This window comes from Melanaphis sacchari, unplaced genomic scaffold, assembly GCF_002803265.2.
Source record: "Melanaphis sacchari strain LSU unplaced genomic scaffold, SCAv2.0 Contig25_pilon_pilon, whole genome shotgun sequence".
NCBI lineage: Eukaryota > Metazoa > Arthropoda > Insecta > Hemiptera > Aphididae > Melanaphis > Melanaphis sacchari.
In genome coordinates this window covers 946,249-1,011,784 of record NW_020271133.1, presented here as the reverse complement: position 1 = coordinate 1,011,784, position 65,536 = coordinate 946,249, and the positions used below count along the sequence as shown (strand labels likewise).

Here is a 65,536-nt window from a genome sequence, read left to right as displayed (position 1 = left end):
TAATTAAATACATTACTTTTCCATTATAATTTAAGTCAATAAACCTTTGATTTAAAAGATACAGATTTTTATTAAATTAATGATTTAATTTTAAAGTGTATAAAACATTAGTATTTAAAATTTAATGGTAATTTTTTTCTTTATAAATATAATCCAAAAGATAACCCGTCATAACCGCAAATCCAAAAAAACGAATGTCAAATTAGTGACAGCAAAATAGCTAAAATCTATAATAGCGAATGTCCAAGACAGCTAAAGTATATTATGTATTATTTTAAAATTATTACTCTTATTATTTATCTGTAGTAATATTATTACATTATAAAGATACAGATAATGACAATCTGTTTTATAGCTGGGTTATCCAATATTATTGTCCGATCGTATCGGATATAATAATAAAACAGGTGGATTATATGTTTAACAACTCAGTATCGCAATAATTGCATTCCTCGTATATATTATATAGTTTCACATATTATGTCGTTTAAAAATATTGAATATTTAATTTCACAAAAAAATAAACCACTCGTAAGATACGAAAGGGTTTTGAATCAGAAGGATTGTGAAAATAGCAAAGTTTCATACGGGGGATCTACAGAAGTTGAAAAATGTTGTGGTAGAATTAACATTAAATATGATTTGGTTATTAAAGATTCTTCATTCAAACATGTACATGTCTCCAATCCAGTTAAAATCGAAATCAAAATATTAACTGAGGTAATGAAAAAAAGTTCTTCAACTACTTAACACTATCCAATTAAAACTATTAATGATATTGTAATAACGGTGTAATCGAATGTAAATTATTTAAAAGGCATAGCCTATAATTTAAAACTACAAGTATAAATTATAGATATGATATAATATATTTTATCTTTTTTATTTTTTTATATTTAATTTGATGTATGACTATGTTTGACATATAATATTAATAATTTTGAAATAATATACTTTTTAAATACCAAATATGTTTTTATTTTTTATATTAAATTATTTTAAAATAACATACTTTAGCTATTTTGAACATTCGCTATTATGGTTTTTAGCTATTTTATACTTAGCAATTTTGCCGTCACTATTTAGACATTCGCTTTATTGGATTCACTGATATAACGGTGACTCAATCCAAAACCCTAATTTTAAGACAAAAACCACTATTAATGATTTTTTTATTTTATTTTATTAATTATTAATTTATTGTTGGACATTTCGAGTAACAGTATCAAATCAATAATTTTTGCATAACTTTTAATTTACCTAGTAACAATTGATAAATAGTAGAATTAAGTTCTATCTATAATTATTGGTAACATAAACATTTTTTTTTAATTTGGTTTACCTATTATTAAATGTTTATCATGATTGTCTTATCAAATTATCATTATTTTATTTAGTTTTTTATTCTTTCTATTTAAAAGTAAACAAATTAAAAATAACTACTAAAATAAATATGTAATGAATTATGCTGTAAAATATTATTTAATTTAAACATTCATTATCCTTATAAAATTACTTAAGAAAAGCTTAAATCAAAAAAAAAAAAAATTACTATCTATAAACAGTAATTTCCAAAATATTTAATAATATATTACTGAAAATCATGTTTAATAATTTATGATTATTTATAGTTAACTTATTTATTTTAAATCTGTTATAAACATTGTATTTCTCATAAAAATTAGTATTGATTTGTTGAATCATACTGTTATACTATGCTGTTTAAGTTTCCATGATTTCAATATACTATAAAAATTGTATATTGAATAAATTATCAAACAGTTATTAAATTTTGAATTATAATAATATCGTAAATTAATAACTATAAGAATTCAATATTATTAATAAGTAATAACTAATTATTATTGAATGCGAATGATGTTGTGTTTATTACTCATTTTTTAATATTGCAATTAATAAAATATTAAATGATAATATTGATTAATTTTAGTATTATATTATCATGTGGGACTGAGTAAAAAATTGTCATTTACATGAATTAATAGTAGACTTGTAGACTTATTATCACAAATAATGTCAGTATTTGATTACAAACTTGTTACCTCTGTTCCAAAAACTATTCAGAAGGGGATGAGGTTTCTCATCTTAAGAAATGCCATTTCTTAAACACTATCATTCTAGCTATTAAATCCATTTAAGATCATCTTAAATTTACAACTAAGAAGTATGATATTACATGTTAATAACTAGTACCAAGTCACTATAATTAATACACTTTCATTTTAAAGATATATCGGGCATTAGTTATACTTTTTAAAAAAAAACAAACTTATTAGTAATTGTATTATTTTTTTATTAAATTATCTTTACAATAAGATACATTTTTTATATTATTTTCATTATTAAAAATATGCCACACATAAATGATACTTAAATTTAATTATGCTCAAAAAAAGATTTACTGTGAAAAAACCAGTCAGTTATATTATTATTTGGAATAAATATATGTTTAATATTATCTTTTATAATGAAAAAATTAAAACAGAATTGCTATTATTTCATGTATATACGGTAATAAGTTATTACTAATATTTTTAATTACTATATCTGTTTATTACTTTATTATTAGCATGTATTAGAAAATATGTCGTTAAATGTTATGAATTTATTATACCGATAAGTGTCAACTGAATTTATATTAATTTAGTACTTACATAAGAGATATTTTTTATCTAAGAATAGGCAAAGATCTAAACATAGAGGTGAATAATAAGATAATATTGGCTAGCTATAGCTTAAAAGCTAGATATAACATATTAGCATTGATATTTATTACAAAAATGCGCTTTGTAATATCTTTTAACTAGGTACCTATTTGAGTGATAATGTGATGAATGTACTACTAGTAACTAAAACAACTTATGAACGGACATTTTTTAAGTTACTTTGTCTCAAGACACATTTAAAGTCCAGAGTGGGTGAAGACAACCTGAATAGACTGGCTATACATTGTGTTGATGTGATATTAAGTTGAAAGTATATAACCCACTTTACAGTTTATACAATAGATTAAATATACTATAGTATATTTAGTCTATACTTATACCTATGTGCTATGAGTAGTATGACCAATAATTATTAGAATTCTTTTCAGTGCTTCGCAATGAGTTCTTATTATAAGAATGTTTTATATTATATTTAAATAAAATTAATAATTATGACAACAAACATTAAAATCTGTGCATTTCGTTTGATTCTATATGTTTTTGTTTTACTTTCGTTAAGTACCTACTGAAACATAGAAACGTTTTACACACACAGTTCATTAGGTAATAGCAACGAAATCGTAAAAGGTTCTGATAGGTAATAAATACCTACATTACATATACTATTTTCGCATAAATATTACCTATACATTATTATAATTTATCTTCCTTAATTTGTTTTAAAATATAACATATTTTAATGCTATAAAAATTATAAATGATCACTTTTAATATAATTTCAAGTTGCTAACACGTCAACACCATGAACCCATTACACATGTACCTATCTACGTGGGCCCAAGAGATGTGCTCATTTGGGCCCGCGTATATGTGTATCAATTTAGATTCAAAAATTTTACGTGGATTTTATTGGTATTCTGATGGAAACTAGTACCTAATGCACCAAATTACATGAATACCTACTATACGGTAGGTATAGGTAGGTATGTGACATGTATAATATACGTATACAAGTAGGTATATTGCATTATAATAAGTATATAATATGTATATATATATAATAATTTTATTTCATATTAGTATAATACCTATTAACCTACATATTTAATATAATTTATAAGAAATTTATTATATTATTGCAATAAAATTACAAAATAATAATAATTACTTATGTACCTATATTAAGTATAGATATTTAATTTATAAATTTAATTGCACAATTTATTTATTTAGTATCTTATTTCATGTTATCAAAAATTATCTTTCTTAAGTAATTACACGATATGAAAAATTGTAAAAAGAGACGTATACATTTCAATATTTTATGAACTAGGTATCTAATGTCTGAATTACACTATTACGGATATAATAATATAAGTAATACATATAATGTACTTAAACAATAATGATGCTTTTACGTATCTACCTATTATTGGTAATAAAAAATAGGTAAATTTAATAACAAGTAAATTATAGAAAATATAACCATAATTTGGCCTAAATTTGATAATAAAATTCGTTAATACTTAATATTTAATATATTTTAATTGAATCCATAATTAATGTTAGATGAAAACGAATAGTATAAATATAATAGTATATATATAATAGTATTAAATATTAATTATTATATGCAATTATATTGTATTTATTAGACATACGTATTTAACGAAAAAAGCGGAAAATACGCATTTAGAGTACATATATGTATATTTTATAATTTTGCTTTAGCTAAGTAATTTTAAGATTTTAATATTTACTTGATATACGTATACATTCATTCATAAATCGTTTAATATAATTTAATTTATTAGGTTATATAGTGGTTATATACGCTTATACCAAGTTTTCTTAAAACATACCTACCTAGGTATAGAAACAGAATAAATATCGTAAGTCCTACTATACCTAATACATATAAATACAATACACTCGTGATATAAAAAAGCTATATAATACGTACGTAGAATACCTCGTAAAACGAATGAAATTGTCGTTTTCTTGAAAATATTATAGTATAATGAAGTAATTATTATTGGACAAAGCTCTTACGGCATAACGAATTTTACACTTCTGAAACTTGTTATTGCCTATTGCTAAGTTTTTCTTATCAATGGTATTATACGATATATTGATTGACTATTATATCTCAAGTAAATATTATCTTTATTAAAATAAAATGCATGTCGGTTAGTATTTATCGATTAGGTACCTAACAAGTCTACAGTGTCTATCTGTGACCGTTGGGATTTGGAATGTGAAATGTCAAGATTTGTTATGTGAATACGGTTCGAAAAATGTGATCAATCAATGCCGACAAAATGGAATTGTTATATTAAATATTTAACTGGCGACTGGCCGAATTTCATGGTTTAAAAATGAAAAGTATCTTGAAAGGAAACTTTGCTAGGAGCAAATTACATTACTTGGTTCTTGAATGGGTAAGTGAATAATACAGACAACTCTACTACAAATAAAAATTGTAGATTTAAAAAAATATACATAAACTTTACCAACGTATTATTTATACGCGTTTCTTGCTTATGGTTTTTTATAATTGAAATATTAAATAAAAAGAAATATTTATTATTATTAGGTAGTGAGTTGATTTACATTTTCCTTTAAATATTTTTTTAAACGAATTTTTATGTAACAAATTTTATAATTAAAATTTATAAAATGTTCAATTTTTATAACTAAGACTTAAAACAACTTAAAAATTATATTATTTTCATAATTTATTTTATATAGACATTTAATGTTAAAATTGGATATTTAAACAAAAAATAACAACCTATACATATTTAGTTAGAATTCATAAATGTTTTCCAGAGGACTTGACATTTTTACGTGTATTATTATATTATATTAATATACCTACGCAACAGTATTTTCAAAATATTTAGATTAATTTTAAGTTATTTCTTATTTATTTACCATAATACTGTACATCTATTGTTAGTAATAGAATAAATTACTATAAAAACAAAAAAAAAAATAAAATAAATTTAAAATAATCTCAACATTCTAAACAATCTTCACTTCTTTAGTATTAAATGACTTTATTCTCTGATTAAAAAATCCCGGAAATTCCTCTGCTTTTCAATTCAAGTGTAGATACTTACCTCATTGCTTAGTAATAATTACAACAGTGAGGGTTGTTTTAAATTTAAGTTAATTATTTTATATGAATAGTACTTTTTGTTAGAACTGTGCAAGAATAATATGCGGTGTATTTATATTAGGTATTAAGTTATTTATTTTTATATTAGTAATATGTGGGAGGTTACATTATTTTTTTAAGAACATCTCATACTTTTATTATACTTTAAGACTTTATAGTCTGCTTTAACTATGTAAAATTGTGAAAATAGTTACTAAGTATGATAGGAAATAATAGTTTAAAATAAAATAAATCTAAATATTTTAAAAATGTTATTATTTATAGAAATAAAAATAATAATATACGCACCTATATTGGTGAAAAGTTTTAAAACTCTATGATTAGAGCTAGGATTTTGATGACTTAAGCATTTTTTTTCTTTAAGTGCTAAGTAGTTTTAACCAAAAACTAAATTTTTTTCGTATAATAACAATTTAGAATGTGTAATTTTTATTTTGCATTTTTTATGTTAAATGCATTTTATTGCATTTTTACAGATATTACGATAATTTTGTGTATTTAAACTCATTTTTGTTTATTTTAAGCTTTTTTTAATGTGTTGTATAGACTATAGGTTATCTCAATATACTCCAGTTCATCGATATTAAAAAAGTAATATAATTAATTGTCAACTCAAATTTGAATATGTTTGTTTAATTTTTATCTTAAAATATATTTTTACCTATTTTATTTATAATATAAAAATTAATAAGTAATAATTATTTTAAAATTAAATTTTTTTCGCTCATCTAATTTTATTTTTCGATATTTTTTTAGAGTTTTTAAGTCATTTTTGGATTTTTTTTAGTGTATTTTTTAGGTTATTAAAATCCTAGCTCTAATTAGAACTGATAATTTTTGTATTACGACAAAATAACTAAAACAACTATTTTTTGTTTAAATATCTAATTTAATTAATATTTTAACTTCAAATGCTATTAAAAATTTCACATATGCGTTTTTAATATTTTTAAATTGAAAATCGAAAACAAAGATATTTTTATAAAATAACCTTATACAATTTGAAAATTAAAAATAATTAAAAATTGATAGAATAAAATATTCATAGTAATGTATATTAAAAAATAATAATGATGTACCTATAGTGAAATTTTTTCACAAGTATATGATTATTACTTTTTGAATTTTAATAAAATAATAAAACTTATTTAGAAAGAAATATTTTTCGTAATTTGTAAATATCTAAATTTGAATATAGAATTTCATTAACATTTGAATTTCAGAAGCTTAAAAATAATTAATTGTGTACATACATTTTTATATCTTAAATTGCCATACGAACTATTATAAGAAGCCTTATATTAAATTTTCTTGCTACTTCATTTAAAAATTTGAAAAATTTTAATAGGATTAACTCTTTAAAGTAATAATAATTAATACTAGAATAAAGTTTTCTAATTTAGAATTTTAAATAAAACATATAGGTTTCTGATTAAATATATTTAATTGATTCAATTAAGTTAAATGGATAAGTTTTTCATTATTTTTTGCTCGTAATACAATATCATATTATTTAGATTAAACTTGTGATCGTTATTTTATTATATTACAAAATTTATGTTGTCATAGTATATATATACCTAATAAATTAAAAAATGTAGTAAAACTGTGACAATATCTTAAATGGGTTTATATATAAAAATACTAACGGTTTAATACAAAGTATAAACTATTAAAAATATTTATTTTTTTTCCCATTTATAGTAAGACCTTCATAAGATTAAGAGTTTAAGGGTGAAATAATAGTAGGAATACGAAATGTTTAAAGCAAAAAATAGGAATTGTTGCTATTACTGCTTTAATTTATTAGTTTATTACCTACTCTATATCTACAGGCCATAATAATAGCATTATTTAATTTGCATTATCAGATTATCCTAATGCTATACAGAGCTATATATGTACATTCATAACGTGAATATTCAAGTTATAGTTTTAATTCATTTATATGTTCCTGTAATTGACTGCGTACGAGTTGATCCTCGGGTACCTATTCGAGACCGGTGAATTGATTCCCGGGCAATTATAAGAGATACGTATGAGTTGATCCTTTATTTGTTGAATTTGTATATCGATGGAAAATTAATAAAACAAGTAATTATATAGGTCAATATTAAATAATTAAATTCAAAAAGTTTAGCTGATTTTTCAATTGTAATGAATCATGATATAATATAATGAATTAAAATGAATTGCATTAATACAATTTAATAACTAAAAAAAAAAAAAAAAAATGTCGGGTAACTTTTTAGCCAACCTCCCCGTGGTATATCCTGGGTAATGCTATTAGGTTGAAGTTAGGAAATCAATTAATACGTCTTCTAAATGGACTCGGGAATCAATTAATACATAAAGTAAGTTTTGGGAATCAACTCGCCCACACCAGTGTAATTTGTATCGAATTGTGGTTTGTAGTTTGACATCACTTGTATATGTTGGATCCGTCAGCCATTGCGTATATACTCGACTTGAATAAACAGTAAATGTTTAAGTCTAGTATCCCGACGTTTAATGTTTAACCACGCCTAAAGTGAATTACTTTTCATTAATCATTTCATAGCGGTGTGTACATAAACAATTAATTGTGGACGTTTTGTTTTTTGGTTATTATTTTTTTGGGGACTACTTTTATTTATACACCTTGATAGATGTAGAGAATATATTTTTTTAAATAGCTGTCAAATATTGACTATTGTATCGCATAATGTAATCTTCTATTTTCGTGTATAAGTACACTTGGTAAAATAATACATATTATATATGTAATATGTAGTATGCACTCATGTATTAATGTATTATATTATATTTACACATATCTATAAGTTTTACGAATATATATATATATATAAATATTAACTTAAATACATCACAACTTATAACTTATAAGTAGGATTAGAATTTATATACAAGTACCTATGCATTATAAAATGGTAAAAAATGTATTTTATTTTGTTAAAATACATTGTAAATTTCCCAATGTTTTCCCAATTATCATTAATAATATAGGATATAATATATATATATGATTTTTATAATTTTTTAAAAAGTATTTTATTATGTTAACATACAATTGAATTAAATTACTTTTTATGTAAGGCAAATTATTTTTTTTTTGCATTTACTTTTAATTAAATCTACAGCATTTTTTAAACTTTTATAATATCACGTAGCATTATTTCTGTTTAAATATAGGTACTATAAAAAAGTTTTTCGTGTTTAATTTTAAAGTATGCCCTTTATTTACTTAAATTATTCAAAAATATTTGGAATAAAAATTGTCATGTGTACCATTATTTGTATATTATTGACGAAATTTGCAAAAGGAAGGTGCAAAACCAAACAGACCATAATGTGTGTGTGTGTGTGTCTAAATTTTAATTTCAGTAGTAAGCAACTATCAACCGACGACCTACTACGTACAAACGTCACTGATGTTTACAAGTTACTTTGTCTCCTGTTCACATCGTAAAGATAATAATTTGTATAGGTATAATTGATTGCTATGCACTCGTATTTCAGGATTGTTTTTTTTTTTTTTTTTAAATTCATTATTGTAACTGTGTACATGTCCAGTATTTTAATCACTAACGACTGTATTTCAATACACGAAATGTCTATTACAACGAGATCAAGAAGTCATGTCGCACAGCCTTTCCAATAAAAACGCCGGTCATCTCATACTGTTTATATTGCTCTAAAAACACGACGACCGTCCGAGTAATAGTATAATAGTCGTGCCGGAGCCGCGGCGTCACGGTAACAAAATAATATTACAATAATGACATCGTAGTACGTCGTATATATGTGCAGTGTACACATAATAATAATACCATAATATGGTCGGCGGCTCAGTTCGCGACGGCGCTAGGGCGTGGGAAGTGGCGGAGGGGTGTTTGCTCAACAACGATTGCGAGGACCACCGAAAAAAACCATCTCATTCCCAAGCAAACACACACACACACACACACACACACACACACACACATACATGATACGCGCAGTTGAAGTTGTGGGTCAGCGGAGGTGAGCGATGCGGTTTTGGGCGAATCGGGGCAATGGATATTGTTATGCCCGCCGGTAGCTAGCCGATCGGTGAATCTGCGAGTTAGCGCGGCGGCAGAGGTAGCCTGCGCGGACGACGGCGAACCTCGGTGATCGTCGCCACCGCCGCCGCCGCTGTAGGGTGGAACCAAAAACGTGTACATCTATATAGCGTTTGTATATAATATATACGCGCGCGCGACATGGGCGGCGGCGGCGGCGCACGCACGCACCAACGAACGAACGAACGAACGGTCGTTTTACAGCTGCGCGCGTATCCTAGCAGGGATCATCGATTCCGGCGATGGTGGCGAGCGGAAACGGCACAGCTTCCGCAGCAGCCCGGGACGACTGGAACGCGCGCGATACACGCACACCCCTCGTCGTATACATAGCGTACAGGATTCCACTCTCCGCGCGCCGTCCGTTCGCACCCGCCGAAATATCACCCCGCGCCACCGCCACGCGGACTCACTACACCTCCTCACCAATCCCTTCCCCCCTCCCCGCCGGGCGACACCGCCGACGCCGTCAGCGCCGCCACCGCCAGATCCGCGGCCGCCGCCCGAGTCAATAGCCGCGCTTCTCCGCGCGTCCGGTTCTCCGGGATCCAAATTCTCACGCGCGCTCCACAAAACTGGGTTGCCGCGCGCGCCCGACGGCTACGCGCGCACACATCGCGGCGGCCGCCGCCGCGCCGTCTCCGCCCTCCTGCCGTCAGCCACCACTGCTGCCGTACGCCACCCTGTGCAGTGCTCCTGCTGCTTCTGCCCGCGCTTCCGCGACTACTACGACGCAACGACGACGACGTCGACGACGACGACGACGACGACGATCACGACGACGGCGGCAGCAGCGACTACGACACCGCCACCGCCACCACCGGCACCGCCACCGCCGCGGCCGGGCTTCCTCGTCCACATCAACCGCCGCGCTCCCGCGACCACCTCGGCTGTGTACCTCATCGGCGGCAGTAGTATCCGTGTCCCCGGACATAACGTCCGTCCGCCGGTTGTGTCTGCTCGCGTCGTTCCCTAGATATATTGCCGCGTATTATATATCTCTATATATATATATATATGTATGTGTATTCACACCTATATATCGTACACGACGTATATGGACCGCGAATCCGTAGTGCTGCAGTAGAATAAAACGCATAGGACACGTCGAGCGAAATTATACTCGTAATTAATAAGAGCGTGAGCGGGGTGCGTGTAAACACCGCGGACAACAGTTGTCTCGTTTTTCTTGACCGCACAGTCCGAAATTGTAGCCAAACCACGACGACGGGACGCTGGTCGAGGTGTGCGCAAAAAATCGAAAACGTTTTTTCTTATCTCGTACGCGTAATTATTTAATATTTTTACATATATATATATATATACGTATACAATCCGTCCGCATCACACAACACTGCTGCACGTGCTAGAAATTTCCGGCATCGCGTACCATCGACTCTAAATGAGTTACCGTGGGTCGCAACAGCGGTGTAGGAGGGCAATCGTCTCGTGTTCCACAAATACATCGTTCCCCCGGTGCACTGGCGGTAGCGGTACGACACCGACGCGAACAGCGGCTTCAGAGGGTGGTAGGTAGTGCGTCCGCATCAGCATCCGCGACGATCTCGTCGTAATCATCCGAGACGACCGCCGCGATATAAACGCTGCACACTATTGCTCACGACGCAACGCTTAGTGCTCAATAACATAACTGTAACCAAACCGTTTTCACTCTCAAATATAATTTAAATAAATTCATAATATATAGTCATAATATTATACGATCGTCGCGAGCACACGAGTATATAAATATATATATATATAACAAACGCCGCTGAGCATTTCCAGCGCCAAAATAATATACGTTAATATATTATAAAATATTTAAACGGCGTTCATATTACCGAGCGTTTCGATGGACAACCAAAACAACAGCACCACCTCCACTTTCTTGCCGCCACCCATCGACGGCGAGGCGTCGGCGCCGCTCGCGCAACCCGACGACGACTTCGTGGTGCCCCTCTCAGCGGCCGGTACCCCCAATACGCCGGCCGACGACGGCGGCACCGGATCTACCGTGTCGCCCGTGACTCCTATACACCTCGGCCGTCATCCGCACGGCGCGATGATGATGGACGACGACCAGGCGGCTACCGCCGCCGCTGATGGCGGTGCGACGGACGACAGTTCCGTGTTGTTGCCGCCGCCCGACGAGACGGACGGCGAGGAGAAACCGAACAACAAAGACAACGCGGACGGCGAAGACAACGGCGGCGACAACGACGACAACGGGGCCGCCGGAGATGACGACCAGGTGCCCGTTCTGGCCATGTCCGGCATTCTGCCGGCCACGGCTACTGGCGGTGGTCCGATTTCCGACTCGAAGAAAAACGCCGGCGGACCGAACGACTCGTTGACCGGTGGAGGAACCGGCACCGGCACCGGTAACGGAGAGAACAAATCTAAAGAGAAGTAAGCACATATTTTTTAACGTTATTTTTTATACACGCATCATATTATAAAATATATTCATAACCGATTCTGTTTTGATAAAATATAACGGTTGGAATGAATCGCTGCCGCGAAACTATATGCGTAGCGCATATAATATTTATATGTTAATTGTCGTGGAAACTCGGTGGATAGAATTCTGTACGCCCTTCTATTCGTATGGACCCTAACCCCTAGCAGTTTTTTTTTAGGGGTTCGTGCGTTCAAGGGAATCGTTATTGGTTTTGATCAACCAGTATATACGGTTCTTACATCATTCGTGGTTATTTTCGGGGTGCTTATGCGCGCGCGTCGACAATGATGGGGAGTGGTATACATGTGAGAGTGCCAACGAAGTTTTCCCTTAATCCGGACTTGGCGTTTCATTTATAAAAATAGTAATAAATCACTTTTTTCTATATAATACCACTCATACATGGTACATCATAAATAGTTTGAAATATATATTGCAACGTACAAACACTCGTACGAATGACGAGATACTTTAATTAAAAATTTTATTTTTATTATAATACGAATAAAACAAGTATACTTTTTATATATATGTATATGTACATAGTATATAGGTATATATAAATTGTTGAGACGGGTACTATAATTATTATTAGGTAGAGGTGGAAGTGTCGGCGGCGGATGTTGTTGTTACACTAATTTTATACGTATATATAGGTAGGTGTGTGGCGACGCGATGATCATTTGTGGTAGCGGTGGTAATATTGTGTAGCCAGTGAGTCTGTTGCTAGAGTTGTCTGTTGTCTATCTAACGTCAGTCTTAGAATACCTAATATACAATCGACTTAACTCGGTACGCGTTTACGTATAGGTATTCAGTGTAAGGTGCGCTTCAATAGAATAGGAACAATTGAGTATTAATTTTTGAATACTTTAGTTCGAGTTATTTTTTTCAAATATAGGACTTTTTTAACAACATACGCCTTTTTTCTTTTTCTTTTTTAACTACCTATTAAAATGTACAACAGTTTAACAATTCGTTTAGTTAATTATATTCCTCCGACCATGCGGTGTGAATACGTAATATAGGATATTATAATTCATTAAATTATAAAATATTATATATTAATTTAAGCTTATCACTTAAATAACTATATATATTAAACCAAACGATTTTTTAAACGCACCTTAACGTATATTTTCCGAATACAATTTGCTCGTGTGTGTCGATTAAAGAAAACCGTGTCGGAAAAAATATATATAATGGCGAAATCTAAATCTTCGGGAAGTGGAAATCACCTCAAGTAAGTTTCAAGCACGAATTTAATATATTATTTAGTATACCTTACACACTTTATATCAAGGTATTTTAATAATAATCATAGAAGTTTTAATTAATATCTAATACCTACAGTATATTATTATTCGTTTAATTATAAACAGATAAACGTTAATAATTTGTAATATACATTATACGAAAATCATGATTGTGAGTACGTAGATTTAGGGTGGACCGCACGCACACACGCACACGCGCGCACACACACACGCACATATATATTCACACGAATAGGGTGGATAATCGTAGTAACTAGTGCAGTAGTACGTTTTTCCGGGTGGTAGTATAACAGCTCTACGCTTGGTTTATTACAATAAATATATATTATTATAATACATTTATTATACACATTTATGCGGTATGGCATGTGTGTATGTACAACAGACATTTTTGAAATAATTTTTAAGCTAGAGAAATTTAATACGCGCGCGCGCACGTATATAATATAGGTATTATAACGCATACCTATAAAACAATAATATTATAATATCATGTACTGTACAGACCGTTGCACATCTCGTCCTACGGCAGCGACGACGACGTGTGTATTTTATACGCGTGAGAACTACGTCGTCGGCAGTAACATTGTAAACTAATAGTGTTGTATATAGTAATAATAATAACAATATTATTATTATTGTTATTAATAATAATATCATCATACCGTTTAATTGTATATAATATAATAAAACATACACGCATAAGTCGTATTTATATGCGACCCGTCGTAACAAATATCCGTATCAGGAACTGGATGAGGGACCGCGAGTACTATGTATACATTTGTGTATAATATGATGTGTACGTGTGAGAGCATTAATTGATGTCAATTTATAGTGTGTGCGTGTGTGTACGTGTATTATATACAAATGTACGTGTATACCTTCCATCGTATCAACTGTATTATATATGTGTGTGTGTGTATATATATTGCACGAATTGTTTCCGCAGCTAAAAGTTTGTCGTCGATATATAGATAATAATAATAATAATAATAATAATAATAATATACTACGAGGCCGTATTAATTTGTGATCGCCGCAGTTCGTTACGTGTAAGCGAATACGCGCGGTGAAACAAAGTATTTCGTTTTTAATTAATTATAATGATTATTATTGTCAAAAGCCATTACTATATATTATATTCCTGTACGTTGCTTACACCGTAGTCTCCCACCGTTCGCGATGAAAGGCGGATGCTGTAAACGTTGGCAGTGGTTATATACCCATTACGAGATAGTACCTAACTATATAATATATCAAACGATAAATATGCATAATACCACATTAAACTCTATGGCTGCTGTACATGAAATCGCGCTATTGCAATAATGTCATAAATTTTTTGCGTTCAAAGCACATAAAGGATGTGTACATAATTATACTGAATACATTCGAATATTGTTATCGATCTGTTGCCATCACATTAATTTTTTTATAATTTATAACACTGCACAAAACCCATACGTGGTTTACTCCTTTGCGGTGTGGTTGTGTACATACAATATATATAGCACACGTATATTATTACAGTGCAGGTTGCGCTAAAATATAATCACTCCTAATGTTTATCCGTTTGTATAACGATTAATAAGCCGCAAGTATCGGATCACCCTTAAAATAAAAAGCTTTTTTCGAAATTGATTCAGCGATATTAAATTTGATTTTCGAAATTTCAATATGATAGATGTTTTCTATTCGAATTACTTTTAAAGTCACAAAATTGTGTTTCATTGTATTTAATAAGCAACCGCATAAATGAAAAAAAACCATACCTACTATACTTATATTAAATATAATATATAGGTACTTTTTTACTTATATAATAAGTATACTTCCGAAATACAACGTGCTACGAAGGCGATTGAACTTGGCAAGCCATCAATCAATCCAACATTATTAATGATGGTTGTAGCCTTTTATACACTTGTTGGGTATAAAATCATCATATATACCTATTCAAAAATAACCATAATACACTTAATCATACACGGAGTGATCATATATTTTCAAAATCATTAAAAAAAGTAAACGGTTCATTGTATAAAAGAATGCTGAAAAGGCGTAATAATGTAATTATATAATAGCTATGTAGTAACTTTCGCACCACTTTTCGCTCCTATATATAATTTATGACATATTATACTCGTACTTTATTCAAAAGGAATAATTAAAAAAAATTTTTTTATTTATTTCCATGGTACTTTGATGAATAAAGTACCTATTAACCGTCATGTTATAAAAGTACTTATAATCATTGAAGTCTTGGATAATTATATAGTATTGGATTCGCATCTTTGATAAGTTTTGGGATTAAATAATAAATGTAGATGCTTATCACACGCTTTCTCGAGTAACTTAAATTGAAATTGGTAATTAGGTAAACTATTCACCTTTTTATAAATATAATTTTTAAAAATAATTAAATAAATCATCAAGATCTTTAATCAAGCATTATCTATAAAATATAACCATATTCATGATTATTTATATACTCAGTATTAACAGTATGGTTATGTGTTTAATTAACAACTCTAAAAAATAAGTATAAAATGATTTCAATCATAATAAGTCATAAACTCATAACACTCATTACCGGCCTTATTATTTCTCAAATAATCTCAATTAAACTTAAAACACTTGTCAAGTTATAAATGAAAATGCTCTTTGTTCTATATTTAACATTTAAACATCAAAATATTTTATTTTAGTATGTGAAGTTTATTATAGGTACTATTTAATAAAATTTAAAGTCTAACCTAAATAATCGCTATGAAAAAATGTAATTTTCAAATCTTAAAAATTGAAGATAAAGATATATTAAGATATATTTAATTTCTTTACTATTTATTTTTAATTATTCAAAATTGAGTATATCATAATTCTGCAGAACATATATATTATACTATTAAAAAAAATATATGTGAGAAGTATAAGCGATTTGAATAATTGTAGAGGACGCGAATATCCTGGCTTTCAATAATTTAATCATACTGTATACCTTATATCTATGTTACGAAAAACTTAATACTTTGCATAGGAAATGCTTATACAATATATGCGGTAAGTCGTGTTGTTATGTGAATTTAATCGATCGATCGTCAATGCCACCGCCACCATCACCATCGCCACTCCCTCTAAAATATAATGTGATGTTAACGACCTGTGTTATTATTGCTACTTGCGTGGTAACGGGAACGATCGAGGATATCCTCTCGTGGTATTTTTTCTAATTTGGTTTTTTTTAATATAAAACACGTCGGCGTTTCTTCGATAATAGGTTTTAATAATAATAATAATAATAATAATAATAAAAAAAAAAAATACACGAGCGTATCGCGCCGATTTCTCTAGGATATTACGCGATGACAGTCAAGTGATCTGGTAGTGACTGGCGGTGGTGTGGAAGTGGATGGCGATCTCGATAATCGCGCATGCATAACCGACAGACAAGAGGATAGGAAGGAACGAAAGGACTCGAGAACACAGCAAGAAAAAAACTTTATGGTTAACAATTGAAAAAAAAAAATCCATCAATGTGTATTTTTTATGTACCTACCTTCGCTTCGACCATATTTTATGTGCTGTTCACGCTGAACAATGTACCACCACCAATCGACGATGAGTTGCCGAAAATACGACTAAAACGAATCATACGTAGAATATCCACATAATGTATATAAATAAGTAACTATTAGAGTATATAAGCAACAAGCAATGTAAAATAGCTACTAAAAACACAGAAATAATTCTATAATACGAATAAATAAAGTTAAAACGCCTAATGAAGGAGAAAGCGTAAAAAATCGTACCATGACGATGTATCTATAGTTGACACAATTGTTAAAGTAAATGTATTAATATTTTAATCAATATCCCAGTAAAATATACAAAAAAAATGAAAATTAATTAAAAGCTATGAATTTAAAACAAATCAATTTTCTTTTAAGATTAATAATTCATAGCTCCGTATATAAAAATTAAAAAGGGTTTCAATAAATTATGTTTTAATGTAAACATCTATATACATACTTCAAAATAATCCTATAGATATAATAAAATCTTTTTTTCAAATTTTGGATTCAACATTTTTAATCAAAAGGTCTAAACACTATGTTATACGTTATGTCGTTATGAATACAAAAATTAATATGCTGGATTTAATACCTAATTGATTGTGAAAATGAGGTCAAAGGTAAATTTAAAATACTACGTGATGTTTTCGTTATACATCTTTTATACAATGCTAAAACAGTATTGACAAAAATTGTATTTTTTTATTCTAAAATCAAATTATTTATATACTTATATTAAAAAAAGTATATATTTATATCTATTAAAGTATATTTGTAGTATACTGTTTTATTAACCCATCAAACAAAATATATATCTGCAGGGACAGGGAGTATCTCATATCCGAAAATAATATTTATAACATAATAATGGTGGATCTAGGAATACGTATAGATAGAGGACGCACATTGTGTATATTTATCAGAAACCTTTTCTCACTCTATTTTGCTCCGTGTCTACTCTTTTATTATTATTTATTATTTTTTTGATAACAAACAAAAATAAGTTAAATCGCTTTTGATACTAATGGATTAGTTTTGATGTAATGAATTGCAAAATGTAAGTGCAAATGTGCAATATATTAATCATATTTTTATAAAATCTTCTTTCTTGATTTGATTTGGAAAAATCTTTAATTATATGTTGAAAAAGCATAATGAATAATGATGATGTTTTATCATCCTCAATTTTTAACAATAATGGTAGAGAATGTATTGAATTCAATATCTTTTTTTCGAATTTTAATTATATAGACGTACAAAATACGCCCTAATAAATATTTTTATTTCATAAAGACTATATTTACATATTTTATAATTTATTAATTTAATTTTGACGTGAATTCATGTATATGTCATCATTTATTCCATTTAAGAACAAATACATTTTGGAAGTAAAATTTAGAGAATGCATTTAATTCAATAAATTTAAAATGAAAAAAAACTCTTAAGATTTAAATTATAATAAGTTTTAAAATCACGATTCCGGTTCAGGAGACTTATAATTTATAATACCAACGTAGAGATATTTATTATTTTGTTTGAGGATATGCATAATTGTATTTTATAATTATTACTTGATAAATATATTTATCATATACCTCTTCCAAGTCCCGTAATAAAAGTAGAAGAAAATCTTTTTATTTGACCTTGTTTATTCAGCACTGTAACAATAAGCTGTTTTTGCGCTTGCCGCCCTTGGCTACTTCATAACCTCACTGTGGTATACTGGCGTGCCTTAACTTAAAATATTAATTCAATTTATATTCGCCGTGAATTATGAAAAAAAATGTAACGCCCTTAGTTAAAACATACACTCTTATTCGTTGTCCACTTTGCTAGACCAATAGGTACAATAATATATATATATTATGATAATGTATTAGCCAATGTTCGTACCACGGTAATACATTTTTTTTTTTGCCAACAATAATTATTTAGTTTATTATGCAAGTGTTTTTGTTATTTACTAGTTATACAAGACTGATAGTAATCATGCATTATGTATTTATGCATAATATTACATATACAATATACTTATAAATTAGTATCACAACATATATTTAAATAAAATAGATACACGTTTTTAAGTGAGTATGTGTATGAATAAAAATAGAAATAAAATATTAGCTTTATATATAGGAGGTATTAGTAAAAATATTGTTGTAAAATTGAAATAATTATTTTTTTATAAATTTTTTCTTGACGGTAAACGCTAAAATAAATTACCCTTAATTATTTTAATATTTTTTGTCTATAAAAATATCTTAAAAGATTTAAATGTTATTTGTAAGCATAAATGAAAGAACAAACTATAAATCAATTTATTATGATTTAATAAACGTTAAACAAATTAATTTTGTATTAGAATATGCATTATTCACACTGTAGAATTACAAAGGATATTTCATTTTAATAACTGTTAAAATTATTATATAATTTATATGGTTTAAGAATTCTGTTGTACCTACTTTATGAATTATGTCCTTATATGCGTATAAATGAAATGCAAAATTCAAAAGATTATATCAATATTATTCATTTACACACACTTATACGTATACAAACAACTGTAATAATACTTATATGTTATTAATATTTATGTGTAGATCACGTTATACGGCTGGTAGCGGTACAGGAGCCGGAACAGATGTGGAAGATTCTGGAACAAGCAATCCGCAGGCGGCTTTGGGATGTGGAACTACGTTTGAATACGTAGTACTAATAACAGCGTGCTCAATATTGCTATTGGCCGTCACCGGCACTACCGTTTACTGGACCATGGCCTACCGTGGTGGATACGACCCCAACTGGTTTCCCTGGCCACCGCAGACCCCCAAGCAAATGTTATCCGTCGGCGTATTTACTTACAAACATCCGCAAAATTTCACTACCAGCGGTAGTGACATTAGTACGACAACAGTTACAACGACCACAGTGGAACAGCAACAATCTTCGCAGTTAAACATATCGTCTTCAAACTCTTTGATGGAAGATCGGCGGTTCAACCTGCACCCAACTCTTATGACGGTCGGTTTCGTCACTTTAACAGGATTTTGTAAGTTAATGACAATACAAATATAATATTATAAGACCATCACGGTTATAGCAAAATTTAGTATAGATATCTTTATGATACTGTAAATAGTGGTCGTGTGATTACTACTGTAACTTACAGTATTAAAACATTTATATATTGATCTTTATTTTGGAAATTGTATTTAATTGTCTGAATATAATTTATTAATGTTCCTAAATTTTGGCACGCAGCTATATTGGTGTACAGAATGGCCGCTGGATGTTCGACTTCGTGCAGGGGTACTTATGTGAAATTAACCCACGGACTATTGCATTTGGCTACCGTACCGTGTGTGGTTTTGGGAGCAGTGGCCGCTATGGAATATCATCGTTTGAAAGGCTTGCCGCATTTGTATTCGTTGCACAGTTGGATGGGATTATTGACCGTTTCGCTTTTTGTAATTCAGGTAATTACAACAATGTTTATACACTACTACATGTCACTAGATTCACACTTCACACACGTCGAACACCAATTAATTATAGACGACATTTAATTTTTAATCGAATTTTCTTTATAGTTCACTCTTGGATTGTTCACGTTCGTCGTGCTGTTGTGTTGTCGCGGCGCAACGGCTGCGTGCCGCTTACGATGTTTTGCGCCTATACACGCCACCCTGGGATTATGCACGTTCACACTGGCCATAGCTACCTGTCTCACCGGACTTCAGCAACGCGCTGACTTCTCGATATTCAGCAATAATAATGGGTTCGTACTTGGTTTCCGTCTTAATACTATAATATATGATAATCGCACTTCGTATATGATTCTATTGATCATATGCGATATATGTGTTTTTTCTTATCTAGAAATTAGAATACCAGCTACTTACTCTCCACATGCGTTATTTTGTATTAACATTTGTTATTTTAGGTATACAAGTGTATAACTATATGTCTATATACTAGGCTAGGCCGTGTTCCAACATTTTTCTTTATTTCTCATCAAAAATAAATGTAGTCAATGTGTTTGATAAATTAATGATAATCTAATCGCCGAGGAGGCGGAGTAAAGACAACTCTATTAAATTCAAAAAATATTTATTTTGTTTTGGAATTGTATAATATATTAGGATTATGAAAAAAATTTTTAGATTTTATGATATTGTCGAAATTTAAAAGAATCATTGGGTATTTTGTTCTAATTCGCTAAATTACATTAGTTGTGTTAGTCGTATTTCTGAAACCTCACGGCTCGGGCGATTATTATACTACAAGAGTAATGCGCCTTATTATATTTCGTATAAATCAGTGTTTGCGTTTATGACGTATATACGTAGGCGTTGTCTATACGAATGATAAAATACTAATGAATTATACTAATAAGCGACGTGAATATAATAATTTTCTATGTATTATGTACTAAAAATATCAATACAGGCAACAACAACAGCAGAAACAGCATGAACAACAGCAAACTACTCTGCCGCCGACGCCGTCGTCGTCTCCGTCGTCCTTAAGTTCAGGCGAACTACACGGCCGCACGTTGCCGCAACAAGTTATTATCAACGTTCTGGGCGTATTGTTGATGATGGCCCTGGTGTTCGTCACAGCGGCTTTGCTGTCGCAGAAGAAATCCTGCCGGAGGAATTCGTCGTTGTCGTCGTCGCCGTCCACTATGAGGTATTGCAGAAAAGGCGGCCAATCGTTCCAACTCGTGCCGTCCTCTCCAGCTGCGGCCGACGGACCGGATCTCGGCGGCCGCAACGGCCGGATGTGATTATTGAAATCTTGTAAATTGTTTTACGACGAGGGCGACGACGACGACAACGACGACAACAACCATCACCACCGCCACACAACGACCAGACACGCGCGCACCACATATACAAAATACCTACTATTTAATACATTAATATAAATATCACGTTATTATATTATATTTTTCATACAGTCCGATGCACACGCTATATAACGTTATACGGACCGTACACTCTAAGGCCTATTAATTATTATTATTATACATATATTTATATACTGAGCACACTGTATAAAACATAACTTGTAACACCGTATTCATTCGTACACCGATCGCGAAAAGCTCGAAGCACAGACGACGTATGAAGACCACCGGAACTCCGGAACAGCGAACACCGGACATTGGCGCGAAACGAACGTTTCGACGCGGTGTCACAGATGTGACGATTTCCGACGTCGACGACAACGACGACACCGCGAGAACGGAACGCGATCCGAGACAACTACCTGTTGCGGTAATAATGCATACAGCGGCGTAGCGGCGGACGAAAGACTCCGTCGATCATAAATAATTTTAACATCTTTAACACTATAATAACATTGGTGGATGAAACCGGAAATACTCTGCTCGGCATTGCTGTTTATAATACGCTGAATATTACATTACCGTATAAAATATATAACATATCAGTGTGTCATGGGTGTGTTCGGGTGTGTATGTGTGTGTATGTGGGTGCGTGTGGATGTACGCCGCTATAATAAAGTGCTTGCGACCGCCGGTGATGAGGCGTCGACCGTTGTGATCACGATGACGTCGGTGATGGTGATATTAGTGGTGATGGCGCCTTATACGGAAGAAAATTTGCACGCACAAAAATCATGTACACCTTCCTTCCACATGTATTTTTACCTATGTCCTATGCCATTACCATTGGTAATACGTCATAGTGTACTGTGTATAATCAATGCTATTACTTAAGTCTCCTGTACGCTTCAATCAATCATATAATATTTAATACTCATACAATATTGTACTGAACAATTTGCACACACATAATTAATTGTTTTTTTTTTTTTTTACTGGGTTTAATCTGTTAAACTTTAAGACTTTGTACGCTTGAAAATCTCTTAGGTACCTATATCACACTATGTCGAGCTTCTTTCATCGGTTATTGAGTTTGCACTTAATAAGAGTTACGCGCTACTCCGGTTTTTCATCGTATATACTAAGATTTTTGCTTTAACTGCCCAATAGAGTTCATGCATATTAATATTGTATATTATATTTAATCAGAAACGATATAATATAGAAAAAAAATAGAGTACAATAATTATACTCTATTTTTAAACAAATATCAAAGTTGTATAGGTAATATTACCTACAACTTTGATATTTGTTTAAAAGGTTTGGACTTTTTAACTTTGGAAAATTTCGTCGTTTGGTCAAGAAATTTTCTTAATGTAGCGTATGATGTTCAATTTAAATAAATGTATTTAAGTTTTCTGCTGTAAATATTAAATGTTAAAAAAAAAATGATCGCGTTTCATCACTTTTAAAAATTTCAGCGCAATATATACAGCAATAATTGGTATTTTACTTGTGATATATTTTTATAACTACAACATCTATTTCTATAGTATTCATTAATAGACAATATTATCTAACCTAACACCAGACTTAAGGGAAGAGCTGGAATATATGTCTTCGAGATTATATACGATTTTTTAAACTTTTTGTCATAAACTTTAATCCTTTTAAGTTCATCTTTGAATTTTCTAGATATATAATTCTACTTTTTTAAATTCACATACCACATAATATTATTATATATATTTAATCAAATTTATTATAGACATATATGAACAGACGCGGACTGGCTAGAATCCCTTGCCCTAAAATGTATTTGTTATACAACTGTAGAACTTAGAAATCTATTTATTTTTCATAATATTGTACAATTTTAATTGAATGTTTATTGTAGCTTGGTTCCTACCTATGTACTTTTATAACGTGTTTTCAATATTTTTATAACAAGATAAAATATTTTAATATTTTATAATTAATCTAGATACATATTTTAAATTTGTCAAAAAAAATTTAGTTTTTTGTCTTTTAAATTATTTAGTATCTCGTGCCTTTTTTTACCACTCCGCGTCTGTGTATGTATACAAAGTGCACCATGTTATCGTGGTGTTATTACTGTTTACACTTTACTAGTATTCTATGGATACAGGTAACACGGAAAACGCCGTAGTCTCTTCTTGAAATATGCATGCCTATACGTATTATGTATTATAAGTATACCTACACATAAAATGTTCCAACATGCATAATATATTTGTTCAAAGCTATAATATTTTTATCGTGGGTGTTTCAGAGACGGAAAACAGACAATATCCGAATTGATCAAACAAAAGTTACACTTGAACAAGGAACCGGTAGTGGTTAATGTTTTGGCCGTCTTGCTGGTATCCGTGCTGATAATTGTGTCGTACACGATACGCCGAGAATCACTGAAGCGGAGGCCCAACAACAAACCGTCATACACAGCGACAGTGAGTCCGCTGCGCATAAAATCTTCGTCGTCATCTACCGGAAAGTTTGGATCAGGAAAGCAATCGTCGCAGCCTCCAGTTTGAGGTGCATATAACACGTCATTCCGCAATGATTTCTGCCATCATTTCTATATTTAAAACAAACAAAATACAATTAATAACAAAAGTACAACAAATTGTCATCGTCGTGTAATCAGTCTTATATTATATTTTATAGAAATAATAATATACATTCTAAAATATGTTTTTCCTATATCTTTACAACCGGCCTACATTTTCATTTCCATTTTCATATTACTTTTTTTTTATTATCTATAATAATTACACGTGTACATTAACATTCATCGGCCGTAACACTGCGCAATTATTAATGAAAACTCTAAGTAACATAATTTAACACTATTATCTCTGTGTTCCACATTCCTATTTGTCTTCCTATTTCTATATTTCTCTTTAGGTAGGTACTATTATGCGTATGTTTATTTTTGTGAATATAACAAATTACTATAATATACCGATATTGAAGTAATATTTCAGATCGATTTCATTATATTCATACATGTACCTATAATTAACAGTATTGTAGATATTTTTATTGACCTACGCATTAACGTACCTAGTAGTACAATGATTCAGTTAAACGGAATTAATTTTTTTTCTGAAGTATTGCGTCTTTCCTACTATAGATACTTTGTTTATGTTTATATACACGCACTTGTATACTCACATGTGTACTATGTGTGTGTGTATGCGTGTTAGATTACTACATTAAAATATTATACAATTTTTTTTTTTACATCAACGTACCTATTTGATAAATGTATAGGATTAAGAAAAAAAATATAATACGTTCGGCACGCGTGTTTTTGCATCATTAAAACTCAAAAGTGTCTATAAATTTATATATATAATGTTTATGAAAAACACTACATTAATAGTTATGTGTGAAGGTTTAGAATAAAAAATCTAAAACAATTCGACCAAATTTAAAACAATCGCGAGTTTTACACATTATTTGATGTAAGATTATTATAAACTATTATTATTTATTATAATTATTATCATTAGCAGTGTGTGTGTGTGTAACTTTTTCAAAAATATAAATACATTTAACTATAAGATAAGTTATTATTATCGAAACTATACTAATATATTATTTATAAATTATTAATGTTTTTCGTAATATTTGTATTTGAATTTTTAACAAAAACAACATAGAATATTATTACAATATAAATATATATGCATAGGCAAAAAATAGAGATTATTATTATCATTATTATTATATATTATATAATATATTTATATTAATATATTATTGTTTTTGTTATTGATAATTTTTTTTATTATTATTATTACTATTTATATTTCTAATTTATTGTACGTTTTTTTGGGTGTTGTAATTAATTTTATTAATAGCTTTAGAAAAAAAGGAATAGAATTTTTACAAAAAAACTTACGCGTACTATATACCATTATTAATTATAGCTACTACAACTACCGATTTATAATTATAATTATTATTATTATTATTATTATTATTATTATTATTATCATCTAGCATAATATAATTAATATGTATATTATATATAAATTATAATATTACATATACATATTACTATTAACATTATTATAATTAGTTGTTTTACAATATAATAAATGATAAATACATTTTCAAAACTTCTTTAAGTGTATTAGTATTGTCTTGAAATGTCTTTTAAATTTAATCATTTATTCCAGCACAAACAATTCATTTAGATATTTAATTAGTCATAAAATGTCATGATCACATAAATACAATTGACAAATGCGACTAATATCAAATGAATAAGAAGGTTATAGGTAGTTACAGGTATTCTGATTTTGAAGGAATAGGTTATAGAATATTATTCATTACCTTCGGACAGATTTTTCTGTATATTACCCAGATACCAAAATAATATTAATTGACCAAGTAAATAATATATAAAAAAATATATTTACATTTTTAAAAACATTTCCAAATGGTTATACAAAAATTATTAAATATTCATTTATTCTTATGATAATTTGGCCACAAAAATAATATTATTTTAAAATTAATTTTATAATATATTTAAAATATATGCCTTATGGTATGTTTAGTTAAAGTTTCAATAATATTTCAATAAAATATTCACAGAACCTTAACCTTACCAAAATATTTGCAATATTAATTGTAAATCATCTGCAGCATAAAATAAGATGTAGTTTTAAATATACATATCACTGAAATTTGCCTATAGAATATTAATTAGGTAATTTCTTATACTGCCATATTGGTATCACATATAAATTTCACATTTAAAAACTTATAGGATATAATTATGATATCATACTATAACAGCATTATGATATTATGATTGAACTAACATTTGGTTGTAGATTTTTATTTTTATAAATATTTCATTTGTGTAAATATAATAATAAGCAGTAAGTATATGAGTAATTAAACAGATTAAGATAAAAAAAATCTTCCTTTTTAATATATCCCAATACTACAAATCTATTAATGCTTTTTAACACATCAATATAAGTTAGTGATAAATACCATTTACTAGTATGAAGACTGGTGAAACAATTGTAAATTATACTAGTGATGGAAATTTATTTTTATTTTTAAGTGTTACATATCTACATACTACACGATAGGTATTCCATATTTCCACAGGTCATGACTATGGTTATTAATAGGTAGATAATTACATATAATTTTAAATGGCGGAAATAAATAAATCAGTTCAATTAAGTTTAAAAAGGTTTTAAAACAAAGTTGAAAAACATATATGTCATATATTATATAGTATTATACTATTATTAAAAATTTCTACTTTTACTATCTTTATGCACCTACCCATGTTACTTCAGAATATTTTTATTTTCTAAAATCTGTTCTATTGTATTGTTTTTTTGGATCATCTAAGTATTTAACTTACTTTATTATTTAATGTCCTATACCAACATTTAATTTTCTATTACTTTCCTTTAAAGTATACTCTTAAAATCTAATAATATCAAAGGTTTCTGCTTTATAACAAAATATTATGGTTTTTAAAAGAACCATATACAGATTCATCTCTGTAAGCTCTTGATGACAGCTTTGATTTGGTAAACAAAATATTAACTAAGTATGCCTTTATTATAAAGAGTTGACCAATAGTTATTTTTAGTTTTTTCACTGCAAACCAGGTGATGCTCATCCAATTTGTCTTCAGAATATGTGTCAACTATCTGGGCATTTCAACCATCAATCATTAATTATTAGTCCATCTTTATATTTGCATCATATTTCATTGAGTAAGATACCACATTTTTTCTTGTAAGTTCATATTTGAAATTTTCAATTTAATTTGTTCTATATATTTTCAGGAAATTCGGTAGAAAAATTAATTGAGTTAAGCCAGCGTCTAAGGGTACTTTTGCCGGTAAAATTATACCATTTGTTTGGATAAATTTGTTGGAATGGAGACTCGTTTGCGCACATTTTAATATATTTTTTAAATTTATGACAACTCGTTTGCGCACAAAATAGTAAACAATGAAAACCAGCTTTTATGTACAGTTTTGGGTGTACATGGTGTCTTACGCTGCCCAACACGTTCAATATTATTGATATCAATAATCACTCGTTAATAAATATTGAAGTACCTTCAATACAGCCAATAATATTCTCAATATCGAATATCGAATAATAATATTGATCGTGTATGGGCCGCTTTATCAGACAGGAGTAGTACCGTATAGTCTTAAAGCATAACGTGATTTCACATTAGTTTTTATCTATCAAAAATGGCATTAATGCTCGCCAAGTACACGAGTCGTGTGGGACAAACTTTAATCTTTATTATTGATATTATTACTATATTTCCACTATACAATTTCGTCTCCGGTGATAACTGATAAACCTTATTACAAATCTCTTCTATACATTTTAGTTTAGTCTTCGATTGCGATTTGCGGTGTAATAATAATGTACGGTATTTGTTAAATACAAATACCGTATATTTTTTATTTTTTTTAACACGGAGAAAAAAACGTTGTAAAATATTGAACAAATTCAAATTTCGAGAGTATAAGGAAATAAAAAATGGAAATTTCAATTATAGGTGTACTAATAAATTTTGTAATACTAGGATTATTGTAAATAATAATAACCAAATTGTCGATCAATCTAATGCGGACCATAAACATGATGCATATTCAGATCAGGTTATTTCAAGAGAAATTGTAAGGAGTTCACTGAAAAGAAAGGCAGAAAATGATCTCCATACCCGTCCAAACAAATTAATACGGCAAGAACTAAAAAATACCGATGTTGCAGAGAACATGAAATATGGTGACTTGAAACTGATCCGTCGTTCAATATATTATGTACGAAAAAAACATTTTCCCACGCTACTATCAAACTTTGACGAGTCGTTAAAACAACTTTTAGAGATGAAACATGCATAAAGGTAATCAATTTTGTTTTTCAAGTGACGATAATTCTGTTATTTTATTTACTTTTAAGAATAACTTGGAAGTGCTTTGTAATAATGAACACGTATTTGGTGACAGAACTTTTACGTATGCACCAAAACATTTCATGCAATTGTATACAATTCATGTTTACACAAATTATTATTATTTATCTTTAGTATATTGTTTTTTGAAAAATAAACAAGTATCAACATATGTGCCCACGTGGAAAACCATAATGAACTTGTCAATGCAGTTAATAGCAAAAAACTTTAGTGTAAGAATATTTCATGCAGATTTCGAAAAAGCTGTTCATATTGCTGTTTTTCAGAGTTTTTGGCAGTGTAAAATAATATGTTATACATTTTATTAAGGACAAAGTTGGTTCAGGCATTTGAAAAAAAAATAAAACATTACTAAAAGAATATTCGAAAAATGATTAGGAAATCGGAAGGTGGCATAAATACTTTTTTGGTTTACCTTATCTAAACTCTGATAAAGTTCCGAACACATTTACAGAGCTCATTTCAATATCTCCTAGTAATATAAGTATGGATTTTCCGGACTATATTTTAAAAAATTATATTGTTTTTGATGCTGATTTTGGGCCAGAATTATGGGCTAGTGAACCAGACGATAGCCCAAAAACAACGATCGAAGCTGAAAACTTTCACATGCACTTCAATAATCAATTTTATACCCCCACCATCACATTCACCAAATCATTCAAATACTCATTGAAATTTAAGTCGACACTGATTTAAAAATAAATTCATTAAAAAAAAAAAATAAAGAAAATACCCGTAGAACAAAAATATTAAAAAAACAAAATTTTTTGAAAAAAATATATTCAGATTACAAATCTAAAATAATTGATCTTATAACATTTTTGACACAAACGCGTACCAATAAATATTAAATATGAATTAACTGTAATTTGTAAATTTTAATGACTTTTGTAAAAATGAATAATAATTGTAGGTACCTAATTTATTGTAATTTATAAATTTTAATAACTTGTAAAAATGATTGTACCTAATTTATTGTAATTTGAGAAAATTGTGAATAATGTTTCTAAGGAAGCTGTTCTAAAATAAATAGCTAAAACAACATTTTTAAACCCGCCAGTCTATAACATCAGAATACGATGAGACAGAAAGTCCTAAGCTTTTTAAAAGGTGAAGGAAAATGTTGTTTGACTAAAATAATTACTGTCCAGTGTCCACTATCAGTGTTGACCAAATTGAAAATATTAAGGTACGCAGATTATGACACTCTATACGTAGATATATTTCTTGGAAAAAAGGTTTCTATTGTTCGTAAATTGTGCACAAATGAGTTATGTTTTTGTGCGCAAATGAGTTGTAAAAAAGGTGAATGTGCGCAAATTAGTTATAGACATTTGTTGGTACATGGTGATTTATAGTATAACGATAAGGCAATTTTTTTCAGATGTTGACTAAGATTTATGTTTTTTTACGTTATAACTGCAATGAAACTAAAGCTTTAGAATTAGTTGATAGAAACTTAGCGTTTTCAAAAAAAACGACGTACATTAATTTTGTTATGTTTATTTTTTTCGTTTTTTTTTAGTAAAGTACCTAATAATAGCGTTTTTTTGCTTAAGTAATTTTCTTATTTTTCGTAATTTATTTTGTTAAATAATATTTTTGCAGTAATTTTTGTAGCACTATTTAAAATTATTTCATTATTACGTCTGGTTTTTGAGGACTTGGTAGATCAATTAATAATTGTGATATCCAATTTTTCGTATTAGAGGATTATTGTTAATAACTCAGAACTTTTGTTCAAAATTGAATAATTTGGAATTGTTGTTTTTAAATGTGAGCTGCTGTATGTATTATTAGGTGTTAAAACTTTAAGATTTTCAGGTGTAGATAATACATTTTCTAAAAAAAAAAAAAAAAGCTAATGGTTATTTTGATGTAAACTAATAAATGGGTTCAGTACTTTTAAATATATTTAATATTACATATACTGCAGTATTCTGTATTTTTATATTATATGTGATAATGTGTATTTAAGTGATTTAAAGTTCGTCGTGCACACGATTCACGATAATAATAAAAAATTATGAACATTTCAAATCATTGTTAAAGGTAGCATACGATATATATGCTCACGGAAACATCCAGAAACGATTAAAATTATCATGCTGTGATGGAAACAATTAAGTTAACCAACGATTAAAATTGATTTTTTTTTTGTAATTGTAATCAAATACAAATAAGTTACGTGTTTTACAAAATCAATTATTTTAACTCGGTACGATAATATTGCAGTTGACGCGGAGGGCGCACATCACAGCAGGCCCAAAGGTCACATGCAGTTGCGCGAGCTTTTCACAGTTGCGGGGAGGGTGGGGGGGGGGAAGTGGCCACATTGGCGACGGTCGGCTGGCGGTCGTCGAATCGGTGTGCGCCGCGGCCCGATGTGCGTCCGGCCGCGGCCGCCAGTTGCTGGTGACGGCCACTGGCCGCTTCTGCCGCCGACCGCGGACATGGACGACCGACAGCTATCCGTCGGTCACTTGATGAGGTCCACCAAGTCAGAGCACTTGCGGAGGACGTTTGCTCAGTACGGCGGCAAAGCGCTAGACGCCCGCACAGTGAGCGGTTACAACCGGTCCGGTAAACCGACAGCGTTTAATAATAATTACGCTTTCGTCGCGTTCAGCGGACCCGCGAGGACGTGTAGAAGCCGCGCTCGTCTGCAGCAGTCGACCGGTCGAGCCGTGCGACAACGGCAACCGCGTCAACGCGCACCGGCCCAAACAAAGGCCATGTGAGGCCTTTTTCCCGAACCGCAACACGGCCGTTTTAGTCAGTAATACGACCGCGACGTGTCATGACGATGTGACGCGAGTTCGTTTTCTTACTTCTAATAATACTAATATATAGACTAATTAGGTACCTGGTACCTATTATATGTATTGAATTCTACTTGTCGGTTGTGTTCGTGTTTACTTCTTCCGGTTCTTCGCCGTCACGTCTTATAAAATGGTAATATCTATCTTCGAAAGCGTGTTTGAACGACTAGCCACTTTGCAGCGACGGAAGGCACCGGAACGGTAAATATTCGAATCGACAAACCGAATTTTAGAATTGTATCTTCATTTAGTAAGACTGTCAGAGTAAATTATTATTATTAAATTATATACTTTAAAAACGGGAAAAAATTGAAAAAAAAAGTCATCGAATTCAAATATAGTAGTATAAAATATTAACCCTCCATGACTTCCATAAAATTTATGCAAATAAACGATGTGTTTTGCCTTCGTTTTTTAGATGAATTGTAGAAAACAAATGCAAAGTTATCTCAAGAAATCAATACAGCAAAAGAAAATGTTCCCGCACGTTATCGAGCGATACGTATTTATATATTATATTTATACAATAAACTTATAAACGTACAGACTTCTCCGTGACCATTCCTATTGTCTACTATGGAGTCAACGGTCATTTTCGCGGTGCCTATGCTAAAAGCCAAATATGATTTAGACGGACCTGTTACCTTTGCCTGATTGCGGCTTGTCGTCATGTTGTCATCGCAGACTCGACGTTTTTTCGGTGTGCCTTATTTTTTTACTTATTGTCACGTCTTTTCCGCATGTTTATTTAACGCCATTAACAGCCGCTAATCTGTTATAATTTTATTGTACCATGCCGTCGTCATCGTGATCTTCGTTGTAATCATTTTTTTATGCTATACTTCGCTGTCGTCGTAATAAATGAATTGTTTTGCGTCGTCATCGCGATCTCCGTGATAACGGTTTCTTGAGTGCTGATTAAATATGAATTTATTTTATTCATTTTTTTGTTTTAAAAATTAAACAAGACAGACATTTTATAAATTACAATGTCGATTATAACATGCCTTTAGGTTTGACAGCTTATGTTGGAGAAAGGGAGTTATTATAGTTACAAAATATTAAATAATAATAAAATAACAAAATAATATAACAATTTAAACAATGAAAATATAAAACTTTAACAATTGCATGAATATAATGTGATACAAACTAAATATAACATTATATTTAAAAATAAATAGACATAGAAAAACCAAACAGACTTAACATTAACCTAGAGTTTTTCTCCAATTCTAAAAGTAAATATGTATATACTACAATATATTCAACATTCATAGTTTGACCCATTATTAAATTCTTTTTAAATTCAAATGGTATAGAAATAAAAATTGTTAGTTCCAAGTAGTCTACAAAAAACTGACCAAACGATTTGTTGATATCTATATTTAACAGAAAATTCATAATTTCTAAATTATCTTTTATTGTTTAAGTTCTTATAATGATTATCTAATTTAACATTTTTCAATAAATGCATCATTACTATTTTTTTTTTTTTTGTTGTACAAGCACTTTACTTGTAAAACACCAAATTCCTGTAATTTTCATTCGCATATCCTTTAACAGTACATTTATTTAGACAAATTTTGACAAAATTATTTTTGTTAATTATTTATACGAGTGCAATTAGTTTGTTATCACGAAGGCCACCCCATATTAATATATCATATTGGAAATTAGACTAATAGAATATTATATTCATTGCATGTTTTGGAACCATATTTTTAGTTTTGACTAGTGTTTGCGCTAAGAACATTTTAGAACTGCACACGTAGGTATCTGAACTTAGCTTGTATACACATTTTATTATTATCATTATTATGGATCAATCCACATTGGTTTATGGTTGTATCATAATATCATGATAATATAATATTTGATTATTATGAATTAAATACAAATTGTTTTAGTATAGTATTATATAGTAGGTATATTAGTTATTTTTTTACAATGCTAGAATAAGTAGTAGTAGGTACTGCACAATTAGCGTTTTATAACTGCACATTTTATTTTAAAACTGCACAATTTGTGTAGTACTGCACATTAACACAAGCTCTGGTTTTGACTAACTTGTAGATTATGAAACGAAGCTTACTATTAATAGGTTGTTAATATGCAAATTTTATCTCAAGTTAATATCAAATATAACATCTAAATATCGAATTTTTTCCACAGTCTTATAGTTTTTGTAAATTTATTTTTGTATGTTTTGTAGTGTAAAGTTACCTAAATATTGTTAGGTTGTTTTTACATTTCATTGAGAGATACTAATCACGGCGGGCTGAGGTTAATAATCCATTAGGTAGTTATTCACTCTTTAAAACTTTATTATTGGCATTTACTAATCTACACGTTGTAGATCTATCAATAACAGATTTAATTATAATATCGAAAACAGTAGATATAGCATCATTTAGCATATACTAACGTCTAACATCACTACATAATATACTTCAGTTCATTTTCCATTAGCTTGTATAGTTGTATAGATACCATAGCATTGTGATAAATTGCACTAAATATTTATTTTTTAAACAAATTCAGTATTGATAGGTATTGACTATTAAAGTATATAATATAGTACAGTGATCAGTTATATCAATTAGTATGACACTGTGGCATTAGTTTTATTCATTAGGTAATCGTTACCTTTAATAAATATATTATAGTCTAAATATGCATGATTAAAACTCTTAGGTAATCTAGTATTTTGGTGTAAACATTTATAAAAGAGATGAATTAACTGTAATTAATAGTGTTAATTGCTTAGTGCATTAATATCTCAAAGTCTATTTTGTCTAACACAAACCTATTTGGATTTATTCGATATGAGTCATTTATCACGCTGGAATGTCACATCCCAATATTACATTAACATAATATGAATGATATTCTATTGGTTACTATATTTAAATATTATTATTTTCCACGAATTGTCCGCCAACGACCATACCACGTTGAATACACCAGTTCTCGTCCGATCACTGAAGTTAAGCAACGTCGGGCGTAGTTAGTACTTGGATGGGTGACCGCTTGGGAACACTACGTGCCGTTGGCAACTTTTATTATTATGTGTCAATAAAAACAATACTTATTTTAACTTCAAAGTAAAAATACATTATTTCTGTTGACAAATTATTTTTTTCATAATTTTCAAATTGAAAATATAAAAATATTATTTCCAGTCATCATGTTTCTAATTATTTTAAAAAGTTTCAAACTATTTAAAGTATCACGTACCTACCTATTAAAAAAAAAATATAAATATTTAAGCATTTGATAAAAATTACAAATAGATTTTTATTCGTATTCGAATTGAAAGTACTGGCCGATGAAGTGGGTAAGTTTTACTTCTTCAAAATACCAATTCTTGTATACAGTTTAATATTTAAAAAATTATCTTATTGTTGTCATACACTCATGCCATAAGCTCACCACCCACGGGTACACAACATAAAAATTCTGACGAGTAGATTGTAATAACACATGTATGACATCTATGTATCATAAATCATAATAAGTAAGTTTATTTTATATGATAACATATAAATATTAAAATATATATAATAAACACTGTTTATCATTATGGTAATAAATTAATTCATATCAGTTTATTAAAGAATACACACCTACCTTTTCACATCATGATATACTTATATAGGTACTTATCCTTTATACCCTATTACTTTTAGTTTGTATATTTTTAATCCATTATAACGTGTTGGTAAACAATCATTGATGTACATGCAAGTATTTCAACCTGTCAACAATTTCATTTTTAACATAATTTCCATTTGTAATAAAAAATATTTCTTATATTTAGAGCTGTTAAAGCTTTTTACTTTTCTTAACAACTATATACATTTTTATTTTAAATAAAAATATTTATTTTTTTTAAATCCATGTTGTTAATATTCTATTTATTGGAGAATAGTGAGTATAATTTTGGCGATAGATAAATCAGATTTTTAGAATGATTGCTAATATATAAATGTATTAACACAAAAAACGTTCAAGATTATTTAACTCGATAAATTTATATCATATTTTAAAGTATAACGAACTAAACAAAAGCATAAAATGTTTGCATTTTAAAATTCCGAATACCTACCTAATTACAATGTATATAACCAAATATTATGCACTATGCTTTATCACACACATCGTATTTTGTAGAATATCACATTATATTTATATACAATTTTTCCATAAAATGGTTTGTTTCTTCGTCGAAGAGTATGAATAATCCATTCAAAGTTCCAATTGAGTTTTTTTTACTCAATTTACAAAAGCACCAAAAGTATCTTAACGATATATTATATAGTCACAACTTTCACAAGCCGCATAGATTAATTTTAAATTTATATTTTGGTGTTGATTAATAATTTATTAAATAATAATAGTTAAATAAATAACATAAAAAAAAAGTTTATTTATATATCAAGCTTAATTGTTGATAACTAACATAATATAATTAAACAATATGTAACCATCTGGATTATGCGCAACATAATAAACGGCAGAAAACCCATTTTGTTCGTTTCCAAAAGGAACGGCGTGTACTTTTAACTTAGTAAACCATAGGCTCGATTTTTGCTCTAGCTAAAATACTGGAAACGTCTGCTGAAATATGCATCGGAGTGCCCTCTATTTCGATAGCTTCGGGCGGCACACTTATCGAAATTGTCTAGCTGGCGGGCCGGTGCAGACAACGGAGCAGTCTTTGCTAGGTTTTTCTAGAACCTACTGCAATGACGACGAATTATGAGTTGATTGAATCTCAATTTCTGCGGCCGGCGCCATCACCGTCACATTTACTATTGCAATCATATACGTCTCATCTGTGGTCCCACATAATTTGGCAACAAAATTAGTGATGAGCAATAAGTAAGAAGTGCTTTTGGTGTCTGTTTTAAGGAGACGATGGTGGGCTCAACTGAACAACTATTACAGTCATAATTATGATGTGTATGTTTGGCGTAGAAGTGGAATATATTTCGTTTATTTAATGGGGGAGTTCTCGACTTCCTAAAGCGTTCGTTAATTGACCGTTAAGTGGTTCTTTCGAAATGTTTTCTGTTGAAGCTACAGTCGAACAGTCGTCTTAACATCGGTTATTATATTTTCCATGATTTAATTATGAATATATTTACGAAAAGTTTACGCTATGAGATAAAAGTAAACCGTTCGATGTGCTCTCTAAAACAATACTAAAGACAAACAGTAGGACATATTATATTACACGAATATTTTAAATTTCAACACTAAATGGTCATCAAGGATCTAGGACGATTCGACACGGGCGATTCGGCGCGGACATTTCGGCGAAATGTCAATTCGACGATGTCCGTTTCGGCGAAAATTAATAGTAAAAAAAAAAATGTAATATATGTATAATGTAAAATTGTATTTTATAATAAAATAAATACAATATTCATTTTAATTCATAAATAAATAAAAAAAGAACAAATAAACCAAAATAATTCTAAATATTTATAGTTAATGTATGTTATTTATGTGTGAGCTCTTAGCTGGCAGTTGGTTCAAAAATTCGCACTATACAACGGTTAAAAAATACAAAGATTACGTATATTCACACAAGAGTCAATAAAAAGGGCGACCTATAAATTATAATATAACTATCAACCGATATTAGGTATATATATTTGATGTGACTATCAAGAAGTTCTCTCAACAGCACATACAAATCGCACGTAAATAATAATAATATAAAAAATTATCGACCCCAGTAATAGGCTAAAAATCATAAAATTATCTGACTGATCTGTAGCCAGATCAACCATAAATTATCGACTATCGTAACCATCTTATCGTGTAATGACAATAACAATAATTTATAGTAATATAGAACATTTAGTTAATATACCACTCTAAAGCTGTATATTATAGATATAAGTTCATTGCTATCAGTATACCTATAGCCGAATTGGTTACGCGCCGAAAAGTACCTTGACGTATCGCCGAAACGGACATCGTCAAATTGACATTTCGCCGAACTGTCGGCGCCGAAACGTCCCATTCGCTGTCAGCAATATCAACAACGAGTTTTTAATTATTTATTTATTTAATGAAACGTCACCAATTCGGCCAAAAATATTTCAAAAATTATTAAAAATAAACATAGTTAAATCACATGACAGAAACGTTTAATTAGGTCAAAAAATAATAATCTTCTTGTAGCCAACGAAGTTCTCTCTTATTCGGTATTTTTACAAATTAATGAATTATATTTGTAGGTACCTCCTACTAATTGTAGTGAACAAGAGTCAAGAATCATTTACTTGTTAATTAAAGTTAATATTAATAATTTTACTTATTTTTATTCAACATTTCTAAAATATTTAAAAATCATAAATCATATACTATTTCTTATTTTACCTAATATAATACGGTTTTAACATTTTATTAATTCGAGCTAAATCGAGTATCTTTCAACATGGTTTTTTTTCATATGTTTTCAAATAAAATAAAACTTTCTAGTTTAAACAAACCAGAAAATATAATTATTATTAATATAAGACGAACTACTAACTTTTAGAGTTTGTAGAAAAGAAGATTAAATGATAAGTTAAATTTATAATTTGTTAACGGTTAACTTCTAACTTATCGATCTTGTGTTTTTTTAGCTTAACTTATAACTTGAGTTAATTATTTTTATTAACTTTCCCACCCTTGTTTGCATGTGTAAATGTGTTCATCCTGTAGGTTACCACAAGTTATAGTATCCTTTTAATAGTTAATTTTATATCTTTAAAATTCTGTCTGTTATTTCTAATTTTATTATTCATATAGGTATCGTCTATTATTACAGACATGAATTACTGAGGGTGAATTCTACTTCTCACTTTTTATCTTAAGGGAATAATATATAAATTAAAACTTAATTTTTAATTTATAACTAAATGTATAATTTACTATAATTTCTTATAGTCGGTACGTTTTAGTGGACTAAAAACAATAATGTATTAACAGAACAAAACTATAGGTAAAGCTATATTATAGCAAATCACACTTCCTAATTAATTCCTACTAGATAGGTACTAATAGATACATAATTGAACATTTCATGCGATATTATTAGTAGTTAATAAATAAATCAGTTAACACTAAAGTAAATAATATGCTATAATGTAATAATCGAAAATAGATTGCTTAACAATAATAATATTATTAATATTCTCTGTTATAATATTTTTTTTTTGTATAAATATCTTTTATAATAATCATCATGTTATTTCAATAAATAAATAATTTATTTTAAGCATCGGCCTTATAATTTAATATTAATATCAATAATATAGATTATAGACTATGCATCTAGATTCTTGAGACATAATGTAAATAAAAAATACTAAATAACCAATTTATTTTTGTGATCAGTCTATTTTCTAATATCTAGATTACAAAACTATAATAAGTACATATTTTTATATTATGATATATATAGTATATTCTATATTCTATGTGTATCTATTTGAATATGTATAACTTTTTTTTCTTTCTATTCACCCACAAAAATAATAAAATGGGAATTGACGAATAAACTTAATTGCATTTTTTCATAATACCCAAAATAGGGATTAACAAACAATAATAACAAATATTTTTTTTTAATAAGCTATAAAATATGAAATAACAAGAAATATGAACGATAATCTTTTGAATTGTATAATATCTATTATTTACGAAATTGACCTTTTACAAACAGTTATATTTACTAAGAAAACTACGGACCATGGTTCTTTTTTCTGTTTACTATATATTCATTTCATATTACCATTATACACATGTTAACATAGATCCCTGTATGTTTATTATATATATATATCTACTCTGTCACATATTCTGATTTAACTTCAGCAATAACATTCAGAGAATTTTGTACTAACTATCTATTGAAAAACTACTAATCAATTATATGAAAATAAGTATTTATTATTTGTTGTATTTACAAAGTCGCTAAATAAAAAGTAATTATTATTTTTTTCTACTATTAAACCATTGCAATAATTAATTTTCAATAAAATTTGTACAAAAATAAAAAAATATAAAATTATAATATTTTAAACAAAAAAATACAATATTAAAACCAAATCCGAATTATACCAAATCAATGAAATAATTTTAAAAAAATAATGGAAATTGAATACATTTAATCAACTATTAAATATTTTTATTTAATAAATAGCAATTTTTAACAATTTTATATTATTATAAATTTTAATAAAATCAATCTCTGAATAAGTTACACTTTATATATTGTATTATACATTGTACAATATATTATATTTTAATGTAATCAATTATTGTTGAATTAATAAAATGTATATAAAATGTTTATAAATTAATTATAAAAATATATTTTTATTAAATTTAATTGATTTTGAATTAAATTCAATATGAGCTGAAGATTAATACTAATTTTAAAATTCTGTTTAAAATACAACTTAAATAATTATTAACTAAAATATTATTATAGACAAAACAAAAATATTTATAGAATTTTATATCTAAATAATATGAAAATTGGAGCATTTATTTGTGAATGTCTATTTAAGATTCTGAGCGATTATAGCTCTACTCCGTGTATAAGTTATACAATAATGTGAATGTTTTTTTTTTTTGTGTCGGTCATCATTTCTAGAAAAAAGTTACTGATAGACATAGTTACTAGAATATTTACTCAAAACCAACTCAATACGACAATAGCTACTTTGAACTTTAAACACAAATAAAATAAAGTTGTGCTTATCTATTTTTGATGTTTATTTTTATTTTTTAATTGTGATAATTATTATGACATTTTATGAAAAACCACATTTACTTATTAAATTTCCAAATTGTTTGACTAAATTTGTACATTTTTATCAGCAGTTTTTTTTCAATGATGATTAGATGTAGGCGCATAAATATATTCATAAATATAGGTAATTAATTACAAATGATTATACCTGTTTAAATAATTTAAAAAATTTAACTGTTTTTCTTTTATTTTTTGAATAAAATTGTCATAATTAAAAATTATAGAAATTTAATTTGAATAACCTCATCTAAACGTTTTTATACAGAAATCTTTTTATTTTTCATAATATAATCTATAAATTACAATTTATTATAAATAGAATAATAAGTAAAACTGATGAACAATGGATTTAAATGATTTAGTCTACCGAAAATGAATATCATTGTCAAAATGGAACCTATTTTATAATATCAATATTACTATTAATATTTATTATAAAATAATACATACGGGATTAGGTATTTGACGAGCGATTAGCGACACATCATTCTATAATATATTACGATAAGCATTATAAGCCTATTATATCATGTATCATAAATCATGATATTATAGACAGTAGTTAATAATTATATTACATTATAGCATTCTGTATATCAGTCATCAGCGTCTTTTCGTTTTCGTACGGAGGCATTGACCAAAAATCAATACATAAACATAATGTAATACTGTGGAGGTATCGCCTCCACTGTGTCTGATACACTGAAAGTATGAAAGCAAGCCACAGCCTTTTTACATAGTGAATATTAGCAACATAACATGGGAATATGTGACTAATTGCCTAGTGGCCAATCATTGGACATTTGGGCTGAAAACGCAACCGAAAGGAATAGCAAGAATAATTACATCATTAAAATATTTTTATAATTATGTGTTCTTTAATAATCTAGCATTTTGTATAAATTCGGTGCCGATTAATTGTTAGGTTGGCTACACTGTGTTCGTTGATACTGTTGACGCCACCGCCACGAAACCGGCGGCGGCGACACCGGCCCACATCGAGCACTGACTGGACGCCATCTTATAGTTATAGTCGACGGCGTCGGTTTGGATTAGCGTCCGATTAGAACAAACACGGTTCGTTATTCCGGATTTCACATCGCTGTTGTCAGATTGTGACTCTCCAATTCATTTTCCCACTTGTTTCCGTTTTCAAGTAAGTACGAAATAATGCGATCACTCATTTAAATCGATTTTCGTTGTGACGTTAGCGCGTTTATTTACAAACGATGCAATTTGTCGTCATATAGTTACGCCAATTATTTATCATTTATTCCCGTAATAGTATTCGAAAACACCGATGGCTTACAATCGACGAAGTGGCGGTGGATACGGCGGTTATGGTAGCGGAGGCGGCGGTTATGGTGGTGGTGGTGCAGCTGGTGGCCGATACAACAACGGGGGTGGTTACCGAGCTGGAGGTGGCTCCGTTAATCCTTGGCAAACTGGCTCTGGGTCCGGTCCGTTACCACGACAAGCACAAGGCGGGCATCCTCCACCAGCTCAATTAGCAATGGCTAGTAACTTAATCAGCAAATTATTAACATCATCAAATTCCATGGTAACTATAAAATCTTGCTTGTTCGTCATGTAAATCAATGTTAGTTTTTTGTCTACTTATGGCGATGACAAGTTTACAAAAGTTAAATTAATAAAAGATAGCCTCTACATGATAACTGGCGTGAATTGCAATGCATCTTAATACTTATTTATAAGAACCTTTTGTATTAGGTAGTTTGAACTGTAGTTCTGAATAAAAGTGTAATAGATACATTTAATTTTAGTTTTAGGATGGAGACTATATTCACAAATGTATCTGTAGTTGATAAGTATCAACAGTAAACAATATGTTCTCATACTTTCTTTAATTCAGTGGTATAAAATAAATATTACTTCCTATATTCTATCCAGCAATAAAACACTCGTGTTCTACACACGTAGACTGATGGTAGAACACCCGCCTTATTATCCTCCACTAATAATCTGGTTGCCAAATTTAAATGATTACATTCTCAGCCAATGGAGGTATTTTAGTTTGAACACAATTGTTGAATGATGTGAAAGGATGTGAAGAATGGACCAATATCTGTTTAACATAATTAATATTTTTTCTTGCTGAGCAAAATATATCCTTGATTCCATAAAAAAAACTGGCTGTCCATCCGAGGGAAAGATATGGGAAACTATAGGACTTTTGCCTATAGCAGCGTTTTTCAATCTTTTTACTGTGGCGACCCCCTTTTTTGAATTTCAATTTTTTAGCGATCTCTACACATATTTTTTTCATATATTAGCATAGATTATTATTAATAATCAATACTGTAATTACTGTACACTATACCATGTTTTGTATTTACTGATTTGATTTTATTATTTGAGGTTTTAATTTTTATATTGGTTTAAATTTTGAATCATACGTTATAGTGACCCTAAAAAATAAGGTAGCGACCCCCAGATTAAGAAACACTGGCCTATAGCATGTTCCGCCGATTCATGATCATAATTTTGCAGTGTTTAACCAATATATTGTATAGATAAACAACATTCATTACATGTAGAAGATTAAACAGAGTTATTAAGTATTCTATTGTGAAATAAGTATCAAGCACAATTTTTAATTTATAGAAGTATTTTATAAATCCTTTAAGAATATTCATTCTCTAAAATAAACTGTTTATAATAGTACTGATTGAAATAACTATATGCAAGTAACAATAATAATTTTTATAATGAAACCTTGTCTAACATTTCTATAAATTATATATATTACTAAATTAAAAGTTGAATAAGTTTACTGAATATTAATAAAATAAATCTACAATTTATAAATTTAAATAAAATACTTATTATTAATACGAGTTGTCAAAATTTTAAAATCTTTAAAAGAACGCTGTATTCGTATATATTGTCTACATCTTACAACATAGCAAATTTACGCACAATAGAACATATTAATACGTGTTGTTAGGTTTAATATTAAAAATAGTTTATCTATTATTAAAATTAAAGGTTAAAAATTATCAGTGTCATAGTATTGATTTATTATTATTATTATTTTTTTCTTTTTTTTTTTATAATTTGATTTTGAAACAAAACTAAAATATTGGGAAAAATTTTAACACTGCTATTAATCTTACTTTTAATTTTGATGATAGGTAAATTCACTCACATATTATTAAAGCTAACAACACATAATCTGCTCTATTGATTGCAAGTTTGTTATACTTGGTATATATAAAATAGAGACGACACATGTGGGCATGGTATTCTTTTAAATAAGAAATTCAAACTAAAATTGTAAGAAAATAATCGAGCTCAAAGTTTGTGTGCAGAATGGCACATTAATTCAAATTTTTTTTAATCAATTATATATAATGTTCATTTTTATAACTAGTTTATTTTACTAAATACTATTATATTCTAAACTAAGTAATGGATGCATTTTTATTTGTGAGAATTTTAATTGTTATATAAAAAAAACTCATTCCTTCTTATAAGTTATAAAAATTAAATGTCAGATTTTTATAATTTTACATATTTGTTTCTCTTGTATTTAGTTAAATAGGAGTAAGATTTCATTGCGGTTCAAGAAACACAGAATTCATAGGAAAAATGTATTTTCCATAAAAAAGCATATTTTAGATGTTAAAAAATATTAATAACCATCAGAAAATATTTGAGAATATTTTTATTTTTGTAATTTTGGCATAATGAACATTTTCGCATATATCGACATTTTTATAAATACAATATTCACTCTTTGATTTCTGGGATTTGTTAAAAATTAATCACATAATTTATTCTCCAGTGACATTGATTGATGTCAAACAGTTCTCAGCATATACAAAAATATTCCTTCATATCTGCATACTAAAATGACACAAAATGGAACATTTTATTGTAGTTATTAATTGTTTTGGAAAATTAATTAAATTTTAAAACCAAATTAATAACACTTAATAGTTAATAAATAATAAATTTAAACTGAATATATTTTTATTTTTTTTTCAATATTAAAAATATTTTGCATTTTTAAGAACATAAAACATCATATATTTAGTATTTTAAAAGAATATTAAGAAATTATATTGCCTGTTTTAAACGACATAAAAACTTCATATTTTAAGGATTTTGAGAGAATATAAATCCGGCCTTTAGTTATAATTAATTGTCTACAATTGAATGATACACTATGTTTAAAGCATTTTATCTTTAATGGTTTATTTTTAAACAATATTTTAAAAGTTATTTTGAACAAAATTTATAGATCTATGTTAGCTAACTTAACTTAGATACTTATTAAGATATTAACTAAAAATTACTATTTAAATGTAATATTCTATAAATTGCCTGTTTACTTATTTGAAGTATATAATATAATGGTGCTGATATGTTTGGTTAAATAAATAGTATACATTTAATTTAGTTGCATATTAAAAAGAAAGTAATAATATAAAAAATAATACTAGTAGTGATACATATTATATTTAAATACTAATAATTGTTGATCATGTGTGAATGCATATTTTAGTTATGCCTTCCTTCCCCATATGAGTTATCCAGATTAGTTTCATTCAACACAATGGTTATTCTCTCCAGAGCTGTAAAATATAGAATCTTTATAGTATATTATAAACTTTTGTAATATTTTAGGTATTTCACTAATGCTGTATAAAATTAATAAGAAATATTATAATATCATATTATGTTACTTCCTATTTAATTATTATAATATATTATATTTTATGTTTTAGTCGGGAGGTGGTTATGGTGGACCAAATCGAAGTGGAAATTGGGGTAGTGGTCCTAGAATGTCGCATATGGGGGGTATGCGTCATAGACAAGAAGGTCGCGGAGGATTCAACAAAGATAATAGGGTATTTAAAAAATATTTAATTATGTGTCATATGCATGTCATATTATTATGAAAATAATATTTTAGCGTCGTGGTGGAGGGGATCCACACAATAGATTTTCTGGTGGAGGCCGTAAATCAGGCGGCGGTGGAGTGAAAGATGGAGATAAACGTAAATCTGCAGGAAAAGTTAATGATGAAAACAAAAAAGGGTAACTATCAAATTAAAATTAATCTTATGAATCTTACATTCAATTTATAATTCTTAATGTTTCACAATTTTAGACAAAATGAACGTGAGAGAACTAAGGAACAATTGGATGCCGACAAAAAAGCATCTTATGTTGGTGTTCCTTCGGCTGTACTTTATTGTCATGTATGTTCTAAACATATGTGGGATTCTGAGGTATGGTAGAATTGTTATTGAATATTAACTATTAGCTATCATTTTTAATTTTATATTCTTTTAGTCTTTTGAAAAACATGTACGTGGAAGACCTCACGAATTGATGATGAATTACTTAGATGAAGCGTACAGAATGCGTGTTGATTTTATGAGACATCAAATAAAAGCTGTTGAAAACCAAAGAGAAATTGATTTGGAACGTGTGACTAACAACAAACATAAATCAAACAGTAAAAATGCAGGAGGAAACTCTGGTTCTAAGCCACTTTTACGTAGCTATTGCCCTATGTGCGATGTACGGTTTTATGGACCACTAACTGGGCATCGAAAAAGTGATAGACACAGGGTAAGAATTTATATTTTAATATAAACACGTGTTGAATAAAATTGTATACTATAAAGTATTAATATGTTTTAGAAACTTAAACAATTTTTGCATCCTGAATGTAAGTTGTGTGATGCCTTATTCCATACACGGCTTGAAATGGATGAACATAAGCTTACTGCTGGACATTTAAAGGTAAATAAAAATAATTTAGCTTGAATTTGGTGGTTAAATAGTTGTGTTTATTTTAGAAAATGTCTGAAATGCGCCACTTGGAACATCCTCATTTGAAAGATGACGAATTTGATCTGATTGACATGATTAAAATTGAAGGTTAATTTTTTTTTTTTACACCTATTTATTAATTTAAAATGTTTATATTTGTTTGCTAATTTATATCATATGTGTATTTAGAAGAAGACCAGCAAGATCATGATCAGATGCCTGTTGCTAAAAAATATGAAATGCTTGGTGATCGTGACGCTACTAAATTAAAATTAGAGTTGGAAGGAGGAAGTGGAGAGAAACATCATCGTGGTGGGAAGAAAGGTGCGGCTAATGCTGGAAATAAGGTAGCTGCTGCTGATACTCCAACTAAAACTAATGAAAAAGAACAAGAAAATAAAGAAATAAAAGAAGATATGGATACATCAGATGCTGTAGCTACAGAAATAGAATCAACTGAAGAAAATGTGGCTGCCAATCAATCGATAACAGAAAATAAAGCTACTGACGAATCTGTAACTAATAAAGAAAACCAACCCGCTGCTTACGATCCAAAGGTGGCCATAGGTAAAAACTACATGCAAATACAATTATTATTCATTAATATTTAGTAACAATCCGCATTATTTTTTATTTTATTTTTTTAAATATTTGTTTTATTTACAAGGTTTATAATTATATTAATTAGACTGGTAATCATAAGCTTTTCAATCATGTATTTGTTTTGTATTGTTTAAAGGTTTGGACTAGTTTCTTATTTAATTTATAACTTTAAATTACAAAATTAATGATTTAATTATCATTCAACAATAATTGCCGTGTTTCCAAATTGTTTTGTAAATTATAAATTAATCACTAGCAAATAAGTGATTTTTTTTTCAATGGAAATATTAACCATGTTATTGTTTGTTATGTTTAGGAAAAGAATTGTTAGTTCCTTCAAAAGGATTTGTGTGTAGATTGTGTAATTGTTTTTTACTGGACGAGCAACGTGTTTCAATCCATTGCCAGACTGCGGCTCATTATATCAATTACACAACAATGACTAAAATGAAAGAAGCTACTTCAGGAAGTAAGAAACGAAAGATTGATGAGGTTGTTGAAAAAGATGATGATGTCAAGGAAGTTGAGGAAGTTAAAATAAAAGATGAAGATGTGAGTGCTGATAACAGCATAAATGTTGAATCTGAAAATGCTGAAAATGATGATTCTGAGGTTTGTTAATAATATTTAATATATCTGTGTGTGTGTATATTTTTTTAACTGACAACTCCCGAATAGCTAAACTAAGATCATAACTGATATAAGATGAATGTATTTATTGTCCATTATACTAATTCATTATATTTATTATTTTAGGATAGTAGAGCTGTTAAACGTATTAAATTGGAAGTTAAAGAAGAAGATACTATTGAAGAAACCACCACTGTAATGGAAATAACTGAAACACAAGTAACTATCAAAGTTGAAGAAACTGAAATTGAAGATAAACCAGCTGAAACTGAAAAAGTCATGCCAGCTGCAGTACCAATAGTAACTCCAGATACAAAGCCGGCAGTTTCAGCTCCAGTTACAAAGCCAGCTCCAGTTACAACACCAACTAGAGGACGTGGTGGTGGCAGAGGTCGTGGAGGAAGAGGTGGTGTAGCTAGACGTGGAGCACGGCGTTAAATTTATTACTTATAAAGAAAATCTAATTATTATAATAAAAAAATTATTTACTCCATTTTATTTTCAAATAGTCACAGTGATTTCTACATTCATTTTTTATTATTATACATTTATATTTATTTGTAATGACAAACCATTAATAATGTAATATAATTTACATTTATATTTACCCACGGACCATAGCAATTTTTTTTTTCAATTAAATTACATAAATGTCTTTGCTATTATTACTATATGACTAGCAGTCTTTTCTGATAGTTATTAAGTGTAGTGATGACAATATTTTACTTTAGTATACATTATTCAGGCAATAAATGTAATCATATGTGACAAGTTATACTATTATATTATTTAAATTTAAATTTTAACTTTACAAAATAATTATTATTTCGAGTAAGGTTTTTTTTACATTTTAATATATGCGTGTGTTTAATAACTATTTTAATATTAATCCACATTATTCTATGACAAAATTAAATTTTGTTCTTTTTTTTCAATATTGAACCATTGATTACTGTGCTAATTTTTAATAATGATAATTGTTTAGATTACAAGTCTTATTTGTAATTAAATAGATAGCTAAGAAAATTAATAAACATTTCTGAAAGTCTTAATACCGTATTGTATTCTGTAATTCGTTTTTTGTTCTTTCAGGAAAATATTTACATTTAAATTATGAAAATAATAAATATCATAAAATGTGTTTAAATACAACTAATGTAGTATTAATATTATTGTATCTATGAAAAATGTTAAATAATTTTTTGGAAATATTATTTGAGTTGTATTTTACTTTTTCTGTGTAAATTGAATAGTGCTTGTTATTGTCTCGTCACAATCAAGGGCATGCCTAGGAATTGGGGTGTTCAAACTCTCCTAAATATTAGTGAATTTAGTAAAAAAAAAAAGTATAGCTTAATATTTGTATTCATTTGTAATTAATATTAAAATACACTTGAAATGTTGTTAGTAAAAAAATTGAACTCCCCTCTACAAAAAAATTTTTAAGCATGCCCCTGGTTACAATGCTATATAAATTGTATCTTTCCGTCACTGGATAATTGTCTTTTATACTATTATTTTTGACATAATATTGTTACAAAATTTTCAAATAATAATAAATTGCTTACAGCTATTAGTAGCGTATAATTCATTAATATTTATAATTACATGTAAATTAATGAAACGGCTAGTATTCTTTTATGTTTTTATGTAAATGTTGAAAGCCAGTAAAGTACTATTTAAATATTGTGGAAAATAACTCATTAAAATTAATATTTTAAAATAAACTTAATATAATATTTATAAAGTAGGTAAGTACTTAAAAATATATAAAGAATATAGTCTAACCTAAATAATAATAAAATATGATTTAAATATTTAAGTATTCATGCTTTTTCTAAAAACTTAGTGTGTGATTACATATTTACATCTAGACTAAACTACATAAAAAATTACTGCTATCATTAAGTTGCCTGGTGACGATGTAATATAATTTATATGGTTCAGTAACAGGGCATTAACAAGTACCAATTTAATAAACTAATTATTTACTTTAGATGTTAACTTGATGAATAAAATGTATGGATTATTATTTCACTTTTAAATTTTAGATGTATATAATGTTTAAAAGTTAACTGTTGGTAAATCAAAATACTAATTTCACTAAATTCATGTACTTATTAAGATAAAAATTTTTTAGTAAAATTTAGCGTAGTCAATAGTAAGCCTAGTTTTATAATTTTTTAAAGTATAGCTTGTGAATGTATGTAATTTTTCTTGTTATTCTTTATCATAAAAATTAAAAGACCTTTCAATACTATCCCAATTCACACCCATTCCTACATTTTTAACTGGCTTAAAAATTCACCTCAATATTTTTCTTTCCAGTATTAAAAATTTATATTTGTCTTTTTTTCAATGGATATATTTCCGCTTTATATAGAATTACTAGGTAGATCAGTTTAATATGTAATTGCTATTTTAGGTCTTAAGATAATTATTAGGAGCCTACTTAATGATTTTTCTAATCCGTAGTAAAACTTATTACCCGTATATTCTAGCTACAACTTCTTGATTATTTAATCAATTAAAAAAAATAAAATGTTCCGAGATTTTTGAATTGTTGAACTTTGTTGAAGTTGTATTTTCCAGTACTCTATGTCGTAATAAGTAGAAACAATTTTCTTCTACTAACAAAAATTTAAGCTGTTATATGCATTAGACAAGCCTGACAAACTAAATATTATATTTAAGCTCTTGAGAAATTGTATCAACATCATTTTATATATCATTAAAAATTTATAAATACAATACAAGTGTAAAATGTACAAAGTTGATTTTAGGTAACAATAACATCATCCATAACCATAAGAGAAAAAGAGTCCATCATGATATCGTGCACAGTAAAAAATTGAAAGTTATCATGCCACATTTTGCATTATGTCAAGCTTGACAACAGTGTCAACATTTGATGAAAAAAAAAAACGTATTTCTATTGTTATTTATTATTAACTTTTTTTTTAATGTCTATGTTCATATTATTATTATAAACATTAAATTATGATGTACAAACGAAGTTTTTACAGACTAAAAAGTAGATTAAGTAACCTTAGTACCTTCGTTTCTTGAATTCGATTAGACTCTGATAAGAGTATTACTAGTGACGACTGACGAGTCACAGTAGTAAGTCAGTGCGAATTGATACGAAAGTAATAAGTATAAATTATAATAATGCAACATTAACGTTGAGTATTAAATTTACTGTTTAGAAATAATATAAAATACAAAGTGATTTGACTTCTATAGTTATAATAACGCTCTTAGAAGTACCGAAAATACCATTCACAAAAAAAAAAAAATAGAAATTAAAATAAAATGAAGATTTCAATTAATTTGGATATAATATTATAAAACCTACATTGTTAAAATGTTACAATATTATTATATTCCATAGTATAACTTTTATTAAATCCACGATACATTTATATATATATTTGTCACCGGATGTAGTGACATATTGGGTGTAATGACCTTAGATTGAAGGTTCCAGAAAAACTATATATATTGTATGTACTATTTCGTATCGATCATTGTGACTATACGGTTATTTTTGGTTATATCAGAAAAATATTTTATCCATAATGACTTTACTTTATCCAAGGTACAATTAGCACAGAATTTATTCTGTTACAACCGATAATACCGATAATTTCATCGCCGTGTCTCGTCGTCAGTTTATTTTTATTTTATCGCAGTGTACGGGTAATCGTCGTATGGTTAAGAGGACGTTGCACCCGCATGTGTTGTCTTCGTCTTACACAAGTACGATATTATGGTACATTTTCGTTCACCAGTTTCAATAGTGTGCTTTTAGTTTTGATATTATTAGAATGAACTAATCTATTATCAAACTATTCAAACTGTTAGGTAAGAACATTATCTGTGACCTGTGTTCTCTCGTTGGTTTTTTACGATATTTTAATGTTTAAGTGAATTTTAATAGTTTTAAAATATCTATACTCGTTATACTCTTTACTCATTTAAAAATATCGTAAAACACCAACGAGAAAACACCGATAATGTTCTTACCTAAAAATTTGATAATAGGTCAATCCCACTAATATCAAAACTAAAAGTACACTATAGAAACTGTTGAACGAAAATTTACCATGTCGTATGTGTGTAAGACGGAGACGACCACACATGTAAGAGCAACGTCCTCTATTAACAGTTTTAACTGTTTTTTGAGTTCATGTGTTTAATATTGTGGAATATTGTAAAATGAGCAAACAAAAGCAATTCACAATTGAAGGAAAAATTCTAATGTAATTTTTCGTTTATAAAAGGTGAAAAAAACTAACTCCGACATAGCTAATAAATTAGGCGTAAGATCACTACGATTTTTAACATACTGTAGAAAGCTCGAGACAAAATCATAGAAAAAGAAATAGAACGTGATTTTTATACAAATACAGTTCAATCTAAAATAACAGATTTTTTTAACACAATTTTGTAAATTTAACTCTAAAATAATGATTTAATTAATTAATTTAAATACTACATAATTATATGTTTTTATCTTTACTTTTTTCTATGTGTAAATTTATTGAAGTTACAATATTCTTTTTTTATTATTTTGGTTATAATGACAACCGGTTATTATGACCTATTTATTTTTTTTTTATCCCTTGGACGTCATTATAAACAATTTCTACTGTAGTAATAGAAAATATGTTTATTGTTTGTTGCATAATATGAATTCTGCCTGGAATACAGACATTTTAACACCGTGTATGCAACTCGGATATTAGGTGCCTACTCGTATATTTGGCGTGACCGTAACTGTTATATCCGTTTATATCAAAAATCACCGTGAACATAACGGAAATGCAACCTTTATTTCATTTATTCAATCTAATATCCCTTAACCCTTTTATCTTATTGTGCAAGGATACTATTTGGGTACAAAATACGAAGATGTCTCTTTTATACTTATTATCCTGATTAATGACATTTTAAATCCTGGTACACAAAGACATCACTGGTCATTATATTATCGTTAATATTATATCTATATGCAGTAATGTTGTATAATATATAATAGCTATTCTATAACAATAACAATAGGTAGGTATAATACCTTTACGACTACAATGCACTGGGCGAACTGGGCCCGCTTCACGCTTGAAATGCTTTGTGATGACGTAAAAATGCCGTGATCATGGAAGCGAATATTTAACAAGTTACGTTATTGATATCAAATATTATTTGATAACAACAACAGTCAAAACAATGTCTAGACCCAAGCGTTCGCCGTCCAGTCGCAGTGTAGTCGGTCCGCGGTCGGCAGCTATGTTACGTTCTCGATGTTAACCCTTTACTAAGGATTTCAGTTTACATTATTTACTACTATGACGTATATCATACATCGTGCGTAAATAAAATCAATAATTTTCTCTTTTTAACCAAATATCGTTATAATGGCGTCGTCGAGTTCATCGTCGCCGTTGGAAGACTTGGAAACCCAATTAGAAATGTTTGTAGAAAATGTACGACAAATACGAATCATAGTGGCCGATTTCCAACCTCAAGGACAGACCGTATTAAATCAAAAAATGTATTTTAGATTTTTATAATTTTCTGAGATTTTAGTTTATTGTTATTAAATTGTATTTATTATTTATGCAGTCAAAATGCTGTTAGTGGTTTACAAGAAATTAATAAACTGAAATCCAACGTACAAGACATTCATGTGCCTTTGGAAGTATTTGAGTAAGTTTAATTATAATACTTTATAAATAAAGTTTGTGGTTTTTATTGTAGGGCTCAGGCATACGCAATATAAGCATCATTAAATTATTATTTTTTTATTAAATTGTTAGGTTAAAAGTAAATTTAACCCAATTAAAAAAAATGTGGTACTTGTTTGTTATTATCTTCCCATTAACCCATGTAAAATGTATTATCCGCCACCTGATAATATTACATCACCAAACTTTAATCTAAAATTTACATGTTCATTATTGATATCTCTGTGTTTCTATGATATCTTACTTTTAGGTTAGTCTAGTATATCATTTATTGAATGGAAAAGGGTAAATACTTCATATGATATTTGAAATTATATTTTATTCATAATAATAGTGTTAGTATGTTTACAGATTGTCACTTTATTATAGTAAATTCTAATTTAAAGTTTGTACTTGTCTTACAAAAAGTATTAGCTTATTTTAAAATATAGTTAAAAATGAATTTTAATGAGTTAGTTCTTACAATATTTAATACTGACATTCAATTTTTACCATGAAAATTATTCTTAAAATAAATAAAATGTGTGTTTGTTTGAAGATTTTTGAAAACTTATTTTTTTACACATTACTATGAAATATTAATTGTTAAATATGATATTATTTATTGGAATTATTATTAACTCTTGTTCAAAAGTTTTGTAATGCTTTGTAAAAAAATATCATAGTACAATAGACGATCACTTTGGTTGTAAGGTAATAAAAAACAAGCACCAATAACTGTTAAATAGACTTACTGTATATAATCTGAGTCTTGTTTATCAGAATTAAATGTAAGCATTTTTCATGACAGTTTTTATATTCATTGCTTTTGTTTTGTTTTGTTTTTTTTTAATAAGGTACATTGATAGAGGACGTAATCCCCAGCTTTATACTAAGGACTGTATTGAGAAAGCATTACATAAAAATGAACAAGTTAAAGGAAAGATCGATGCTTTGAAAAAATTCAAAGCCAATGTACTCGCAGACTTGGGACAAACATTTCCTAACGAACTTAATAAGTATAGAGCATTGCGTAGCAATTGTTATGGTACTAGCAGTGTTGTAGCGCCACCGCCACCACCACCTCTGAATATGTTATCATCTGTCACTTCATTAGGGGGATCAAATTCTCAACAGCAGCAACAGAATTTACTTGGAGGATCAGGCTTATCAATTCAACAACAGCAGCAACAATTAAACAACGCTTCTTCATTGGTGTCATCTGCCTCTTCTTGCTTAACTAATTCTCTACAGCAGTCAAATTCTCCAAATATTACATCATTATTAGGCTGTGATGGTGTGTCTACTGTATCTGCTGGCAGTAACAGTAACAATATTGGGGGCCCTTCAGGTACCTAGCATTAATTGTTTCTACCTTTTAAACGGTGTGCATGTATATGTAATTAATAACTTCAAGATTTGAGATCTTAAATTATGTTTTTGTGAATTATAAAACTTATTCATTAATTTTTTTCTACCAATAAGGTTGGTAATAATGAGTGGGGAACAATATTGATAAATTTAGTATTTTTTTATATTAATTACCTAAATTTTTCGTAGAAATTAATTAATTTAATTAAATAACTATTATTGATAAATAATTTATAAATTTTATTGTATCACATTTTTCTTCTTCTTACTATTTTAAGATTATTTAAACTTTATTCTATTTAGTTATAATTACAATTGAATCGTAGTAAACATAGCACATTTTTATAAATTATTATTTTAATGTAAATTTAGTAAATAGAAATATGTCTAGTTGAAATATTTTATAATTAATTTTAAATTGTTGTTAATTACATTTGTTATTTATCTATGTATAAAAATATTAAATACCAACTTCTTTAATTCAATTTATTGTAAATATATATGCATAATTTAATATTAATAAAGTTTTACGTAGTTTTTTTATACACATATTTTAAGTTTACTTGGATACCTTTATTAAAAATGACCATATCTTCCAAACTTTTGGAAAAATGTAGTAAGTACTAAATTTATTAAAATTGAATTGATAGTTATTATTGAGTATATTAATAAACAGAAGAGGAAAAAATAATAAAATAAAACGTATTTTATTTTATCTTGTTCCTTTCGTCAGTGATTTTTTTTTTCACTAGAATTTTTGTCAGTGGTGTAAATTATTCTTTTAAGATTTTCCATATTAAAATATTTTATTTTATTAATGTTCACAAACATATAATGGAAAAAAATATTGCTTGTTCAACTTTGTATTTATGTAATTTTTGATGGTTGATTTTTTTTTTATTTGTCCCATTTTTCAACCAAGGATGGAGAAAAAAAAAGATATTTTAATTTCTTTTTTATGAACTTAATTGTCTAATGTCTATCTTAAACATATAAGATTGAGAAAAGATAAAATCGAATCAAACATTTAGAATAGTAAATTGTTTCTCGCTCTACGTACATATCTAGTATGTTAATATTTAATATAGTCTTTGCACTCCATAACTTAAATATATTTTTCTTAATTTATTACCTATATTATACTATTGAATAATATTATTATTGATTCTAGAATTTGTAACATTTGAAACATGTGTGTTGACGACGTTGACGAGTTGTAGAGATATAGCACTATAATGTTTTTGCTTGTAGCAGCTGCTGTGACGTTGAAACGTTAAGTTTGTATAAATTCTATTGAACCAAAAATACTATTTTGTCAGATAGTATTGTTTTGTGTTCACCGAAAAAAATAAATAATATCACACCGGTCCATGGGCAATGAGTATGCATCATCATAATATCATGATGACGCTATTAATTAATTAATTAATGGTTTGTGGACTATGGATTTTACTCATTATTCATTAACGTTACCAACTACTAATATGATGTTATTTTTCATAGCATAACTATTAAATTCAGTCGTTAAACGGACGGCTACCCCTCGAGGCTTGTAGTTACCCGACAAGTAAGAACTAAAAAGTAGGCTATAAGTGTTATAACTTATAACATATTATAACTCGTGATATCTTCAAAAAAAAAAAATTCTGGACACAACAAAATACTGTAAACACTACGTTGCGTAGCACTTACGGCCCGCTCGACGTCGGGTGTATCGCGTAATTTAATATAATATGGATCGCGGTCGGTACGTTGAGAATCCTGTTCCGTATATTCGTTGTACGTACGAGCGATTGCAGTGGGCTAGCAAACGTTTGTCGTAATGTCGCGTGGGACAACCGTCGTGATAACGCGTCGCTCGCCGAAATAACGTCGTGTCGCGCCATGTTGCCATGTACAGTAACGGCAACGACGGTCGGACACCGGCATTCCGTTCTCCGCAGTCATTATTGCCGACCGTGTTAACGTCGTCCCACCGAACACGTGCGTGATAGCTTGTCACAAAAGCATCACACAAATCAACAGTATTAACACTTAATAATTACTTAACGGCAACAACGATAATAGCCGAACCGTTGAGTAGCCCAAAAAGGGTTTGAATTACAAGAAACGAGAAAACCGCGTCAGCCCACTGTTCAGTTGCCGACGATGTGCGACAGCCGTTTGTGATTTGTGTGATCCGTGAACACGCCCGCGATGGACAAGTACGTGAAGCGCATCAAGAGAAAGGAAGACGGCAGCTTCGACGACACGGACAAATTCTACATGCCCGGCGGCCAGTGTTTGGTTGCGGATGATGACGGTGATGGCGATTTGGCCAGCGTCTTACAACCCGCGGCCCCTCAAAAGACCGAACAATCGGACTCGCCGCCATCGCCGATTTCGTCCGTATCGCCGGCATCGGCGGACTTATCGAAAAGTATGTACACTCGACTTTCCGTATCTCCGAAAACTACATGTTTATTGTAATTTAACGTCTTCGCGTTGAGTTTGTCGAATAGCGCTTGTATGGTTATTAATTATTATATTAAAATATTTTAATATAATAACTAGCAGTACAGTTTATTTCATCAGACGGTTATGAAATTGATGTTTACACGTCTATTTCTTTGGTTCAAATTTTATTCAAATCTAACACCACCGTCGATCAAATTCTTAAAATTTAGGTTATTTTCATATTACATAATATTAATTTAAAGTAGGCCATTGGTAATAGATTTTATTAACCTAACAACTACTGTAGAGCACTATTGAAATCGATAAATAGATACAAATAATATTCATTGAAATATTTTATTAGAATTTCTTAGAATTTCCTGTTGGAACCTAGATGATGGTAGTCTGAGTAAAATATTTAGGAATAGAATTTTTAATGCAAACAAATTAAATTTTTGAATTAACATTTTTTGTGTATAGTTGCTTTAAATTAATATTTTTTGAATTTGTACTAACTACTAGTAATATTATGATTAGAAATTATTTGACCTATTTTAAAATTATTTTGAGTAAATTTTGAGTCTATAATTATTGTTACCCAGTTAAAGTCTGATGGGCTTGGTACTTATGTACAGCATTTTTAACTTGATGTTTTTGATATCTAATTCATAGAAAGTAACGTCTAATAAGTGTATAATAGTAATTACCCAATAGTTAATATAGTAATTATTGATAATAATATATTTCTTTGTTTTATGTCACAGAAACAATAGGAAAAATGAAACGTAACTACGTTTCCAGACGTTTGCTGTTTGATGATGGAGAAAAAACCAGTGTCGAAGAATCTGTTAATGAACAAATGGTCATTAACTCTCGGTCAATTAAAGGCTCTAAAGAAAAGGTAAGCAATAATAAAACAATTGGATTGTACACAATGCCACGTCAAAGAAAAGAGGATGGTAAACGTTCTGATATGGTTTTCTGTACTGATTATAATGTAACTTAATTTTTTTCAAAAGTCAAAACATTAGTAACAAGTAGGCGGTGGTACCTACTTCAAAATTGGCCCTATTCGTGAACATGGCGTTGTGGTACAATACGGTGTAGTTTATTGTCACCAGTCGGTGGCACTCTAACTCCATGGGAAGTTCTTGTACTAAAAAGATGCTCTGTTTTCAGACGGTCCCAGAAGTCAATCCCTATCAGACTATCATCGACTCTCTGTCGGCACGCGGTTTCGTTGTCAACGATAATTACAGTCACTGCAAGAACGGCTCGTCCCCAGGACAATGTCTGTTGGCCGTCTTAGACCCGCAGACCACGGGCACGGAAAGCGAAGACAGCGGCATACTGACGTCGTCGTCGTCGTCGTCCCCGCCGCCCGTCTTCAGACAGTTCACGTGTCTGTCAGTGTTCGAGGGCATTTCTTACAGCGTGCGCGTGGCGGACGCCGGCCCGGCAGCCGACGAGTCTATCAATACGGCCAAAGTGTTGGCGATAATCGGCCCGCACCCGTACATCGTGTCGTACTTCTGCAACTGGTCGGACGCCCGTTACCATTACATACAAACGGAACTGTGCCAGGCCAGCCTGTCGTCGCTGCGCATGAACTGCGTCGCCGACTGCCAGACCGTGTTGGAGCACGTCTCGTGCGCGCTCCACTATTTGCACGACGGCAAGATGTACGCGCACAACCGCGTCACCCGCCCGAACGTGTTCACGGCCATGGACGGCGATCGCGTCGTGTACAAGCTGGGCGGGTTCGACGGGGCTACCAAACTGACGACGACCGACGGCAGCGCCGGGGCCGCCGACGTCCAATCTCTGTGCCTGATGGTCTCCGAGCTGATCAAGGACGGCGACGTCCGGTGGTCCGCGGACGAGGACGACGACCTGCGCCAGTATCTGTCGTCCGTGACGCAACAAACCGGATTTCCGGCCTCCGCGAGCGCCCTGTCCGTCTGGCGGTGGTGTTGCAGCGCCCGTCCGCCGCTACAGCGGACGCGCCAGCCCAGCATGTCAGCCATGATGTACCGGACCGTCGGTACGGGCGGCGGAGAAGGAGAAGCAAGAGCAGCAGCAGCCGGCCAGGCCGCAGTGGCGACGGCGTTGTCGTTCGGGAAAACCGCCGCGCGTCGTGCTCCCTACGGGGTTGCTGAAGCCGCCGCCTCGACGAGCAAATGACGGCGGGGTAAAAGAAAAGAGAGCGTTTGAATACACACAATAAATTACCAAGGTCGGTGCTATTTGTTGCGAGAGCTAACCAGTTTTAGTTTTCTTTTTGTTTGTTTAAGTTATTGAATTATTATATCGCCGTACGTAGTGCGACGACGACTACGTTTTGTGCGACGAAATTTAAAAAATTTGTGCGGAAACGACGTTTTTCTTTTCGTTTGGTGCGCAGACTAAGTAGTTCCTGTTTATCCATTAAACGTATTTTTATTGTTGAAAAATCTCATCTATTGATTTTTTATATAAGTGTACCTACCTATGAGTAGCGTTGTTTCTTTTATACTACTACTACTATTATTATTATTATTTTTTTTTTTTTTATTATTTTGTGTAGTTATTGTGAATCTTTTTAATTTGTAAACAAAAGTTGATCAACTAGGACGTTGATGTGATTTAAGTTACTAATAAATAATCTTTTTTATTTAATTGTTTTTAAGTGTTATTAATTCCTCGTCACCAAACTCCATAAATCTTAAGTGTTATGTAATTTAATGTACGAGACGAATACAAATGTTTTTCTATTGTGACCTTGTCTGCAAACTAAAATTATGAAATACATTATTCAGTAAATTACTGCAATTAATTAATAGAGAATAAAAAATATGGGTACTAGTCCACTGATGGTTTCAAATCATAACTCATCAATTTTAATTGTTTACATTAATAAATTTTAATTGAAATGTTTTATTTTTCACAATCATCATTGGATTATACAATATTTTTTTTTGTATTTACATAAATTGTGATCATAATATATTATATAAGCTAATAATATTAACTTGTTTTTGATTGAATTTTAAGATATCATACTGACATACTGATTATAAGCAAATGCAATCTTAAAATAAGTATATTATTATCAATTATTATAAAATAAAATCATTAGTAGACATCTTTGGTTAATTGATTTGTAAGATTAATTTTTTTTGTTTTAAATTCTGTAATACTTAATACTATACCACTATAAAAGTATACAACTTAAATAAATTTAATAACATGTATACTATTAATATAACTAAAATTATATGTCCATCTTTTTAAGGAGAAAACGTTTTCGCTTATCAAGACTTCATCATACTAGTGATTATAATGTGGTTAATACATTTTATTATTCTACAATACTCTGCCCAGTGAAAGAGAATGGCATATTCGTTTGATAACTTTCCATTTAGACTAGTTTTACTTTAACAGAGCATCACACAAGAATGTACAGAATAACATCTTCATAAGACCACCTATGTATTACCTCGCTAAACATATTATAAATTATTAATGATTCAGATTTTTAAATATTATTTAATTTGTCATTAATTGATAATTTATTGAACTATTAAATAAAAAATTATTATCGAATTATTTCTTAGTTGCAAGTTGGATCTAGGAATCTATTGATTATTAAAAAGTTGTATCATCCCGTATCAAACATCATATAATCCATAAACCATTAGACAATATTACAAATATTTCAAGCGTTTGAAATTTTGAGCGAATAAAACTTAACAATAAAAATAATTCAGCACGTGTAATAATAAAACATTTATAAGAAATAATAAAAAAAAAAGTTCCCTAAGTTATTTGATTTGACATTTAAGTGTTTTACCTAGTAGTCGTTGTATAATTATGATTTTATCAAGATTGGTTACATACACAAAATTAAAGTAACAACGGTTATTTTCATTTATTAATTTCTATTTCTTATATTATTGTAATTTATTGTATTATATAAATATATATGTATATATTTATTAATCGTGTAACAAAAAAATTATGAGAAAAAACTATATATAGTAATAATAATATATAAAAGTACATACATATGTTTACAGATAATATATGTTAATTAACTGTTAGCTGACAGGCAGATAATATGTAATATATATATTTAAAAGAAGTTTTGTTTCCAGGAGTAGTTTTAGAGAATTTTAGAAAAAAATTAGGTTTTCACAATGTGTGCAAGTGCGGAGGGAGGATTCGCATACAAATCTATGCAATTCAAAATAACAGTGTGTACGTGTTGTGTAAGGTATGAAGGAGATTTCTCGACAATATGATAATAGGTCGTTGTCATATCATTTTCTAGCTTTTTTATCTGGTTGTTCACGGAGAGGTAAATAGGAATGTTTTTGGTTCTGTAGGAGGTTGTATGCGAATAACATTAATAATTATTATAATAATATAAAGAATCGGAATAAAAATAATAATAATAAAGAACAAACCACGACTGATGCTGCTATGATGACGTAATTAATAATCATAGATAATAATAATAATAATAATAATAATAAAATATATATGTATATGTACACAAAATAAACGCGTTGAAAAAAAAATAAAAATAATTTAAGACAGTAGTGGGTAGGGGTGAACTGGCGGTAAGCATGCCAATGGCACACTTCTCCTATATTTTTTTAAATTTATTTATTTTGGATTCAAAAATGTATTTCCCCAGCTTAAATTTTTGTTTTAATTAGTAGTTGTAAATATATATCATCTATCTCTGTCTGTGGCTCGATTCTTCATCATCAGCAACGATAGTTGTCCACAAGCGTGCTGCAATGCTTACGACGACTCCGTTATTTTATCATTAACAGCAACCACCAGATCCACCAGATGTGTCTGATGATTTTGAATCAATTGTTACTTTTCCAACTCCATCAGCTGCACCTCCTGTTCCTTGCCCATCTAGTGGCCCAATACGGTTCTTGATCTCGGCAGCCATGGTTAAAAAGGCCAATTCCACATTAGTTGCTTGTTTAGCAGATGTTTCCAGGAATGGGATTTTCAGATGATCAGCATATTCCTGTTAGGGCATATAAAACATTCATGAATATCATGCGCATTATTTTGGACATTCATAAATAAACAATATCATTCTAATAATTTTCAACTTTAGTATTCATTAACAATAATTAGCGAAAGTTTTATTACTTTGTTTCAAGATAAATTTTATATGACTAATTTTTAATGAACAAGTATACTAACTTTAGCTGTTGCTTCATCCACAGCACGCTTGTCATGCAAATCACACTTGTTACCCACCAATAGTTTGTTGACATTATCACACGCATACCTAGCTATTTCTTCTAGCCACTGTTTCAGATTAGTGAATGTTTCCATATCTGTGCAATCATACACAACAATGATGCCATGTGCTCCACGATAATACGATGAGGTAATTGTACGGAAACGTTCCTGTCCAGCAGTGTCCCACTAAATATAAAAAATTAATTATGATATGACAGTTTATATATATATATAGTTTAGTAAAACATATTCATATTTGTGAATTATGAAATCTGATTTTGACGATGACATACTAACGTTTTTAATTGAATTTAAATATGAGTAACTATGTTATTGAGAGACTCATAAATCATTAACACAGTGTGTACTGTGTTTATAAACAACATATATTTGATTAGTAAGATACCCTACTAAAAACGGTTTAATAATTTTAATAACACAATGATCAAATAAAATTTATTGAAAACATAAAGAATAGCTTCATAGATATTTTTTTTTACATAAAGAATTAATGAAATAAGTTAATTGAATCATACGAAAATTTAAAACACTGGTAAAACTTACAAATTATAATGAAAAGTTGAATTATTGCTATGTTTTCAATGTTATTAAATTTTTTTTTTTTACTGTAGTATAATAGTATTGATATTGACCTTTATAAAATTATTTTATTGATACCAACTGTTAAAAATTCAAATTAATATTTATATAAAAAGTATGATATTGAGAATAATATTCCAAACAACAAATTGTAATACTTCAATAGTTAATTTCATAAAAATGTAAAATATGATTATTAATTACTTAGGTATGTCAGAAACATTTAATGATATATTATTGAATATTATTTTTTATAATATACTTATTGACCTATAAATATTATCACTTATGTGATAATATCCAAATAATAATAAAAACAAATTCAAGGTTGTTAGTATAATGCAGTATTTAGATTGTTTTATCAACCATGATTCACTAAATAGTCATAAAAAACTTAATTCATAATTATAATATATATGACGTATATATATATATATATATATATATATACTGAATGTAATACTTACAATCTGAAGCTTCACAGTCTTATTATCCAGTTTGATGGTGCGGATTTTCTATACATATACAAGTATATTTATTATTGTCAGAGAAAAACAGTTATTAAATATTATTATAAGTAAATAAAGTCTGGCAAAATAATGAAATATCGCGTTACATAATATCTATAATTTTTTTTAATTAATAATTTTAAACCTTGTATAAGATCAATGTCAATTAGGTAGTAAATATGCACAATATTTCAGTGGTATATTAAAAAGTGTATATATATGTACATGCCACAGACAAATAGCCTTAAGTTGCCAGCCATAATGTGCATTATAAATAATTTAACTTACGAAATCAACGCCAATGGTGCTTATGTACGAATCAGTGTATGTGTCGTCAGCAAACCGCAAGAGCAAGCACGACTTGCCAACGCCTGAATCTCCAATCAGCAGCAGTTTGAACAAGTAATCGCTAAAACCATAAATAGACACATCAGCAACGACGCGATATAAATGTCGGAAACTACATTTAAAGGGGTCGTGCGGCGAAACACGGTTTAACGACAAAATCAGATCCCAAAGATCGTTTTTAACCCGTGGTACTTACTAATCCGGACTCATGTTGTCGGGTTTTGTTGGTAAATTTTTCAGGGACGACGACGATGACGATTACTGTAGCGGAGGCTTAGGGGCGTTCGCGTAGATACGACGGCGAGTGATAACAAACCGACGACTGCGGGACGTTATTTGAGTATTTATTGCCGTGCGCTCGAGTACGTACCTATTTGTAACAATACCTACGTTTTGAGTCGAAACGGGACGAGAACGGTCACGAGACGTATACGTGCGATATGCGCCGTGAATACGGGTCGTCGGGATGCGGAAACACAATAAGTGCAATGCCGTGTGCACTGAGTAAAGACGCAATATTGTAACAACGGCGGCGGTGACTATGGCGTAATGGGCGGGTGCGTGTGTGTGTATTTTTTTTTTCTCTTTTATTTCTCCCGTTTGATAAAACGTCGATGATACACAGACACGGCGGCAGACGGTCCTGACACACGCACACACACACACGTCACACAATAACCGAAATGACGACGGGCAGGCGGAGCGGGGTGTTGTAGGTGATAGGCGGCGGCGGAGGGGTGCCGATGACGACGACGCTTGAACAAATATGGCCGACGGACACGACGGCTCTCTTTCGAGTGTCGTGCACGTAACCGCAGTACCCCGGTCCCCGTGACGCCTCCCCAACCGACGCTTGCCGACCGACGCGATAGCGGCGGGTACAGTCACCGATCGCGCGAAACTATGTGCAACGTCATCGCCGAGCGCCGGCTTGGAGGCGTTACGACAGACGTTGGGCCAGCGGTGCGGACCGATGCGCAGTGCGGCGCACCGTTACCGGTTGACGGTGCAGCCGGTGCGCGCGCGATGGAGGTACGATAATATTGTAGGTGACATTGCTACAATAATATTTCCATTTTATCAAATCAAATCGTCCTGGCACGACGTCAAAAATTCAAAAATCTGTAAAAAAAAAAAAAAAAAAAAAAATGAAAATGTCGTTTATCTCGTCACGGTTGTGCGTAGTACCGAACACCGACACTCGAACGTGTGTCAACGAATCGGTACACGAATTTTTCAGCAAATCGTTCGTGCCTCCATTGACGACGCCTTACTAAATATACGAATATAAGTTGGTTATACTTAGTTTGAAATCGTGTAGAGTAAGTATATCTACGTCTTGTACCTATTTAACATGCATCACGAATAAAAACGATTTGATCAGTTGGTAGTTCGCTTCAGTCAAAAAAGTAAATTTTGCGAACTAATCCCAAG

General features: G+C 29.7%; 5 protein-coding genes and 1 non-coding gene across 7 annotated transcripts; 5 read left to right on the top strand and 1 right to left on the bottom strand.

Moving 5' to 3' along the window:
- Positions 1 to 10,676: 10,676 nt before the first annotated feature.
- Positions 10,677 to 25,311, top strand: LOC112595191. The gene is made up of 5 exons (XM_025340318.1): positions 10,677 to 12,386; positions 19,897 to 20,345; positions 20,558 to 20,772; positions 20,887 to 21,074; positions 24,442 to 25,311. Exons 1-5 carry the CDS (start codon positions 11,830 to 11,832, stop codon positions 24,701 to 24,703), a joined length of 1,671 nt encoding a protein of 556 aa, XP_025196103.1. The 5' UTR covers positions 10,677 to 11,829; the 3' UTR covers positions 24,704 to 25,311.
- Positions 25,312 to 34,924: 9,613 nt separating this feature from the next.
- On the top strand, positions 34,925 to 35,043 carry LOC112595199. The gene has a single exon (XR_003114694.1). It is a non-coding gene; the product is annotated as a 5S ribosomal RNA (ribosomal RNA).
- Positions 35,044 to 41,801: 6,758 nt separating this feature from the next.
- Positions 41,802 to 48,363, top strand: LOC112595172 (zinc finger protein on ecdysone puffs-like). The gene is made up of 11 exons (XM_025340286.1): positions 41,802 to 41,965; positions 42,095 to 42,370; positions 45,564 to 45,686; positions 45,752 to 45,876; positions 45,950 to 46,070; positions 46,135 to 46,416; positions 46,489 to 46,590; positions 46,647 to 46,728; positions 46,810 to 47,187; positions 47,540 to 47,835; positions 47,980 to 48,363. Exons 2-11 carry the CDS (start codon positions 42,110 to 42,112, stop codon positions 48,289 to 48,291), a joined length of 2,082 nt encoding a protein of 693 aa, XP_025196071.1. The 5' UTR covers positions 41,802 to 41,965; positions 42,095 to 42,109; the 3' UTR covers positions 48,292 to 48,363.
- A 4,727-nt stretch (positions 48,364 to 53,090) lies between these two features.
- Positions 53,091 to 55,116, top strand: LOC112595164 (mediator of RNA polymerase II transcription subunit 10). 2 transcript variants are annotated; one of them, XM_025340272.1, is made up of 4 exons: positions 53,091 to 53,410; positions 53,482 to 53,565; positions 54,440 to 54,630; positions 54,700 to 55,116. In XM_025340272.1, the coding sequence occupies exons 1-4, from the start codon at positions 53,274 to 53,276 to the stop codon at positions 54,939 to 54,941; spliced, it is 654 nt and encodes a 217-aa protein (XP_025196057.1). In that variant the 5' UTR covers positions 53,091 to 53,273; the 3' UTR covers positions 54,942 to 55,116. The 2 variants fall into 2 exon arrangements, with proteins under 2 accessions (XP_025196057.1, XP_025196056.1); XM_025340271.1 differs by having other exon boundaries at positions 53,092 to 53,410; positions 54,440 to 55,116.
- Positions 55,117 to 56,871: 1,755 nt separating this feature from the next.
- On the top strand, positions 56,872 to 59,893 carry LOC112595155. Its single transcript, XM_025340253.1, has 3 exons — positions 56,872 to 57,372; positions 58,154 to 58,290; positions 58,569 to 59,893. The coding sequence occupies exons 1-3, from the start codon at positions 57,150 to 57,152 to the stop codon at positions 59,571 to 59,573; spliced, it is 1,365 nt and encodes a 454-aa protein (XP_025196038.1). The 5' UTR covers positions 56,872 to 57,149; the 3' UTR covers positions 59,574 to 59,893.
- Positions 59,894 to 61,550: 1,657 nt separating this feature from the next.
- LOC112595160 (ras-related protein ORAB-1) lies at positions 61,551 to 64,872 on the bottom strand. Its single transcript, XM_025340261.1, has 5 exons — positions 64,299 to 64,872; positions 64,043 to 64,163; positions 63,713 to 63,760; positions 62,604 to 62,831; positions 61,551 to 62,421 (listed from the first exon to the last, which is right to left on the bottom strand). The coding sequence occupies exons 1-5, from the start codon at positions 64,310 to 64,312 to the stop codon at positions 62,206 to 62,208; spliced, it is 627 nt and encodes a 208-aa protein (XP_025196046.1). The 5' UTR covers positions 64,313 to 64,872; the 3' UTR covers positions 61,551 to 62,205.
- Between the last annotated feature and the right edge of the window lie 664 nt (positions 64,873 to 65,536).

Coding starts and splice junctions, on each gene's coding strand:
- LOC112595160 (XM_025340261.1), bottom strand. Junction 63,761..64,042: donor GCACCATTGGCGTTGATTTC/GTAAGTTAAATT, acceptor GTATATGTATAG/AAAATCCGCACCATCAAACT. Junction 62,422..62,603: donor TGGATGAAGCAACAGCTAAA/GTTAGTATACTT, acceptor ATGCCCTAACAG/GAATATGCTGATCATCTGAA.
- LOC112595164 (XM_025340271.1), top strand. CDS start 53,274: ATGGCGTCGTCGAGTTCATCGTCGCCGTTGGAAGACTTGGAAACCCAA. Junction 53,411..53,481: donor ACCGTATTAAATCAAAAAAT/GTATTTTAGATT, acceptor TTATTTATGCAG/TCAAAATGCTGTTAGTGGTT. Junction 53,566..54,439: donor GTGCCTTTGGAAGTATTTGA/GTAAGTTTAATT, acceptor TTTTTTAATAAG/GTACATTGATAGAGGACGTA.
- LOC112595191 (XM_025340318.1), top strand. CDS start 11,830: ATGGACAACCAAAACAACAGCACCACCTCCACTTTCTTGCCGCCACCC. Junction 20,346..20,557: donor CGTCACTTTAACAGGATTTT/GTAAGTTAATGA, acceptor TTTGGCACGCAG/CTATATTGGTGTACAGAATG. Junction 20,773..20,886: donor TTTCGCTTTTTGTAATTCAG/GTAATTACAACA, acceptor TTTTCTTTATAG/TTCACTCTTGGATTGTTCAC.
- LOC112595155 (XM_025340253.1), top strand. CDS start 57,150: ATGGACAAGTACGTGAAGCGCATCAAGAGAAAGGAAGACGGCAGCTTC. Junction 57,373..58,153: donor ATCGGCGGACTTATCGAAAA/GTATGTACACTC, acceptor TTTATGTCACAG/AAACAATAGGAAAAATGAAA. Junction 58,291..58,568: donor TTAAAGGCTCTAAAGAAAAG/GTAAGCAATAAT, acceptor CTCTGTTTTCAG/ACGGTCCCAGAAGTCAATCC.
- LOC112595172 (XM_025340286.1), top strand. CDS start 42,110: ATGGCTTACAATCGACGAAGTGGCGGTGGATACGGCGGTTATGGTAGC. Junction 46,591..46,646: donor TTACTGCTGGACATTTAAAG/GTAAATAAAAAT, acceptor TGTTTATTTTAG/AAAATGTCTGAAATGCGCCA. Junction 47,188..47,539: donor CGATCCAAAGGTGGCCATAG/GTAAAAACTACA, acceptor TGTTATGTTTAG/GAAAAGAATTGTTAGTTCCT.